We start from the raw sequence: 72,089 nt of genomic DNA, 5'->3' as shown, positions 1-72,089 counted from the left end.
CAGAACAGATTTGATTCAACTATAGAAGCAATCAAGGTGTTTCTTAATGAAAAAGAACAACATTTCCCAGAACTGAATGACGACTAGCTGTGTAAGCTGATGTTTCTGGCTGACATAACTAAACACCTGAACAAATTAAATTTGAGTTTTCAAGGTCAGGGGCAAACAGTACGTGAATGTTTTGAGCACTGGAAAAGATTGCATCAGAATCATTGCCATGATATTACCACCGACATCTACAAATACTTTCCAAACATACAAGTCAAGTCAAGTCAAGTTGGGGAGCATGCACTGGTACAGTGTGTTGCCACACCCACTACACGGCGAAACAACTCGGGATCCCGGTTGGCAACCCCATCCAGTCCCACCCTCCGAAAATGACCCTCTATCTGCCGCAGCCAGGTGTTACATGGGCGACCCCTTGGCCTGGTCCAGCCACTTGGGTCAACAACAATGAAGATCTTACGAGCTGGATCACCCTCAGGGGAACGCGCCACATGGCCATAGTACCGTAACTGACGCTCCCTCACAATTCAGGTAATGTGCCTCATTCGGGACTCCATGAGCAACACAAAGTCAAACCAACGGTACCCAAGGATTTTCCGAAGAGAGTACCAGAGGAATCCAATCTTCATCTCAGGTCACTGGATAGTGTCCATGTCTCACAACTGTATAGCAAGACAGGAAGCACCAGGACTCTAAGGACTTGGACCTTCGTCCTCTTACAGAGATATCGGGAGCGCCACACACCCCTTTCCAGCGAACTTATGACCCCCCATGCTCTCCCAATCCATCTACTGACTTCACAGAAAGAGTCACCAGAGACATGAATGTCACTGCCAAGGTAAGTAAACCTCTCAACAAGGTCAACACTCTCTCCGCAAACAGACACACTGGTGATGGCCGTGCCCAAGAGGTCATTAAAGGCCTGGATCTTGGTTTTTATCCAGGGCACTCACAAGCCAAGACACTCAGACTCCTCACTCAGTCTCTCAAGCTCCCCGGTCAGAGCCTCCATTGACTCCACGAAGATCATAGCATCGTCAGCAAAGTCAAGATCCGTGAATCTTTCTTCACCAAAAGATGCCCCATAGCCGCTTGACCCCACGACCTTGCCCAACACCCAGTCCATACAAGCATTGAACAGAGTAGGAGCAAGAACATACCCCTGATGAACCCCAGAATCAACTGGGAAAAACACAGAGGTTCTGCCTCCACTCTGCACAGCACTCACAGTATCAGTATACATGTCAGCCATGTTATCCAGCAACCGCAAGAGGATCCCACGAACCCTCAGGATGTCCCACAGAGCAGCTCAATCAACTGAGTCAAATGTTTTGTGAAAATCGACAAAGGCTGCAAAAAACTCTGACGATATTCGCGTTTGCACTCTATGAGAACCCTTAGTCCCAGGATGCTTTCGATGGTAGACTTCTTAGGCGTAAAACCAGACTGTTCTGGTCACTGGTAGGTGAGCAAGTGATCACGGATCCTATTGAGGATGACCCTAGCAAGGACCTTACCCAGCACCGAGAGCAGAATTATCCCCCTGTAGTAGGGCCGCCTCAAATTGGGATCTGAGTGCTGCCGTGCAGCGGGTGATGCCTCAGCACCACACCAGTTCCAATCCCAAACAGACCTGACCTTATTGGCTCAATGGTTTTGACTCTTCCGGGGATGGGGTTCCCGAGGGCTTTCCCCCATCACCTTCATGATGCAAGCAGCCTTCCTATGGGCAGCTACAGCAGAGCTACTCCCCCGGATAGCAAAAGGGAGTCCCTTCTGTAGTCTCTGAGCTTTGTGAAGTTTTTTTACGGTGGCTGGAGTGCCGATCCTTCCACCAACCCCCATGATTTCCTTGCAAGTTGGAGGACCGCTTGCAGGGCCGGATGCAGTTTAATGTCATACCCAGGACATACAGCCTCATTCAAATCAATTTACTGTCAACAGAGATGAGCTTCAGAAATACGTCAAACTGCTCAAAGGAGAGCTTGCTAAACAAGGTCAAGACTTCTAAATTCACAGGCCCATATTTTCTTACCTTATCAAGCCTGACACAGTCATGGCCAAAATTATCGGCACCCCAGGAATTTTCCCAGATAATGCACCATTTCTCACAGAAAATTGTTGCAATCCCAAATGTTTTGGTATACACAGGTTTATTTCCTTTATGTGCATTGGAACAACACAAAAAACAGAGAAAAAAAGACAAATCTGACATCATGTCACACAGAACTCCAAAAATGGGCAGGACAAAATTATTGGCCCCTTTTCAAAATTGTGGGTAAATCATTTTATTTTAAGCATATGATGCTCGTTTGAACTCACCTGTGGCAAGAACTAGGTGCTGGCAATACAACAATCACATCTGAAGCCAGTTAAAATGGAGAAAAGTTGACTGAACCTCTCTGTTGTGTGTCTGAGTGTGCCGCACTAGGCATGGAGTACAGAAAGAAGAGCAGAGAATTGTCTGAGGACTTGAGAACAAAAATTGTGGAAAAATATCAACAATCTTAAGGCTACAAGTCCATCTCCAGAGATCTTCATGTTCCTTTGTCCACTGTGCCCAACCTAATCAAGAAGTTCACAACACATGGCACTGTAGCTAATCTCCCTGGACGTGGACGGAAGAGAAAAACTGATAAAAGATTGCAATGAAGGATAGTCCGAATGGTGTATAAACAGCCCCAATCAACTTCAAAACATATTCAAGCTCTTCTGCAGACTCAGGGTGCAACAGTGTCAGCTCAAACTATCCGTTGACATCTGAACAAAATGAAACGCTATGGCAGGAGAGCCAGGAGGACCCCACTGTTTCTTTTTCCGGTTTCTTTGTGGTGGCAGCCTGCGGCACCACCACCTACTCAAAGCATCATGATGCGCCAACATTGATGGACTGAAAGCCAGAAGTCTACGTGACCATCATCATCAGGTCCTTCCATGAAAACCCTAAATACAAAGAGGACTGTTTGATTTATGTTAGGTAGATTGCCCAGAGGGGACTGGGCGGTCTCTTGGTCTGGAACCCCTACAGATTTTATTTTTTTCTCCAGCCTTTGGAGTCTTTTTTTTTTTTTCTGTCCACCCTGGCCATCGGACCTTACTCTTATTCTATGTTAATTAATGTTGACTTGTGTTTATCTTTTATTGTGTCTTCTATTTCTCTATTCATTTTGTAAAGCACTTTGAGCTACATTTTTTTTGTATGAATATGTGCTATATAAATAAATGTTGATTGATTGATTGACTGCTGACACAGAAACATAAAAAAGCCAGACTGGAGTTTGCCAAAATGTACTTGAAGAAGCCAAAATCCTTCTGGGTGAACATCTTGTGGACAGATGAGACCAAGGTAGAGCTTTTTGGTAAAGCTCATCATTCTACTGCTTACAGAAAACGGAATGAGGCCTACGAAGAAAAGAACAACACAGCACCTACAGTCAAACATGGTGGAGGTTCGAAGATGTTTTGGGAATGTTTTGCTGCCTCTTGTACTGGATGCCTTGACTGTTTGCAAGGCATCATGAAATCTGAAGACTACCAAAAGATATTGGTGCGCAATGTAGGGCCCAGTGTCAAAAAGCTGGGTCTGCGTCAGAGGTCATGGGTGTTCCAGCAGGACATTGACCCCAAACATACCTCTAAAAGCACCCAGAAATGGTTGAAGACAAAGCGCTGGAGAGTTCTGAAATGGCCAGCAATGAGTCCGGATCTAAATCTGATTGAACACTTATGGAGAGATCTCAAAATTGCTGTTAGGAGAAGACGTCCTTCAAATCTGAGACACCTTGAGCAGTTTGCAAAAGAAGAGTAGTCGGAAATTCCAGTTGAGAGGTGTAACAAGCTTGGTGATGGTTATAGGAAGCGCATGATTTCAGTTATTTTTTCCAAAGGGCGTGCAACCAAATATTAAGTTGAGGGTGCCAATAATTTTGTCCGGCCCGGTTTTTGAGTTTTATGTGACATGATGTCAGATTTGGCTTTTTTTCTCTGTTTTTTGTTTTGTTCCAATGCACATAAAGGAAATAAACATGTGGATACCAAAACATTTGGAATTGCAACGATTTTCTGGGAGAAATTGTGCATTTTCTGGGAAAATGCCAGGGGTGGCGATAATTTCGGCCATGACTGTAACTGATGTAAAATTCCAAAAAACTAAAATTTTTCAAAAGCATACCTTTTGCATTTCTTCCTGTTTATATTAAAATACCGAATAGTTAATAATGAATAGCCTAGTTATGTTATGTACTGGAAACATGGTAATATAAGATCAAGTTAATGTGCTTCAGTGGTTGTTGTATATAAAAATATGATGGACTTAGGATGGCACGCTGAGTGACTTTCCAACATTACTTCAGCACAACACTACTAATATGTCACCGGCCCCCCTGGTTTTTTTCATAATCATACATGAAATGAAATTATCACTCAGGGGTGTGACATAAAAAATGTCCTTACTGTCCTATAAATACATTTATCTCCAATCACTAATGAAATGTATGATTACTTATTTAATTAAAACAAGGACATTGAAACAGAAGTACTATTTTGACATTTTTGAGCTGAATTTGTTGTAAGAATCTTGGACTTAATTATGGAGTACAATATAAAATGACATGTGACAATAATGTGTCTCTTGAAAAGCCCCAAGATCAGCTCAAATGCAAATCACATTCTTTAAAAATGGACAAACAAGACAAAGGAAGACAACCAGCTAAACCCACCGTGTATGTGGCAGCACTACAGAGTGTCTCTATTCTTGTGTCAAAGCCTTGTATTTAATTACGTTTATAATGACATTGCAGGGTGACTTACTACACTTACACCAGCCAACTGTAACAACACTTTGCTAAGATCACCTCATTAGTATCAGAAGGTTTGATATTTCTAAGAGTAGCCCACGTGACACTCGCACCCCTGTCAGTGGCCAGTTCGGTCTGCAGGCTGTAGTTGGCCCACCACTGCCTTAGATGTTAAAAAGAAAATCTGATCAGAGCACAAAGAAACTCCACTGTGTTTAATGAGAGCACTCAGGTCTTCATGGACAATACTGGGGTTCTCATCCTGGACTGTTTCATGCCTTACATCATCTCACCAGGACAGGCTCCAGGAACCTAGTCTCTGAACTTGAAAAATCAGTTTATAAAATCGATGGACAGATATCTCTGTAAGACTACCAGACGGTCACGTCACACACAGCAGGTGCTCACCGCTCTCAGCTCCTTTGAAGGTTTTCTTCATTTTCTTGGTTACACAAGTCGTATTATCGCAGGATTTGTGAGACTAAACTAAGTCTGTTCAGTAGGCCGGTCTACTCTCACACCCCTATGATTAACAAACACACACACACACACACAGATGCTAATCACACAGAAACCAGGCAGACCACAAACTCTCTGTGATGCCGTCATACAAGTGGATTCCTCAGATCAACACTTTAAGCTACAAAAAAGCTGCCAGAAATTTCTTAATCCAAAGTTATTCAAATACATTCCATTAAACACTAAACTCCACTCACCTCTTTATTTTCTCTTTCTGTCTCCAGCTCGACTATTTCATGATCTTTATGTCCAGTCACCACACACATCATGCAGATGCACGTCTCATCAGTTTTACAGAATATTTCCAGACTTTTCTGATGTTTCTCACAAAGTTTCTCCTTCAGATTTCTATCAGGATCAACCAGCTTGTGTCCCTTCCAGGCATCTCCTTCATTGTGAGGCTTCAGGTGAATCTGACAGTAGGACGCCATGCAGGTAAGACAGGACTTCACTGCTCTGAACTTCTTCCCAATACAGAAGTCACACTCCACGTCTCCTGGGCCAGCATAATTCTTGGGTGGAGGAGGAGGAGGAGGACTGAGTGCCCTCTTCTTAAATTTCTTGATGACTTCATTCAGCACAGTGTTTCTGTTCAGCTCAGGCCTTGTGGTGAAGGTGTGTCTGCACTGAGGACAGCTGCACTCTTGGCTCTGATCCCAGCAGTCCGTGAGGCACTTCAGACAGAAATTATGTCCACAGAGGATGGTGACGGGGTCAGTCAGGGTGTCCAGACACACCGAGCAGGTGAACTCGTCCTGTGATACAAACAGCTGGGCTTCAGCCATCGTCAGTCTGAGCAGAGGCAGGCAGAGAGAATCAGTCAGACAAACAAGGAAGTGACTTGTGAAGAAACCAAAGTGAAAGTTTGTCTGAGCTCAGTGAGGAGGAGGAGGAGATTCAGGAGAAAGCTGAGAGCTCACAGAGAGAACATCTGAGGAGACACTGAGGGTGAACAGCTAATGTGAGACAGGAGCTCAGAGAGTGAAGACCACAAAGTGACAAAAGAGATGACCTGTCACAGGGGGTCTGCTAAAGATTAATTCACGTCAGTATTTCTTATTTATTTATTACACACTGCAGTTCACTTTAGACAGTCTCAGAGCTCAGTGCACATTTACAAATGAAATAAAATTAAAATAAAACAACACATCAGTCAGTAGAAACAAATTTGCATGTTGCCATGCTGGTTCTCTTTATGCTGTTCTCCGTGCTATCCCTCGTATTCCAGAAAATGCTAATTTGACGGCCGCTGTTTCTATGACTCTACCAGCTAAGGTAGCATTGACTAATGCACACTCTATCGCAAACAAGTCATTCATTTTGAATGACTTTTTTACTAGTAATAAATTGGATTTCATTTTCCTGACAGAGACTTGGCAGCGTGATTCTGATTTTACTAATCTGATAGAATTGTGCCCGAGGACTGCTCTTTCATTAGCACACTGGCTGTGGAGGTGGGATCGCCATGGTTTTTAAGAAGTTATTTTTATGTCATTCTGTTCCTACCATTTCATATAAGACTTTTGAACTTCAAAGTTGGGCGTGTAACCCCAATATATTGTATTTTAATTTATCGTCCACCTGGTGTGATTAGTCCTTTTCTTACTGATTTTCAAGATTTTGTATCCACCATTATTAAGCTGGATAGAATAATAATGCTTGGTGACTTTAATATCCATGTAGATGATATTTTATGTAGTATGGCTTCTGAATTTCTGTGTATCACTGACTCTTTTAATTTTATTCAACATGTTGTTGGCCCTACTTATAGTGGGGGGCATACATTGGATTTGTTTTTTTTCTTATTGAGTTGGCTTGAATGATGTTATAATTTCTAATGTAACCTTTAGTGATCATAAGTGTGTTTTATTTGACTTGTCTTCAGATTTAGAGCTGTCACCCTGTGTTAACTCTAGGCGTACTCTTTTTATCAATGAGTCAGTGATCAATCGGTTTGTTGATTTATTTGTGACGTCTGATGCTTGCAGTAATATTGATAGTGTGGAGTTAGCAGTTCAATGTTTTAATGACCATTGTACTGATATTTTGAATAAGATCGCTCCTCTTAAGATCAGGTAGCGTTCTGTTACCCACTCAGTTCCTTGGATGAATGACTCCATTCGTAATCTTAGGCGTTCCTGCTGAAAAGCGGAGAGCCTATGGAAGTCTACTAATCTGGAAGTTCATCATTCATACTTAAAGGATTTACTTGCTTCTTTTAATTCTTTGGTTGGGGATGCTAGAACAGCTTATTTTTCTAATCTTATTCAGACTCACAAGCGTAATCCTAAAGTGCTATTTGATACTATTCACAATATTATTTCTCTCAATCTGTTACTCAGGTTTTTTCTGATAGTGACTGTAATAATTTTCTTAGATTTTTTATTGACAAGGTTAATGTTGTTCCAGCTGTCTTACCTGGTGCTCTCATTCACTCATGTTCTGAGTCTTTTTTGTTCTCAGAAGTTTCACTTTCAGATCTTTCTGACTTGACTGAAGATGAAATCTTCATTATGTCCTACTGACCTGTTGCCAACATCATTAATGTTAAAATCTTTGAGTTTTATTGGTCCGTGCCTTTTGAATATCATAAATAGCTCCTTGAGATCTGGTGTGGTTCCATCGTATTTTAAACATGCTGTAATTCAACTGTTGTTGAAAAAATCTAATTCTGATCCCTCTATTTTGAGTAATTCTACCAATTTCAAAACTGCCATTTATTGCCAAAGTTTTGGAAAAGGTGGTTGAACAGCAACTTTGTGCCTTCTTAGAAAAGCAGGGGTTCTTTGATTCTTTTCAATCTTGTTTTCGGAGCCGACATTCTACAGAAACAGCTCTTCTAAAAGTTTTTAATGATCTTTAAATTGCTGCTGATGCAGGCAGGTGCTCTGTGCTTGTACTGTTAGATCTTACCGCAGCTTTTGATACGGTGGACCATCGGATCTTAATTAATAGATTAGAGCTGTTAGGTGTCTCTGGCTCTGCTTTGGACTGATTCTCCTCTTATTTGTCAAAGAGGAGTTTCTCAGTCGGTGTGGCTGGCTTTTCATCTGACTCTGCTCCTTTGACATGTGGAGTGCCACAGGGATCGGTTCTTGGACCTGTACTTTTCTCTTTATATATTCTTCTCCTATCACAGATTCTTAACTCTTTCAAGGACATCTCGTATCATCTATATGCAGATGATATACAGCTTTATTTTTCATTTAAGCCTTACCAAATTAATACTTTAGTCACTTTAGTTGATTGTCTGTCTCAGGTTAACGATTGGCTCAGTAGTCATTACCTGCAGTTGAATTCAGGAAAAACTGAGATACTAATTGTTGCTCCTCCTTTTCTTCGTTCTGAGATCAGTTTAAAATTATCTTCTGTCTCTCCAGTTATTAAGTCGAGTCTACGTAACCTTGGGGTTATTTTTCACCAGTCCCTGACACTTGATGAATATGTAAGGTCAGTCAGCCACTCATATTTCTTTCATTTAAGAAATCTTTCAAAACTAAGAAATGTTTTTTCAAAATCAGAATTGGAGATGCTTGATCATTCTGTTATTTCTTCACGGCTTGATTACTGTAATGCTCTCTTTACAGGTTTGAGCAAGTCCTCTCTCTCACGCCTTCAGTTAGTTCAAAATGCAGCTGCCAGGCTCCTAACACGTGCTAGCCGGAATGATCATATCACTCCAATTCTGTACACACTGCACTGGCTCCCAGTGTTTTATAGAATTCATTTTAAAGTTTTGGTACTTATACTTTCAGAGCTTTGCATGGACAAGCTCCTGAGTACCTAACCAGCCTGCTCCAATGTCATACAGCTTGCCGGATTCTAAGATCTGGTCAACAGGGTCTTCTCGTTGTCTCATGCACTCGGCTAAAAACCCGTGGGGATCGTGCCTTTCAGTCTGTGGCACCGAGACTATGGAACAGCCTGCCTTGTGGTCTGCGTGGGGACGAGTCTGTCGATTCTTTTAAAAAACAACTAAAAACATTTCTTTTTAAGCAAGCTATTAATCAGTGCTGAATAGTTCCAGTTTGTTTATTTAATGTTTTCATTGGTTTTGTTTATGTTTTTGTTTCAACTGTTTGTATTTGTTCTGTATTTGCTGTTCAGCACTCTATGACCTTTTGTCTGTGAAGGTCGCTATATAAATAAACTTCTACTACTACTACTATTAACTTTTGGTCCAAATATATCAACTGAGTGTGGTACTTTACCTGATCATATACTCATTTTTTTTATTCATGCAGCTGCAGAGACTGATTTATTCAACTTTACTTTTATAATAATTGTTCAATATATTAATATTTTGATTTGATTTGTTTTTAATGGTTCTTTAATGTACATAAAAATATAATCATTGTCTTGCGGTTTACTCCTAAAATATCCATATCTGAGTACACGAGAAAGTCTATGGGGATCATTCCTGGTTTTTGAAAATAAAATGGCACTGATCGAGAAACTGACAAGGTCATCATACAAGATCAGGATATTGTTACTGACCAATAACTTTTACTCTAAAAATGTTGTTTAACAACAAAGTGATACAAACCTTGTAAAATTCCTGAGTTGGCAATATGTCTACCGAGCTACAGGTAGATAGGCGAAGGGAGTCTGCCAAGTGATGAAAAACTAAAGATACTAATGTGTTTTTTTATTTATTCTGTATTCATTAATTTATCTTTTTTAGTTTATATTCACTGCTCAAAATACTTAATATTGTGAAAATAATCCAGTAGCAGAATTATATTTTAAATTATTTGTCCCCCTTTTTCAATATTTCTCTCACTCTTAAAATAGATAGTTGAAATGTCTTATTCTTTTTGTTCTTAACATCAGCCACATCATACATATTGCATTCCAGGGATTTTTCCTGCCTTGCATCCAAACCTGCTTGGGTAGGCTCCAGGTTCCTGTGATCCTGCTCTGGATAAACAGGTTTAGATAATGTATATATTGTTCTTAATCTCAGATGCTGTTTCTGTTGATTTGTGCCTGTCCATACTCTTATTAGCTGCTCTTACTCTGCTATTTATGGGTTTACTGTTCTCATGATGGGCTATTCATGTCTCACTACCCTTAACCTCAATACAGCTAGGTGGGATCTTCACACTAATTCAAGCCTAAGAGCCCTGTTCTTCCTAAGCCCCCGCGACTTTCATGGTCACACCTGTCAGAACACAGTTGATTCTGTTTTAGAATTTTTGATATCTTTTCAGGCCTGCAGGTGGAAAAATTCTGTCCAAAAACTGTTTGTGCCTGAGATGGAATTAAGAGATCAATATGGCTGGTAGAAAATAGCAAAACACAGTATGGGAGATGTCTGAATGCAATATTGAAGGCATTCATTATAAGCACATTGGCTTAGAGCAGGATATGTTTAGTGCTGTAGACATTTAGAGTAAAAAAAAACTCACACCTTAAAATTAATCTAAATTTCATTACAAATTGGCCCATTCTGGGCAATAAAAGGAAAAGTAAAAAGTACCAACAGTCACCACAGATTTTTTCATCACAAATGACATAGAAAATATTTTTTAAATTATAAAATTGTGTAAACATGTTCATATTCAGTATCTGTTTTTTGATTATGCTTGATTTTAATCAGACAAAAATCAAACCAGATAGTAAACTATTTAGTGAGGTAAGCTTCCAGTAACATTAAACTCATATACAAAACCATTAAGTCAAAAAAAACCCAGAAGGAGATCCATGCTATAATTACTAAAACTTAAACCGATACTAATAAATATAAAGATAAAGTAGAAATGTCTTTGTGAAATGAAAACTAAATCAAAACTGAATTTCCAAGTAAGGTAATAAAAAATATAGAAATAAAAACTAATATAAAAAGGCAAAACTATAATAACCTTGGTGCCTTTTAGTTGTGCTGATCCAGCAGGACCACATGCCTGTCTTGCTTAACACGTGACATACAATGACACTTGGGGACCTCAGTAGTTATTGGGGTGTCAGCCTAAATGTCATGTGGCTATGAATCAACAGTGACCCCTGCTGGTCAGACTGATATTTGTAGGTCTGAAGTGTCTCCGCCCCTCACTATGACATACACACCTGATTAGCTACTCAAACCCAACAATAATGGAGACCCTGACAGCCACACTTGGCCCGCATTCTCATCCACAAATTCAATCACAGAGGTGCTGACCACCCAACCCACCAATCCTGTAAATTTAATCTTACACTAAACTACAAACACAAAGAGCATCTGCACGTGTGGGGACATCAAGTAAATGGTAAGGGGTACTGGTCAGTGGTCACATGGTGTCAGATGGCTGATTGTTACACTGCAGTTAAGACCTAGATAAAACCCAAACCCTGGATAGAGGGGCTCAGTGAAGGAGGTGTTGAACCTGTGTAGGAGGGTCATTGTGTGTGAGACGCTATAAAATGACAGAGAGCCAGCAGGACAGTCCAGATACACACCTATTCTGGGGCTGTAGGGGGCGCTGATTACATTCTCCTTGTTATTGTGACACACAAAGTACTGAGAATGAGAACACTGCAAACTCCAGGACTTGTCATTCCTTCCAAGGATGCATTCCAAACTCCGTCCTTTCCTGCTCAGTCCTTTATATGCAACTCCAATCCTCATGAAATCTCCACTGCACTTCACCTCCCTGTAACAGCGAGTCCCAGTCAGAGCCTCCCTGCACAGAACTTGGGCCCAGTAGTCAAATTTGTCAGGATGATCAGGATATTCAGTCCATTTCCCCTTACATGTCACCTTCTTGTTCCCATCAGACAGACGGAGGTCTCTGTTTGCCGTGTTGATGTCCTGTGTGAGGGGACAGAAGTCTGAAAGGTGAGAAAAGAAAATGAGTGAGAAAATCTGTGTAAAGGGTCTGGGGCCTGAGCTCAACACAGACAATTAACAAGAACCAATCAGGAGCTTCACTGATGAGACAGTAATAGTAAAAAGCTGATCTGATTGGACAGAATCTGTGGGGATTAAAAATAGAATTCTGTAATCACAATAAATCTGAATCCCTTTTATTCTCGAGAACTTCATGTGCAGGAATCTGACTTGGTAGATTTGGAGCTCCTTATAACAGAACACAACATCACAGACAAATAACAGAAATAGCTGAAGTTAAAAAGACAAACTTCAAACCAAGTCATAGAATAATCCAATTATAAAGGAGATGTGCAAATAGTGATGTGCCAGTGAGAGTGTGAGTGTGGAGTGTGTATTCCCGTGTCACACACACATGTCCTCACACTGTACACACACACACAGTCTCTGACAGAACACATGAATACACACAGAAGATGACTAAGTCACTGCTGGGAGAGGCTGTCGCTCTGGCTAAGAAACTCTGGAGGTGTCTGTTAGTTTGAGTTTGAATTGACTGAAGCATTTGGGAGTTTGTGTGAAGAAGTGCTGAGCTGCTGAGATGAGTCTGTGGTGGTCCTTATGACACGATTAGTGACATGAGATGTCTACAGGTCTGCACAGATGAAGAGCACAGCAGACCTCACCACATGCTGTCATTTATTTATGGAGTGTGCGTTGGTGAGCCAAACCAGACACCAATGGAGAATGTGATTACACTTTCAATTATGACTTTGTAAAACTGAACGAGGATTGGCTGTGAAATATTTAATTTCTTTATCTGGTTTATGAAGTCCAGTCGCCGCTGTGCCTTCTTAGTGATGTGGTGGTGTTCATGTCCCAGCTGAGAGTGTTTGTGATTGTTGTGCTCAGAACTTTGAAGGAGTCTACCATATTGACTGCTTGGCGCTTCGGCCTCACAGACTGAGCTTTGTGATTGAATATGCCGCCCAGTGGTCGCCTTTGTCAGGTCAGCGTGTTCTCCTCGTGTCACTCCTGGTTTTCTTCATAAGATCCACAGACATGCATGTTGAGTGAATTGGCGACTCTGAATTGGCCTTGCGTGGTTTTGAGCACCTGACTTAACACACCGCAGCCTGAACTGGATTAAACCGGTTTGACAATGTTGTTTCCAAAATCACTTCAATGTATACCCACTGCGGCCATGATGGTCTGCTGACCTGAATGAATCATATTTATATCATTATATGTCACCTGTCATGTTTGTCTCTCTACTGTTTGTGTCACCGACAGGCCCCCAGTAGCTTTTGTTCCTTTCCACTTTTTAAAACAAGAATCCTAATTTTCTGTCACACATGTGTAAACTGACCCCAGGAGCAGACACTTTTTTTTAAATTTCAGGCATACTCAATAAAATTAATGACAATGGCGTGAACAAAATTATTGGGACCCTCACCTAATGTTCTCTAACCGACTGTTTTCAGGTGAACCCTGCCATCAATCACTTCCTGCAGCTCTGGATGAGACTTCTACTCCTCTCACTGCCCACTCGGCCCACTCTTCTTGAGCTCTGATGGTCTTCTTCTCCCAACTGTAACTTCCAGTTTTTCCCATTGATGTTGACTTGGATTAATTTTAGGGTGCATAGTGGACCACTTCAGAACACTCCAATGTGATTTCCACCATATTTGTGTGGTCTTAGTGGTATTTTCTGGAGGATCCATGATCTGCACCTCAGACAGAGTTTTGTGACATTTGCTCCAGAATGTCTTGATGATCTTCTCATTGTATTGTGCCCTGCAAAGATTCAGCACAGCAGCCCCCTAACATTAATGAGCCTCCTCCATATTTTGTGTTTTTTCTTTGAACACTCGTTTTGTTTTCTGTGGACACAGAGCTGCTGTGACTTACTGTAAAGCTCTCGTTTAGTTTCATCAGTCCAAAAGAACTGCTCCAGCACTGTAGCTTGTCAACATGTGTTTTAGGAAGCTCCAGTCATTCATTTTTTTATTTTTTGTCGGTCTTTCAGAAGTGGGATCTTCTACCATGGAGCCCACTTTCATTCACTGATTGATGGAGCTACTTGAAGCTGTTGGACTTTGATCTTAGAGTTCAGCCTGAATCATTCCTGATGTTTGCCCTCATCCTATCTCCACCACTGAAGCTGTCCTTCTGTTCATGCCATGTCCATGCCATCTTCTTTTGGTTTAATTCCTACATTGTGTTAAGTCATTAATAAATAAGAAAGTTTCTGCTCTATGGAGAAATAATGATGGATGTCAAGTACTTTTGTCAGCTTTAACTTAATTTACATACATTTGTGATTCTTTTTTAATCCAACACTTTTGACTGTGTCTGTATATCCATATACTGTTTAAGTATATGTTAATGGTGGTGGACATTGTGTTTATTATGTGAAGCACAGTAAGCTGCTTTCATTGAATGCCATATGATGTATAAATGGATTATTATTACCAATATTATAAGGGAATGACTGAAGTAGAAAAGAATCAGAAAGGATACACTGGAATACAGAAAAAGAAAACAGCAAGAAAAAAAATAAGACAATAGAAAAAGGACAAAGGACACTAGAGGTGAGAGGTTTGGGAGCGGTGGATATGGCGTAGTCGGCAGGATTTCATTTTTATTTCCCATGAGTTCACTTGACACTTAAGAGACTCAAGTCTAACAGACTACTTAGGCGCTTCCCTGTCCTGAATCTCAATATCCCATAATGCACCAGTCACAGGACCCCTTGTCACTTTCAGCTCCTCAGTCCCACCACACTCACATAATGCTTTCATATCATAAGCCTGGCCTGAGATATTAAAAGTGAAATGATCACAAACATCATGAATTGACAGACTCACATTGTAAAAACTCCTCTCTGCTCTGAGGTTCAGGAGGCCGTAGGGTGAAGATTGGAGCTTCATGACCTGAAAATACAAAGAAAAGAGAAGAATGGAGAACGTTAAGGTGGAGTTTTATAATGTTACATTCTTAGACACTTATTACAAATGTAATGCAGTTAAATTAAAACAACAAAACATGCAGATCAAGACTGCACACAGAGCCCACCGGTGTGTGGATGATGCAGTGACTCTGAGTCTGACTTTTATTTACCAACACCTTGATCAGCAGGACAGATGTTAGAGTCTTCTCTGTGGACTTGACCTCTGATTTAGATACCAACATCTCAGAGGTCCATGATAAGAAATTGACTGAGTTCAGCTTGCCCAGTCTAATCCACCATTGAATCTCAGACTTTCTTCCAGGTAGTAAACAGTGTCGGTGCAGTTGGGCGCACACACGTCTGACCTGTTCACCCTCATCACCTCACTTTCTGTGTTGTCAGTTGGCCACAGCTCAGCAGTTCTGTTCATGACAGACATTGTTAGGTTCTATTTATGTCCATCAGTGCAGAAGTGCTTTAGATTACAGATTTGTTTAAACACACAGTATTATGATATGTAAACTTTATATAGTGTATTAATGTGTTTCACCTGTGAACTTGTTATGTGCACTCATTGGAGTGTTCAGGTGGTCCTGAAGTGGTCAGGGTTCTAATGCATTCCTCTCATTTGCTTATCTTTTTCACCAAAATATATGAAGAAATACAGGCAGTTCCCCGATTGCGTAGAAGATAGGGACTGTAGGTTTGTTCTTAAGTTGAATTTGTATGTAAGTCAGAACAGGTACATTATTTTAATAAATGCAATTTGGACAGATGTTTGTCTCAACAAAATTATTTATTTTTACCTTTCTGTGCATTTGCAGTAAATACTTAAACATTTTCAAATACAGTACAGCCTTAAACATTGTTGGTAGAACTTGATGGACTTGATGAAGAGAATGAGACTGGTCTCTTAAATTAGGCATCAAGGGAGGTTCGCACAGAGCTTTTCTTTTTCTCATCATAAATAGGCTTGCCATTCCTGCTTTGATGAGATGAAATGCATCAGCTAACTCTTTTGTAGATAACTTTTTTGTTGGAGTACCTATGTTCTGGTTTTCTTCACCGAATGCTATCATCTGCTGTTCTAGTTCCATAAGGTCTCCATTGGTTAGTTCTTCGCTATGTACGTAACAGTACAACCAGGCTTGTTATCGAGAATGAATGGGAGAGGCGAGGGGCGATTCACCACCCGCCCACCACACAGTCACCTCCACTTGCATACAGTATGCTGCCTGCGAACACCGAGAGTGAATAGGGTGTGGCCAAAGGTGAGTAGTGAATCGCCCACCACCGCCCCTATTCAACAGGCAGCCACCCAAGACACACTACAATGCTGCTCCCCCTTCTGGAATTCCGTCATAACTCTCCACATTCAAACCCTGAATTCCAGCCACTTTTAGGATCCTACAGGATCGAGGTGCGCGCTTCGTTGTTTGATGAATGGTTTGATGTGGTGAAGCAAAATGCCGACATACAAATTCATTGGTGGTGTTTTTATATTCAAGCATTGCATATTCCCCAAAGTTATGACACAATACATTTTAAAAGTCTCACATACCATCTTCTCTGCCGTCTTTTTTTGTTTTTTGCACGTTTGCAGTACCATCAGAATGTACGGCGACGTATTTGAGCCACAGAGAAAAAAAATAAAGACATAATGAAAATGTCTATTTTGTGATTAAAGTGGAAATTTCATCTTTAACCTCGAGATGTCCACTTTAACCTTGTTTTATCATTGAAGCAGACTGTCGTAAATGTCATCTTTAAACCGACCCAGTTGTTAATCGCAACACGCTTCTGGGGCTTCCTCCTGACCAGACAGCAGCGGCAAGCAGTAATAGATCGCCACACAGAACACATTACATTTATGATATTCGAGCTCTCTGCACATTTACAATTCTTATATTTATACTTGATATCACTTTCATGATGAAATGCATTCAAATGTTTATGTTACATTTTACAGATAAATCGTTAACTTTGTTTAAATAATTAATTCTGCTAATAGTTACACATGTGGGGGTGGCAGAGTGGTAGTGCTGCTCTCCTGCAGGGAGTCACGTCCCTTGTGATCCCTGCCTGCAGTTCTCATGTTTTCCTGGTGGGTTTCCACAGTGGGCTCAGTTTTACATCCAAAGACATGAAGGTTTGGGGATTTGGTGAAGCTGCAATGATGCCAGAGTGTGTGTCTGTGTTCTTGTGTTCACCTTGCGATGAAATGATGCCCCGTCCAGGGATTTTGTTTCTGTCTTGCGCCAATGCTGCAGGAATGGGCATATCCCCGAATTGATGAATGTAATCATTAAACATCCTTTTTAGAGATATTGTGGCAAGGTGTCCTCAGAATTTAATAGATGTTTCGGGCACATGCGTCGCATCGCGTGAAGTATAAACCTGGCCTTAGGTGCCTTACTTGTCAGCTGACAATCTTGACCAGGGCTTATTTTCAGAAGTAGGTCTTATTTTCAGGAAACACAGTAGCTACGGCCCCAGTGACTAAGGCCTCCAGGTCACAGCTTGTCTCGCACCCAGCTGCCCACTGAGAATGAATGGGGTGTGACCCCAACCGCCCCATTCATCAACCGGAGACACCAGAGGGACACTACACTGCGCTAGCAGCGAAACTGCCCCCCTCCAGCCTCCATCCAGCCACCGCTTGCATCATCCCCAGGCCAAAGATGATGGAGCAGCAGATAGTGAGGAGCCTGCATTGCGTCTCCCAGACAAATGAAGGAGCAGCTGTGGCCGCATTCGTAAGTATGAGTTATTCATATGTCGGATGTTCGTAACTTGGGGACTACCTGTACGATCACTGTGTGAAACTCTCTTTTAATGTCAGTGGGTGTAATGAGTCTGAGTATACGACACCACACTTAGAAAACCCATGAGCCTGGTGAAGCATGGCGGAAAATGGATTAACGTGAACTTTAATGAGGAGCCCATCTGACAGAATGTAAAGGACAGAGAAGACAGCAGAAGCTCATTCAGATTTCATGATATTACAAAGCCCTGAAGTTGATCCTAATTCAATTTCATTTATGTTGTCACACAAAATTTAATTTGTACACCAAGCAGGTCCTGCCAGTTTAACACAACTTTCTGGTCCCTATTTTATGTTGGCCGTTATGAAGAGCAAATGCAAAGAATCCTAAAGTGAAATAAAGATGTAGCTTTTAAGGTAGTAAATAGAAAAAGTATCTCTATACACAAAAAAGAAATAAACCGTCTGACATCTGTGCCAGCACATAATGTCATCCAGTGTCCACCAGAGGGCAGAAATGTTCAAGGAACAGAAGAAACAAGAAGAACAAAGAAATAGGAATGTAAGGACTAACACATCCGGTGCACAGAGGTTCATAAATGTACAACATGATCAAAACAGACAGACATACCATTGTACCATTAACACTGTTTAAAAAACTAGTGTTTTACTATGCTGATAAGAAATCTAATATTTAACTTAAACATTCAAGAACTCTGTTTAATATGAGAGTGTGATATCACTCAGCTAGTCACCTTAGGGACATTAGAAAAAATTCTTAACAGTAAAGGTTTAGAGATAAATGTAAAAGAGTAGGCCTTCTTCAGGCATCTCTCTGTCCCTGTGGTTGTCACTCTGCTCCTCCTAATGGAGTTTAAAAAAACATGAAGAGTCAAAGTACCTGGTGGAGTCCTTGTCATGATGTCCCACTGACTGATCTTATCCAGACTCATCTTCAGACCTGACAGCTCCTTTAACAGGTCCTCAGAAGAAAAGTCAACAGTGACAGTGAAGCTGAGCGAGTCTCCATCAGCAGGAAGGACACAGCAAGATGAGAAAGTCTGCATCAGGAAAGAAGAGGGGACAAGGAGAAATAAAAAGTAACATGAATAAGAAGGATCTCCTCTTAAGTGAACATCAGTGTGGTGGACAGTCATCTTGAGTTTAAATAGAGAGATTACTTTAATTTATTCATGTGTTATTTATGGCAAAATGTTTCATTATAATGGACCAAAAAATGGCCTTGACTTTCAAAAAGCTTTTCACACAGAAGACCATAAGAGGCGAGTCATCAGATTGTAGATAAGTGGACTGAGGGGGCAGCGGACAGACAGGGGCAGATGAAGGTAATTTGATAGATAGATAGATAGATAGATAGATAGATAGATAGATAGATAGATAGATAGATAGATAGATAGATAGATAGATAGATAGATAGTATTGTTATGAAGAAAGGCAGAAGGCAGACTTGCAATACACTGTAGTCGCTGTGGTGTGTCGGTTAGAACACAGGAACTAATCCAACCATTTCAGGAACATCGCTTTAATGTTGAGATGCAAAAATTTCACATGAAGTAGAACAACTGTACAGGGAGGTGAGTAGGTGTATTATTTGTGTTTCTAACAGGCAAACAACAAAATAAGACATTTAGTACATATATACAACCTGAGGAAGAGATGAGTCAGGCCGCCCCATAAGCAGATAGTTGGGGGTCACTGGGTCAAGATCAGCTAAATTGTAAGAAACATACCCCAAAGGTTTTACATTTAAGATCCCTTCCACTAGAATTGTCCTCAGCACCTCTTCAGTAACTGTTTGGTTAACAGGTTAAGGGTTTGTTAAGTGCAGTTTATATCGAACGAATCTCCTGCTCCCAAGCACCACCAAAATGTGGTGCACCTGGTGGATTGAACTGGAACCTAATTTTTTGTTTGGCCAGAAGCAACATAAGATCATTTGTTAAACTTGCAAAAGCCTCACACAACTCTCGATTACTTTCACAAAAAATTGTACCTTGATCATAAAGCAATTAATAGGGTTTTCCCCGTCGTGGAATAAAGCGTCGAAGGGTCATTAAGAAAGAGTCTGCATCCATGCTATTAAATATGTCCAAATAGACACACCTGGTTGTAAGACATTTAAATACTACTCCCCATCTCTTTTCATTACGACGGCCGACCTTCACAATAAAAGGCCCAAAGCAATTCACTCCAGTACTGTAGAATGCTGGCTTAAATAAATGGAGCCGGGCTAGTGGCAGATCGGCCATCTTAGGCATTTGAGGTTTAGCTCGCCATCTTTGACACTCTCTGCAAGCATGCTGATGTTTCCTAATTGCCTCTCTTCCTCTCAGGATACAGTATGTGCACCTAATTTCAGCAAATAAATGTTCTGGTCCAGAGTGACTAAGTTGTTCATCAAATCTTTGAATCAGCAATTTTGTCACTGGGTGAGTAGGATCCAATATAATAGGATGCATTGCATCACATTCCAACAGCTCAGCTCGTCGCAGCCTACCACCAACTCTGATAATTTCACTGGAATGGTCAAATTCTGGAGATAAGGCTATCAGTCTGCTACTAGAAGAAACAGGTTTACCTTCTTGTAGTTGATTGAACTCATCAGGAAAACTATCTATTTGAGCCCTTCATACAAGTAGCAATTCAGCCTTTTGGTAATCAGAGGCACAAGGTTGATGATCTTGCTCATCTCCTTTAACTAATCTCACAGTGGCTTCCAACAACTCACCATAAGTGCAAAACTGACTAGTATCTGGAATAGCTGGTACTAAAAGTAGGAGGACTGTACAGGGTTTAGGAGGCTTTAATTCAGCTATATCTTCAGCAACATTGGTGCAAGTCATTTCAGGCCAATCTCTTTGGTGCTGTAGGAGAAAGGGTGGTCCAAATCGCCAGTGACCTGGTTTTGCTATCTCTATTAAGGTCTTTAAGGACATCCATATCAGTTGTTTGGTAGCACCAGGGGAATGTAACCTTTGACAAGTGAATTAGCTCTGCCTCCCATGAGCACCAGGCCTGAAGTAAATCTTCAGGGAAGAGAGGGTCATCCCAATGCCGCTCCTTCTGCCAGAGCTGCTGAACTAATACCTTTACCTGAGTAGTGAATGGAATAAGGAACCCAAGTGGGTCATACTGACTTGCTAGAACTTTATAAATATTCCTTAGTGTGGGCCTGTCATACTTCATTTCCCGATGCCTGTAGCCTAGAGTGTCAGAAGAGCAATACCAGCATAAACCCAGTGTAGGCTCTGGAGAATGTATTCGATCCTGAGCCAGCCACAGTTCACTCATTTCAGACTGTGCTTCTTTTGGTAAGTGACCTGTCACAGTAGGATTGTTACTAGCCCACTGTCGTAACTGAAAACCTCCTAAATTAAGAAGATTTATTAATTTATCCACCATGTCCTTCGCCTCTTTAAATGTGGAGAAACTCTGTAGAAAATTGTCAACATAAAAATGCCTCTCAACTGTTAATCTTATATCATCACCAGGTTCACTATGATTATGAACATGAGTTTGCATGGCAAATATAGCACAACACGGGCTACAAGTCGTGCCAAATGGCAAGACTTGCCACTCATAGATGTCAGGATCCATCTTTTGTCTAATATTTCGCCAAATGAATCGAAGGAGGACCTTACCTCTTTCTAACAGGCGTACCTGGTGGAACATAGCCTTAATGTCTCCACTAACAGCCACAGAATGCTCTCTAAACCGAATTAACACTCCTAATAGTGACGGGCCTAAAGTAGGGCCAGGTAACAAGTATTCATTTAGCGTTGATCCTCTGAACTGAAATGAGCAGTTGAAAACTAGCCTGTTCTTACCATTATGATGAACCATATGGTGAGGGATGTACCATGATTCCTGACTAGCTACTGCTTCCCTTGGTATTTTAGCGATATAGCCTGCTTTCTCCAGTTTCTCTACTTTCGCAGTGTAGATGGCTGCAAGTTGTGGATTTTTTGCAAGTCTTTTTTCTGTACTTCTGAGACTTGGCATCACTGCTTCTAATGAAGAACTCAGGCAGGGCATGTCACTTCTTCGTAACAAAGGGGTTGCATATCGTTGCATTCCGTCCACCTTTATTCGAGTAGTTTGACTTTGAAGAAGAAGTATGGCATATTTATCCTGTTTGGATCGAGTGACTGATTCAACATTCCTATAGGGCAAACAATCTAGTTGCCAAAGTCTTTCCACATTTTTAAACAGTTCAGTATCTGGGGACTGGAAGGAGGAAAACAAGCACTGCGTGGAAGACATCTGATGTTTAAGTCCCCTTACAGGTCCTAGCAATGTCCATCCCAAAGAAGTCTTGATTGCTGCTGGCCCTCCTGGTGGGCCAAGGCGTACAGGCTCGAGTGGGTTGAGTAAGTGGGGATGGTCAGCTCCAATGAGTAGAAGGGGACGCGCATTTTCAAAATGAGGAATATTCAAGCCTTTAAGGTGTTGATACTTCTCCTGAAGAGTAGTAATCGGGTAGGAATGTTCACCCAATACTAGCCGCGTTGCAGTAAAGGCATGCTGGATCTTAAATTTCCTTTGTGGCTGTGTTGCAGGAGTTAGCATAAATGAAACTGATGCTCCTACCAATGTCTCAATGTCATGTCTAACTGTCCTTAATATCATCTTGTCAGATTCTCCCTCTAAGCCAAGCTCTTTAGCTGTTGCTGAAAGCAAAAGAGTCCGTTCGGAGCCATCGTCTAACACTGCGTAGGTTTCTAAGGCTCTGTTGCCATTATAAAGCATTACCTTAACTACCTTAAGCAATACATAACTGCCATCAGTGGGTCTGTCGCCATAAAGAGTCTCAGTAGATGAACTCAGCACACAGGTATCCTGTTTTGGGGGGAGAGTGTTAACTTCATGCAAGACCTTAAGATGTTTCCCTTTACATATATTGCAGGGTTTTTTGAGATTACACTGAGCTGCTTGATGCGAACGTCCACACCTCCAGCATCGTTTCTTGGTTTTGATCCAGTCTATAATTTGCTCTTTCGTGAACTGCTGGAATGTGGGACATTGACTAAGGAAGTGCTCTGTATTTTCACAATATGGGCAGTAAGGTTTAGGCTTTTCTTTCTTCTTCTCTGATGGCTCATCTATAGAAGGGTTGGAAGTCTCAGTCGCAGAGCTTTGGTTTGCTCCAAGTAAGACCGTAGTTGGTTTTGGTCCACGTTTAGGTTCTCTGTGTTTCTCCACTTGTCTGGGCTGTCCTCCTGAATCGTGACACCACACTTTAAATTTTAACCAAGTTGAGAGATCAAGTAAAGTATAGGTTGCTCCTGGTCTATGCAGCATGTGTCTGGGAGTTCGCCGAAGGTCTGGTGGAAGCTTTGTCAACAGACGAGCTACATGAGATCCACATCAGAGTTCAATGTCACCCTCAGGCCCTATGGTTCCTAGCATACCTACTAATGGTTGCATATTTAAAGCAAACTTCTCAAAAGTTTCTGTATCACCACTACGAATTGATGGAGAGTTCATGACTGCTGAAATATTCTTCATAGCCAATTGACGAGGTTGCCATATTTCTCAGTAAGAGCTGCCATGGTATCAGTATAGGTAAAGAGAGTTCAGGTATGCATCAGCTATTAAACGGGCTTCCTCTAACTTCAGGTGCTCAACCAAAATCTGGTACTTGAATAGCTCTGTACTGCTTGCAGGGAGAAGGTTGGTTAGAGCTATCTTGAGCCGTGCAAACTCACTGGGATCTTTATGGATGAAGTCTGGGATTGAAGGTTTAGGTCCCCTATAGAAGGTCTCTTGTGCCTGTGGAAAGTACTCCCGCTGGGGATGATCAAGAGTGTACTGATCACATTCTGTGGATGTAGGAGGTTGCAGGATATACTGGTGAAATGGCTGCGGAGGAGGCTGGTGAGGCAGACGAGGAAGGCGAGGAAGAGGAGTAGGAGCAGGTGTATTAGGATCTACAGAGTACTGATGTAAGGGTGGATGTTGCCTGGTTGGTGTCCTTTGAGGAAGTGCATCATGATTCAAATGGGAAAGGGAATCTGGTCTAGGTGGAGAAGAGTAGGACAGAATTCTGGCTTGTCTTCTTTGGGCTCTCATTTCACGCATCTGTGCCACCATCTCTTCCATTAGGTCAAGCATCGCATCAGACTCCTGGCTAGGTTGAGGATCCTCCTGCTCGTGGACAGGTGATAAAGGTGCATTAAAACTGTTATTACTTACATTATCTCCTTCCCACTGTTTCTGCATTCTTGGCAGGTCCTCATTGTAGTTGTAGTTACAAGGGGCATTTGAAGTCCTAGGAGATGGCACTGGTGTTCGATAGACAGTCCGTGATGCAGGAACCGGTCCAGCCCTTCTTAATGAGTCAGGACTAATATTAGAAAGGCTAGCTGTCTTTGATTGTGAGTGTTCATAGTCTCTCTCAAGCTGTAGCTTTCTATGAGGATTATTCTGTGCTCCTTGTGAAGTTATCGCTAGTTCTCTACGATTTGGTGTTGCTTGAGCTTGCAGAGTTTGAGGTAACAACTTTTTGCTGGCATCATAATCCTTCTCTTGTTAAATTGTGTGCAGTACTCCTGACCTCAGTGAAGATGATGCTTCTAGAACCCTGTAGCCTGCATAGCTTAAATCATAATCCTCTAAGTAACGCGGAGGGCGCGACTGTCTTCTTGGATAGGTCGCTCCAACTTGCTGGTTGGAGTAAGGATACATGTTCCACAGTAACCACTGCGATCCGGCTCGAAGGACCAAAAATTGTTATGAAGAAAGGCAGAAGGCAGACTTGCAATACGCTGTAGTCGCTGTGGTGTGTCAGTTAGAATACAGGAACTAATCCAACCATTTCAGGAACATCACTTTAATGTTGAGATGCCAAAATTTCACATGAAGTAGAACAACTGTACAGGTAGGTGAGTAGGTGTATGTGTGGTTCAAACAGGCAAACAACAAAATAAGACATTTAGTACATATATACAGTACATGTTATCTCACTATGCTATACACAAATGTCCAATAGGTGGCACTATAGATTCACACTTTCAACTTAAGGTGTTTGCAATTACAATTTTAATGTGGTAACGTAAAATATTAACCTAACTACTAATTCAGAACAGTTCTCTCTCTAACATTTAACACTTAACTTCTAAATATGTACATTAGTTCTGGCTTTCACGAGGTACATCTAACAAACGCACATGCTCACTGCACACGCGACGGTTTTCACGTGATCATGCTTCAGTTCCTTAAAGGCACAGGATCCTTTTTTACAATGATCATGTAGACTTCTGGCTTTTAATCCATCAATGTAGAACATCACGGTGCTTTGATTTGGTGGTGATGGCGCAGATCGCCACAACAGAAAACCGAGAAAATAAACAGAAGAGAGAGTAGGGGTTATTACGGATTTTAAAGCCACCACGAATAGTTATCATAATGAGTTGAATATACAGAGTGTCAGAATTAAACGAAGGTGAAGTTATCAGAAAGCCATGTTAAAGTATTGTGTTTTTAACGGTTTTTTAAAGTGCTCCACCGTAGCTGCCTGGCGAATTTTTATTGGAAATTTACAATAATGCACACATAATGGAACAAAACAAGCTGAACAAAACAAAAGTCATGTACTAATCATACTCCACATTTCTAATCAAATAAAATGTTCAATTAGATATTTGTAGTCGTTCGAATACAAGAAGAAGAAAATAAGACATTCTTGGTGAACACTTCAGGTTCTTATCTAAGAATATAAGCATCTCTGCATGTTCTGAGGACAGTCTGTTCCTCCTGTCATCCACGACGTGTGCTGCTGTACTGAACAGACCCTCGCTGTCCCCACTTGCATAAGGAGGGCACAGGTAGGACGATGACTTTTATTGGTCCTCCAGAAAGCCAGTGGCCCAGCATCTCTTGTGGTTTAAGGTTCACAGAGATAAAAATTCACCACTGATGCTGCTCACTCAAATTTCATTTTTATTTTTATTGTCAATTTCTTCATGCATTCTGAAGTTCTGTTGGCGGGGAGTTTCTTTGGATCTCTCGGCTGTTCTCTGTCACTCCGAGTGCGTCTGTGAGGTCGAGACACCGGCACTAAGCAGCTTATGTGTTTGAGATTTGCAATCATTTGTGAAATACGTGTCCTTGTACCATTGTTTAATTTGGGAATAAAAATCATTATGATAATAATATCTGTTACAGAATTCGTAACTGTATAGTGACTATTCACACTCAATACTTATTATGCTTAATTAATATTATTTCATTTATGTGTAAATTTAGGTTCAGATCATTCTACCCAACAAGAAAATAAGAGGGCAGATTACAGTTTCTAACTAATCGACGTCCACTTGATAACGATTTATTTTTATGTACCAGCTCGGTAAAACTCTGCATCCCTTTCCTCCCATCTACCTACACATTCACAGAAAGGCAAATAAAAGGGATTTTACTCAAACCATTTAATGCCTGGTTAATTAATTCTACAAATAAATCAGTCAATAAACATTCACTGGCAGGTGGAATTGTGGATCTAAATGATCTACAAAGTGATATCTTCTAGAACTTAACATGGCTGGTTGTCCAGGCTTATGAATTCCACTGTTTCTGCTGTCACAGTAAGTCTTTGGCGTTCTTGCTGTTAGTATTATAAGGATGAGTTTTCTAAGTGCTGCCGTTATTGGAGGCCGAGTGAGAGTAGGCGACTGAGCTAGACTAAACTTGATGGTCACCTCAGCCTTTGAACAGCTCGTTCTTCACACCAGTCCATTTTGTGTTGACTTCTCAGTTGCTGAATAAGGTTTGTATTGTTGAAAGTTTTAGCAGAGAATCCATCACTGACTTCTTTTTGCACAAATATTACAAACCGTAAATTTGTTATCTCTTGTAGGAAGACAATAAAACTGATAGACTGGCAAGGATGTGTTTCTGTATTTTGGTAATGTTGGATAAAGGTGTCAGGAAAAAAAAAATATTATAATATGTCTTTTTTCAGATTTACAGAAGAATGGCACCTTCTCTCCACCTTCATTTGGTCAGCCCTCTCTTCAATATAATGAGAAAGGTATGAAGACATCAGCAAGAGGATCAAAGAACCTGCCAGCAGTCTTTTTGCAGTGCAGTTCTCTCCCTGCTACTGGAGTAACACAGACAGAAGCCATCAAAACTGATCGACAGCAAGTGGAGAATGAAATCCAAACTCACACAGAAAAAAAATATTTGGAATGTGGCAAACAATTTTCTGACAAATCAAAGACACACACAAATTCATACTGGAGAGAAGCCATATTGATCTTCTCAGTGTGGAAAGTGTTTTTCAACATTAACTGTTTTCGAGTACACAAATAAACTCACATGGAAGTGAAAATGACGTATTTTCTGAATGAGGCAAATGTTATGCAAGCAAGAATGGTCTTTATAGTCTTGCCAAAATCCATACTCAGGAAAAATCTTATTGTTGTTCTGAATGTGGGAAGCTATTCTTAGATTTATGCTCACTCCAGTGCTACTTCAGAACTCAAACTGCAGAGAAACCTTATTGTTGTCCTAAATGTGATAAGTAGTTCTCACAACAAAGCACCCTAAAGAGTCACATCAGATATCACATTGGAGAGAAACCTCACTATTTTTTGGAATATGGCAAACTATTCTCTTGTGTCAATACTCTTAATTATAAGAGAAATCATACTGGAGAGCAACATTACAGTTGTAATGAATGTGCAATGCCATTCTCATATAACAGTTCTCTTCAAATCATAAAATAATTAATTCTGATAAGAAACAAAGCTGTTCTGACTGAGGCAAACATTTCTCAGACCTCAGACAGTGCGACTATTAAAGATCACTTGAGAATTTACTTTGGAGAGAAACCTTATTGCTGTCCAGAGAGTGGCAAACGATTCTCACATCCAAGTGCACCTAGGTGTCACAGAAGGATCCACATTGGAGAAAAGCAGTACGCCTGTTCTGAATGTCCTGATAATGAAAAAGTCATTCAGTGACTTTCAGCTGACAACCAATGCTGTCCAATCAGATACTAGGGAGGGACAGTCGAGGAGGACAGGAGACTAAAAAGAGAGCCGTCACATGACAGACCAATGTAGAGAGTCTTTATAAGACTTTTACACTAATTTAGGTTATCATTTATAAAAGATATAAAAGATAAGAGTCTTTACAACCAAACACATTCATCAGCTGTGTGTCAAGGGTGAGTCCAAAAGTTGGAATTCAAGAAGATCTAAATACAAATAAAATGAAACATTCAGGGTTCAAAGAGAAATGTTTAAGACCTGAAGAGGGAGTCACAACAGCATTCTATGCTTAGCACAGGGACCACAGTTGTAAAGAATATAGAAAGAATATTATTTAAAATAATAATAATAATAATAATAATAATAATAATAATAATAATAATAATAATAATAATAATAATAATAATAATAATAATAATAATAATGTTATGAGAAATGGGACACTAAAATGAATGCAGAACACATTGAAAATGAAATTAACTGATTTTATTTTATGACAAAAAAGAGAAAAACGGAAGACGAAGCAGAAAACACACACTGATCTCTGCTGACCCAGCTGTTAATTTGATAAATTAACCTAAAAATATAATGGAAGTTACTTTGCTCCATGTCAGTATATCCTGGGTGGTGTGCAAAGGACGCTCTATACTCCGAATGTGTTGGTTCAGGTTTCAGTTTGAGTTCAGCACCTTCTTCATATCGATACCCAAGACAGCATTTCTTCAAGTTGAGACTACAAGCTGGAGGCCACAGGAGCTCAATAAACTCCAACAGCAGGATGGACGATTAGAAAGCTCTGCTTTGAGAGAGTGTCAGCTACACAAAGCTTCGGCTTCATTTACTTGACAGAAAACTCCAAAAAGCAGAAGTGGCCCCTTCTGTACCCCCAGCAGTGAAGGTTAAATGTGACCCCCTCACTACTCGTCGTTGCTTCACTCTGCTTGGACCTTCTGTATTTTGTAAGTTTATGTTTAATTTTTTGGCCACACTCTTTTTACAGTTCATTTCTTTGATGTTCTCAAATGTGTGAGTATAGCTTGACTCTTACAAGGATTATCTAAAAAGTATACATTGGCCATGAAATGCAAGAGGGCAGAAAAATATAAAAAGTGGAAACCACAAAACGAAGAGGTGACATCGATGAATTATGCTTAATGACAGAAGTGACATGGACAAAATCAGAAAGGAAAGCACAGAAAAGGCAGGTACCAACTGAAAACAATAGAAGAAAGCTGATTGGTGGAAAGACCTGTCAGTCACTCCTGAGTGGACTGTTGAGGACAGCCGTGGCATGCAGACTTCAAAGTTTGTGTTTTTGATTAAAAATCTGTGACCATGAAATAAATAAGTCTGTTATTTATCAGTTAGCATGTTCTGAAACTGTAATGTCATCACAAAGATCACACAAACACGTAATGTGGCATTTGTGATCAATCACTTTTGTTGATTTTTAAGACACCATTCATCAGCCCTGTATAGAGTGCCACTTCCAGACCATCAACCCCACTGCACCCCGTAGCACATTTGGAGTTTGGGACTGGAGCACAAAGTGGATGGCACTCTGAGAAGGACAGACTTGTAAGACGTGAACAAAGCCAGCTGCCCTCCCTGGTCTGTCTTCATTCAGAAGGACTCACCTGAGTGGTGGGATTGTTCTGCGGAGCTCCTGTTAGCCGATATTTCATCAGCTTGCTTTCTGTGTTTCATCAGATAACCAGCAGAGTTAATCAAAGATGAGCCAGGCCTGTTACAATGTGAACGTTCTTGACATTTTGGTTTGCTTTATATATTTTTTCTGCTTCTTTACTTTGAGTTCTTGTAGGCCTTGTACATTAGAGATTATTAATACATGAGTATTTGGTGTTAATAATGAATTGACAATTAATAAACTGTTTTTATTGCTTAATTGTAAGTGTGGCCTGTTGCCATTTTGTAGCTTTATCCTTCTTGACTGTGTTGCTAGGACGTGTTGCACTGTTGCTTCCCAAGAATTAAGTGTCACGTCACCAACGCTCGGCCTCACACCCTTCATCAAACGTGAGCCAGAATCGAAGATTGCAGATCCAACTGTTAATCAGCTTCAGTGTGTGAGTATAAATTTATGCTTATTCTCACTTTGACCACGTTAGTAGTACATATAGATAGCAAGTGTCAAAAGAGGTGTGAATTTGATTGATGACTTTAAGCCCCGCCCCCAAATATGATGGCTATTAAGCCCCGCCCCCAAATATGAATTATGAAATATGAAAAATATGATTTATGAAATATGAAATGTGAAAAATATGAAAATATGAAAAATATGAAAATATAAACATATGAACTATACCCCGCCTCTGGGGGGTTGGACCACCGTCATACTTGATCATCTCTAAACCCCGCCTTTTAGGGTGGGTCTTTCATAAACCAGACACTTATCACCCCCCATTAACAATACTCACGCCCCCGAGTTACGCCTTTATATCTCTATCCGCCTATAGTGTTAGGGAGAGGTATATCGCTCCACCCCTTCCCAACCCCGACTGTGGGAGGAAACGAAAATTTTATTCGCCTGATCCTCTATATGAACACACCTCAAAAGGGGTACGTAGCTGTCTCCGACTCTCTGATGAGATACCATATCTCCGTACACGTACAAAGTGTAAAAGCCGGCCCTGATGTCGGCAGGGAAAGTAGCCTTATAAGTTAAACCCCGAGTCTGATCAGGATGCGCTCCTAATATTCGACCCAGCTGTCCTTTTAAGTGTATAGTTTCATCCTTTTCACCCGGTACCACGTAGACTCTTCGTTCCACAGCATTCTAACTGAATTTCGCAGGGTTCTCAGAAGGGGCAAATCCAGCTGCAACATCGGTCAAAGTGGGCAGGCTTAAGGTTGTCGAATTCATAAAAGACAGTAGGTCGTGAATACCTTCGTAATAGCCGCATGGAATGTAGTAATGTTTTTTTACACCGGGGGCCGAAACGTAGAATTCGTTATCTGGCTTGTCTATGGTATTCCACGTATGTGGGTACTGAACTTCTGCTAGACCGACTTCCCAAGAACCTTCTAATTCTATGGGTTTAGCAAGCTTCATCGTGAAATTGGAAATGGTGTTGCTAGGGAAAATGTCTGAGGAAGCGTTGCTCGGAAGTGTCACAAAAAAACTTTTGCGCTCCATCGTATACCGCTAGAGAATGAAGAGTCGATTAGGAGCCCTGTGGATTTTATTGAACATCTTGGGCCTGGCTCTCCGTATCCAGCTGTTAAATTTTTCTGGCCAGCCGAGCCATTTGACTAAAATGAGTCGTTTTTATTCTTAACTTTCCTGGCCAGTATTTTTCGATCCTGTAAACGTCTGTGGACCCGACTTTAATTTTCTGTAATTCGGGGTCGTAAAAGGATCCTACAATCTCTTCACCGTCGTAGTCTTTCAGTTTGTACACCGCCGGTGTCCTAGGTACAAGTTCAGATACGGTAAAGATTTCATCTGAAAATGTTTGTTCATAACCTTTCTCAAAAGGATGTCTTGTTTTAGACACCCTAACCGTGTCTCCTACTTTAAACTTAAACAATGGCGGGCCTGGGGGGTTGGCGACGCCGTATAAATTTTTGAAAACTTTCCAAGAATTTAACGTGTTTACATCGGAAGGAGCCATTTTTATGCTTCGATGATAACTTTTGTTGTAAGAGTATACTAAATCAGGCAATTTATCGATGTAGGTTCTCGTGTTATAAGCGCTGAAATATTTCCACATTTTAGATTTTAATGTCCGGTTAAATCTCTCCACCACGGAGGCCTTTAATTCGTTTCCAGTGGTGAAATGTTTTATCCCGATCTTCTTTAACAGCTTTTGAAAATCACGGTTGAAAAACTCTTTCCCCTTATCGGTCTGGAGTTTCTTTGGAGTACGCCCGGCGCTCAGAATGTCTTGGAAGGCTCTCGTCACTTCCTTACCCCTTTGTTCTTCAGGGGTCGTTACCACGCATACTTAGAAAGTATGTCGATACATGTTAACAAATATTTATAACCCAGATTATGCTCGGTCACATTTGTCATGTCCGCTAAATCCATCTGCCATTGTGAGTCTATATTGGATACATAAACCTTATTTCTCCTAAAATGCCTTCTAGCGGGTTTGTGAATTGTATAAGCATATTGACCGGATAACCAATCCGACACCTGTTGGTCATTACTTTTCTGACCCGAAACCTCAAGAGCTCTTTTCAAAGAGTCTTTTCCCCCAAAGCTACCAGGATTTGCTGGGTTATAATAAACTTTTTTCAAGTAACCCTCCATCGCCGACGGTGAAAGAAAAATGTCAATGGTTTAAAAATCAAAGGAGGCTTTATTGGTAATTTTCAAAAACAGCAGTATTAAAAACATTATTAAAACATTTCATAGTACAGGCACATTGAGTTCAGACACTTCGTCTGATTTTTCTGTATCGTACTCCCCGTAAAACCCCAAAGGTGCATCAGTCATGTCTGGTACAGAAAAATGCCTTTTAGAGAAAGCATCGGCTATTTCACGTATTTTAGAGTAAGATGGATCGTCCATGTTGTGAAAGGCCTGTACAATAGCCTCGCTAATAGAATGTTCATTTTCCAGTTCATGACCAGGCTCCTGAGCCACGGTTTGCGGAAAACAGTCAGAACCTCTTGAAAACGGCCAACCCGATAAACAGAGTCCGGTTCAAACAGACACGTATGCTGCGTCTGGCTGGGGTGATCAATGAAACAACCTTGACAGGTGCTTTTTAGGTCCCGATCAACTATTATGTCCAGCAGAGCCGCAATCAAACTCTTGATCAGTTTCAGAGTCTTTCGAAGTGTTTCACCCAGAGCCCCGTCAGTTTGTTCAATGTCCATGCCCTCATAATCAGAATCCTGGGACGATGGCTTCCAAGAGGCCAGAGCCTCTACCAAGTCGTCCACAGTCTCTTCTTGATGCATGGTCTGCATGGCTATCTCCTCAGCGCCCGTCAGGCTCCCCAGAGTATCATCAGCAGGGACAAAAAAGTCAGGTCCTGTACGGTTCTCCAGGAGACTGTCCAGCCAATACATATCATCAGGAGCAGGTAACTGAGGTTCGGGCCAATAGATCTGGTCATTCGAGGGCATCAGAAGATCCGGCCAAGACGGTGGGTCTGAAGGTGAGTTGTTAGGAGCAGAGTACCCGGAGTTAGGTACGATGTCATCGGGCCAAAACAGGTCGTTGACTGCCGCTGTCTGTTCCGTAGACCAGCAGACCTGATCAGGTACGTAGCCGGCAGGGTGCTGGTTGTTACCCGCCCAAAACACATCGTTGTCTGTCAGCATCTGGTCTGCTGCAGAGTAGCCGGGCTGTAGGTTAGGGTCGACCACATCATCGGGAGTAGAGTAGGCGGTGTTGGTTTGAAGGTTAGCCGGCCAAAACAGGTAGTCAGCGGCGGACGTATGTTCCATACCCCCGGAGCTTGGTTCTTCGGAGCGCATCAAAATGTTGAGGACTTCTGCCACCTCAGAGGCCGAGAGAACAGGGAGACGACCGGCCCAGCTAGCACCAGCTTCGGAAGGGTAGTTAGTTGAAGACATCTCGATAAGGTTTTAGGTTAATGTAGACTATGGATAAGACCTCTGTATTTATCTCCACTCACTTAGGGGGCGGTTGACTCCCTGTTTTCTTCCTCATCCTCCGAGCATGAATTATTCAACATGCCAAACTCCTCCTCCAATTTTCTTTTAATTCTTTTCATCTGGTCAGATAGTTTTCCTTGATAAATAGCTTCATCAGTATTTGGCATAAGAGCTTTAAAAAAACTCCAGTCTTTTATAGAAAAATTAATTTCACTCACTCGATCCTTTATCACATTTTCTTTATCTTCCTCTTCGTGACCGGCCTCGCTATATTCGGGTAGGATAGGCTCCTTCTTGGAAACGGCGATCGTGAGCTGGCCCTCTGCATTTCTTTTTACCTCTACCCGGCACAAAGCACAGTTAGAATCGTACCAGACAGAGCTGAAGCGGGGTTCCCGTAACTCCCGTAAGGCCCTGTTGGCTTTCAGTTTCTTAGGAGCGTTCACAAGACCGTCCATTCTGTTTGCTTTTGTGTGTCGTAGCGTTTTCACTAAGTGACTAGAATTTTATACAAGAACTCTTTCGTTTCCTCCCACAGTCGGGGTTGGGAAGGGGTGGAGCGATAAGACTCTCCCTAACACTATAGGCGGATAGAGATATAAAGGCGTAACTCGCGGGCGTGAGTATTGTTAATGGGGGGTGATAAGTGTCCGGTTTACGAAAGACCCACCCTAAAAGGCGGGGTTTAGAGATGATCAAGTATGACGATGGTCCAACCCCCCAGAGGCGGGGTATAGTTCATATGTTTATATTTTCATATTTTTCATATTTCATATTTTCATATTTCATATTTTCATATTTCATAAATCATATTTGGGACGGGGCTTAATATCCATCATATTTGGGGGCGGGGCTTAAAGTCATCAATCAAATTCACACCTCTTTTGACACTTGCTATCTATATGTACTACTCATGTTAATGGCTCAGTGTCTAGATTTTAGAGACGGTACATCGTCTGATTATCGCCTCGTGACAAATCTCACTTTGTCTATGTTAAATGTTTTGAGTGTAGATGTTTGTGGCGTTACACCTTTAAATTATTGTACGGTTCTGAGTCAATGGCCTGAGGCTAAAGATTTAACCCTCTAAGGACTTCACTGTGGGTACTCATAGGATTGATGATCAGTTCAGAGAAATAAACTCCGCCAATGCCAGTCCCAAGCCTAGATGAAAAAGGAGGAGGGTTGGGCATTGGGCTAGCAACCTCACCACGTAAAACCCCAATGCTATAGAAACGCCAAAAAGAGAAACAGAGACTAACTTCCAGGAAGATGAAGAATCTCTGACAACTCGGAGACGCATGACGCTAGATGGTGAAAGCCGAAAGGAAACCACCGAGCCGACTACCCTTCTTTCGACCAGGAGAACCCTTATTGGCACATGGAATATCAGGATCATGTACGAGATAGGCAAGACAGCACAGGTAGCTGCCGAGATGAAAAAGAACAACCTGATCATGCTGGGCATCAGTGAAACCAGATGGACACAAATCGGACAGAGAAAACTAATGACAGGAGAGCTGTTGCTGTACTCTGGGCATGAAGAGAGAAATGCACCCCATACTCAGGGAGTAGGCTTCATGTTGTCCAAACAAGCACTTAGGGCACTGATTGGATGGGAGGCACACGGCCCCTGAATCATCACAGCATCCTTCAGAACCAAACACAAGAAGATAAAACTCAACGTCATCCAGAGTTACGCTCCAACCAATGACTCTGATGAAGAAGATAAGGACCAGTTCTACAGCAGACTGCAGAAAATTGTAGAGACATTTTGAGCCAGAGACATCATCATCCTTATAGGAGACTTCAACGCCAAGATTGGACCCGACAACACAGGATATGAACAAGTCATGGGGATCCACGGGCTGGGAGTGATGAACAATAATGGAGAGAGATTTACAGAACTGTGTGCGCTCAATAACCTGGTCATCGGAGGTAGCATCTTTCCCCACAAGCAGATCCACAAAAGTACCTGGGTATCACCGGACAACTTGACAGAGAACCAGATTGACCACATCTGCATTAGCAAGACATTTAGAAGATCCCTTCAGGACGTTAGAGTTAGAAGAGGAGCAGATGTGGCTTATGACCACCACCTAGTAGTAGCCAGCATGCAGCTGAAGATTAGGAAGAACTGGAAGGAAACAACACAGTGTAGTGTATGATGTCAGCCGTCTAAAGATCTCCAGCGTCAGGGACGAGTTTGGACTTCAGTTGAAGAACAAGTTTAAGGTGCTACAAGAACTGCACCAGGAAGAGGAAGGAAGTAGTGTACAGATTAGTTGGCAGGCAGTAAAAGAGACATTGAGAACAGCATGTCAAGAAGTGGTCGGAATGAAGGAACATCATCACAAAGAGTGGATCACAGCTGTGACCTTGGGAAAGATAGAAGAGAGGAAACAGAAGAAAGCGGCAGTCAACAACAGCAGGACTAGGGCATCAAAAGCCAAGGCCCAAGAGGAATATGCAGAAGCCCATAGAGCAGTGAAGAAGAGCATTAGGAAGGACAAGAAAGACTACATAGATGGACTAGCAGCTGAAGCAGAACAGGCAGTGTACAACGGCAACATGAAACAGCTGTATGACACAACTAAGAAACTATCTGGAAAGTACAACAGGCCAGAGCGACCCGTAAAAGACAAGGAGGGAAAGGAATGGGCTGAACATTTTGAGGAGCTTTTGAGCAGACCAGTCAAACGAAACCCTCCAGACTAGATCTTCCCATCAATTACGGTAAGCCGACCAGGGAAGAGATCAGGAAGGCCATCATCCTGATGAAGAACGGGAAGGCAGCTGGACCTGATGACGTACCAGCAGAAGCCCCGAAAGTAGACCTGGAAGCATCGGTGGAGATGATGTACCCCCTTTTTGAGAAGATCTGGGAAGAGGAAGAGATACCGACCGACTGGAAGGAGTGTTACCTAGTCAAGCTTCCAAAAAAAGGGGACTTCAGTAACTGTAACAACTACAGAGGCATCACAATTCTGTCAGTGCCAGGCAAGGTCTTCAACCGGATCCTCCTAGAATGGATGAAGGACGTCATTGATCCACAACTACGAGACGAGCAAGCAGGCTTCCGGCAGAATCGATCATGCACGGACCAGATTGCAACGCTGCGTATCATAGTCGAGCAGTCCTTGGAGTGGAACACACCATTGTACATCAACTTTGTCAACTATGAGAAGGAGTTTGATAGTGTGGATCGAGGGACCCTATGGAAGCTCCTCCGGCACTATGGCATCCCAACCAAGGTGGTCAACCTGATCAAGAGCTCATACGAGGGAATAACCTGCAGAGTGATCCACGGAGGGCAGCTTACTAACAGCTTCCAAGTGAAGACGGGAGTCCAACAGGGATGCTTGTTATCCCTGTTCCTCTTCCTCATCACTGTCGACTAGATCATGAAGACATCCACCAGTGAACGCAGGAATGGAATCCAGTGGACCTTGTAGAAGACTTAGAGTTTGCCGATGATCCCACACTTCTCTCCCACAGTCAGCAGCAGATGCAAGAGAAGATCAGTGTGTTGGCAGCCACATCATCACAGGTTGGACATACACACGGAGAAGACCAAGATTCTTAAGATCAACTCCAACAGCAACAACCCAGTCACCCTGAATGAAAGCTCCCTGGAGGAGATACAGTCCTTCACCTACCTGGGCAGTATCATTGACCAGCAGGGTGGAACAGATACAGAAGTCAATGCAAGGATCGGCAAAGCAAGAGCTGCCTTCATCCAGCTCAAGAACATCTGGACTTCCAGGGAACTGACATTGACCACCAAGATACATCTATTCAGCGCCAATGTAAAATCAGCACTGTTGTATGGGGCCGAAACCTGGAGGACAACCAAAACCACCACCCGAAGAATCCAGACATTCATCAACACCTGTCTCAAAAAGATCCTCTACATTCACTGGCCAGACACCATCAGTAACACCAACTTATGAGGAAGGATCTGCCAACCTTCAGTAGAAGCAGAAATCTGGAAGAGAAGATGGGGATGGATAGGGCACACCCTACATAAACTGCAAACTAGCATCACTAGACAGGCTCTCAGATGGAAGCCCCAAGGAAAGCGGAAGAGAGGCCGTCCAAGAAACACCTGGCGACGCAACCTCGAGGCAGACATCACAAGGATGGGCTACACCTGGAGTCAACTAGAAAGAATGGCCCAGGACAGAAATCTCTGGAGATCTACCTTTGGAGGCCCATACCCCAGAAGGAGTGGAGGGCATAATTAAGTAAATAGTCAGAGAAATACCATTTTTAGTTTGATTGCAGTTTTAACATCGAGATTTAAGGCATATCTTCTAGTCGGTGACTGCTGGTGATTTTCATTATGACTCCGTTAAGCACTGTGGCAGTGTGGCGTTTTGACATAGTGATCTCATTAATTGGAAAAATGAAGGACTCACAGGTCTTAGATTTAAATACATACAACACCAAATCAGAAAAAAAAGATGTGAAGGTATGAAAAATGCCAAAAATAACTATATATACAGTATAATGCAGTTATTCTTAAATGTACTTTGAATTGTATTTCATTGCAGACCCAAGACATTTCATGTTTTTTCTGCGTATTTCATTTTCTTTCTTAATGTTCATCCATTCCTTCATTTCAGACCTGTAACACATTCCAAACAAGTGGGGTCAGTAAAGCATTCACCATTTTGTAAAGTCGCCATTCCTTCTCAACACATCAAAAAGTTTTGGCTCTGAGGATACCAAGCAATGAAACATTTCCGGTGCTGTTTTGTCCAATTCTTTCTCCAAACACGTCTTAAGGTGTGCCACAGTACGGGTCAACAGGTGAGGACTGCAGGTAGGCCAGTTCAGTAGCCGTGCCCCCCTCTTCCTCAGCCACGTTGCTCTAAAATATCAATGTACTTTTCTGCATTAATGCTGCCAACACAGAAGTATAAATGGGCGCTGACACAAAGCCACACCATGACAGGCCCTGCAGGCTTTTGGACGTGTTGCTGATAACAGTCTGGATGGTCCGGAGCACACAGCTTTCATTTCTTCTAATAAAGATCTGGAGTCTTGATTCGTCTTACCATAATACACACTTCCACTGTGCCATGGTCCATCTCAGACTCCTCTGAGCCCACAGAAGTCAACACCACTTCTGGACACGGTGAATATGAGGCTTCTTTATTGTACAGTGAAGAGTGGTGGTATTTGTGGATGAACTCTGTATTGTAGTGCTTGACGAAGGTTTGCCAAAGTAATCCCTCGTCATCCCATGAGGTTCTGTCAGCTACTGATTGTGTCTGTCCTTGATCGCGCTGTCTTTACGCACTTAAATTCCTGAACCATTTAATGATATTACACAACACAGAGGGAGATATTTGCAAATCCCTTCCACTCTTTCTTTGATGAACATTGTTTTTAAACATCTCAATCACTTTCTCACTTGTGTGTTGACAAACTGGAGATCCTCTGCCCATCTTTGCTCCTCAGAGACTCAGCCTTTTTGTGGGTACAAATCACAATTACAATCCCCTGTTTGAAATCCCATCATTATTTAATTATTTGACCTCATTACTCACCCTAATTTTCCTCCCTGTTCCAACTGTTTTTGTAATCTGTTGCAGGCCTGAAATGAAGGAATGGATGTATAATAACAAATGAAATGAAGTTGAGCAGACAGAACATGAAATATTTTGGCTTCATACTGTCTGCCAAGAAATCAAAGTCAAAGTAAATTTAAGAATCTTTGCTTTTCTGTTTCTTTATTTGCGTTTTCCATGGCATCCCATGTTCTTCTAATTTGGGGTTGTAAACAGTTGACGTCAGAAGTTTCCAGACACTTGGGATAAATTCTTTCAAACTCACTTCACCTCCACAGATTTTATATTCACAAACTGTACATATGTCTTCTGGTTTAAGACGTCTACATTGTCCGCGGTGAAAGCCATTTCTTCCAACGATGTTCACAGACCTCCAAGTCTTTCACTTTTTATTCACCGTATCCCAATTCCTGGGGGTCACAAGTAGTGGTGGTCTTCTCAATATTGACGTGTCGACACCGTGTCGATCTTTCAAAGCGCAGATTTGTCACTTCAAGGCTGTATTATCGTGGGAATTCCCTCTCCTTACCCTTTACCTCTTTACTTTAAGGGTCAGTGTGCTCGTCAAGTTCGTTAGCAGATTGGTCTCCTCTCGCACTTTAAGATGAACACACACAGACAGAGACATACGCAGACACACAGACCCTCACCACACAAGTACCTTATGAAAGACGTACACACAGCACGTTATTCGCTGCACTTTAACACACACGAGTGCCGTATGAATAACACAAGCACAGTCCGCTCTCCCCAGCACTCTGAGAGACTTACTTATCGTAGGCATGAACAACCGATATATCTCACACCTAAATATCACCTTTGGTCTCCAAGAATATATTCAGACATACAAAGGCTCAACATCCCCGGCTATCGGCCATTTATCAGCAGTGAATGTTTGACTTTAACGCACTTCATTACTGGACTGAGCTCTTCGTCTGCAGCTTGATAAACCTGGCAGTTTGGATCATATGGCACTTCACACTGTGCCAGGCGCTCTTCACAAATTACTTTATTACCTCAATCACTCTGGATATGAAGACAAAGTATAGAAAGTTAAAAGCAGTGTGGTATTAATTAAAGAGCAATAATACCAGTAGAGAAAATCATCAAAAACAACGTGGAGAGCAAAGTCTGGACATATAAAGTCTTTAGGAAAAGATTACGAAAGTTAAAGATGTCACGATGAAAGCCGTCTTGGCAGACCGGGGTGGTGGTCCCCCTCTTTAAAAAGGGGGACCGGAGGGTGTGTTCCAACTATAGAGGGATCACACTCCTCAGCCTCCCTGGAAAAGTCTATTCGGGGGTTCTGGAGAGGAGGGTCCGTCGGATAGTCGAACCTCGGATTCAGGAGGAACAGTGTGGTTTTCGTCCTGGTCGCGGAACAGTGGACCAGCTCTTCACCCTTAGCAGAGTTCTGGAGGGTGCATGGAAGTTTGCCGAACCAGTCTACATGTGTTTTGTGGACTTGGAAAAGGCATTCGACCGTGTCCCTCGGGGAATCCTGTGGGGGGTGCTCCGGGAGTATGGGGTACCGGACCCCCTGATAAGAGCTGTTCGGTCTCTGTACAACCGGTGTCAGAGCTTGGTCCGCATTGCCGGCAGTAAGTCGAGCCCGTTTCCAGTGAGAGTTGAACTCCGCCAGGGCTGCCCTTTGTCACCGATTCTGTTCATAACTTTTATGGACAGAATTTCTAGGCGCAGCCAGGGTGTTGAAGGGGTCCGGTTTGGTGGACTCAGGATTGGGTCACTGCTTTTTGCAGATGATGTTGTCCTGTTTGCTTCATCAGGCCGTGATCTTCAGCTCTCTGGATCGGTTCGCAGCTGAGTGTGAAGCGGCTGGGATGAGAATCAGCACCTCCAAATCCGAGAGCATGGTCCTCAGCCGGAAAAGGGTGGAGTGCCCTCTCAGGGTTGGGGAGAGATCCTGCCCCAAGTGGAGGAGTTCAAGTATCTCGGGGTCTTGTTCACGAAGTGAGGGAAGAATGGAGCGTGAGATCGACAGGCGGATCGGTGCGGCATCCGCAGTGATGCGGGCTCTGCATTGGTCTGTCGTGGTGAAAAAGGAGCTGAGCCGTAAGGCAAAGCTCTCAATTTACTAGTCGATCTACACTCCTACCCTTACCTATGGTCATGAGCTATGGGTAGTGACCGAAAGAACGAGATCACGAATACAAGCGGCTGAAATGAGTTTCCTCCGCAGGGTGTCTGGGCTTTCCCTTAAAGATAGGGTGAGAAGCTCAGTCATCTGGGAGGGGCTCAGAGTAGAGCTGCTGCTCCTCCGCATCGAGAGGAGTCAGATGAGGTGGCTCGGGCATCTGATCAGGATGCCTCCTGAACGCCTCCCTGGTGAGGTGTTCCGGGCACGTCCAACCGGGAGGAGGCCCCGGGGAAGACCCAGGACACGCTGGAGGGACTATGTCTCCCGGCTGGCCTGGGAACGCCTTGGGATTCTCCCGGAAGAGCTGGAAGAAGTGGCCGGGGAGAGGGAAGTCTGGGCCTCTCTGCTTAAGCTGCTGCCCCCGCGACCCGACCTCGGATAAGCGGAAGAGAATGGATGGATGGAAGATGTCACGATGAACGTCCAGGGCGGTGTTGATCGAGCACTCGAAGTTGTTCATTTGATGTTTGGCTGACGAGCACATGAAAGTGGTGGCATGTGGCTGGTGCCCTCTGCTGACATCATTCTGTTCCCTTCTTCTTCTTCTACTTAGATGAGGCCTATGTTTTATAAAATTCAATGGGAGTTTCGCAACACAAGTCAAGTCAAGTCAGGTTGGGGAGCATTCACGGGTACAGTGCATTGTTGCACCCAATACACAATGAAACAGCTCGAGATCCCAGTTGGCAACCCCCCAGGTAGACACGCGGTCCAGTCCCACCCTCTGGAAATGACCCTCTATCTGCCACAGCCAGGTGTTATGTGGGCAACGCCTTGGCCTGGTCCAGCCATTCGGGTACCCATCAATGAGGATCTTATGAGCTGGATCACCCTCGGGGACATGGGCCACATGGCCGTAGTGCCATAACTGACACTCCCTCACAATGCAGGTAATGTGCCTCATTTGGAACTCCATGAGCAACCGCTCATTCGACACAAAGTCAAACCAACAGTACCCAATGATTTTTCAGAGAGACACTAAAATAGTCCAGTCTTCGTCTCAGGTCACTGGATAGTGTCCATGTCTAACAACCATATAAAAAGACAGGAAGAAACAGGACTATAAGACTTGGACCTTCGTCCTTTTACATACATATTGGGAGTGCCACACACCCCTCTACAGTAACCTCATGACCCCCCCCATGTGACTTCATGATTGTAAAATACACCTGATTGGCTGGCTGTCAATATGATGGATGAATTCGCTCAGACTCTTTAATCTTGTTTGAGTTACGTCCATTTTTTAAAGTAATAAAGTTTCTAATGTTTTAACAATCTCCTGTCTCAAGCTGTAATTTCCAGTCCCATAGCATCTCCTTCTGTTCACAGGTTGTAAAGTAATCAGCTACAGCTTGGACCACAGCATGTCTTCATCTCCCAAGCTGTACACCAATGTAGTCCTGGTGCCTTTCACTCCACAGGTGATCAGATCATCAATACAACTGGAGGGTCTCCTGAATTCCTGCTCAGCTCCAACAGATGGCACTGTGATGGGTACAATTCAGAAAGAAAGTAGAAAGAAAGAAAGAAAGAAAGAAAGAAAGAAAGATAGATATAGAAAAGCAAAATATTCTAAATATAGAAAAACAAAAATATCTCTAGCACAATAACATAAAACAAAGCTTACTGAATAATGAAATAATTATTTTAAAAATTAAATAAAGGATTGAAAAATGATTACAAAAAAAAAAATAAAAAGGCAGGAGTAAAAAGCAAAAACCTCAATTGACCAAAATCCAACAAACCTAAACCAGAGCAAGAGACCAACAGGGCCACCAAACATCAAACCATAAACCAGAGCCCACCAGACAGGACAGAGACCAGTGTTGAAGCGGCTCTTTCATCTGCAGCTTCTTCTTAAATAACCCTGGGGGCGGAGCTCCAACTGCAGTGTCAAGTGACTCCACCCCCTGGGCTCCATATGAAACACACACAAAAAAAACAACAAAACTAATCAAATACATAAATACAAGATTTAGAAACACAATATTCATCAACACACCAAACATACAATAAAAAAATCAATACCATTTACAAAAGAATTCATAAAAAATTAACAAAAAGTTTAAAGTAAAAGCAAACTCATTAATAGCAGAAATGAAACCGAAAATGAAACATCACAGCTGACTTCAGTCCTCAATGCACTTCAACTTCTTGTGGTGTCCATGAGTGTCAAATTTACCATTTAATGTCCATCTTTATTAGTAACTGAACACCTCAGTAGTGTGTGTGTGTGGGGTGTCAGGCTAGAGTGGGCATACGGAGTGTTAAATCTTCATATCAGACAACACAGGAGATGTGACCAGAGTTGTTGACAAGTCAGAAGGTCACAGATGAGCAGATTTGACAAATGTCAGTCATCCTTATTGTTTATTCACCAAACACCATTGGGAGTTTATTTTACAAAATGTAATCAATTATTAGATTTGTATTTTGTTAATATATAACCATTATTAAAAAATTAATTCAAATAAATGTTCCCATAGAGAATCTTCCATAACCTAACAAAGCTGCACTGTCTTTAAAGGTAATGACAATATTAAGAAATCTGCACAAAATATCAATTTGATCAAACCCAAATCTTTCCTCCTCAGTCTTGTCATTTATTTAATATGTAAAGGTGACATTCGATGACACTTGGAGGCCTCAGTTGTTGTTGGAGTGTCAACATGAAGGACATGTGGCTGTGAATTAACAGTGACCACTGCTGGTCAGACTGGTATTTATAGGTCTGAGGCTTCACCACCCCTCATTATTAAACACACACATCTGATTGGCTACTCAAACCCAATAATAATGGAGACCGTCACACTCAACCCGCATTCTCATCTATAAATTCAATCACAGAGGTGCTGCCCCCAGCCATCTTGTAAAATTCATTTTGATTACAAACACAAAGACACCTGAGCTTGTGGGGACACCAAGTGATCAGTGGAGGGTACTGGTCAGTGGTCATTTGTTGTCAGTTGACTGATTGTTACATTGCAGTGAAGATCAAGCCAAAACCCTGGATGGAGTGGTTCAGTGAAGGATGTGTTGAACCTGTGCAGGAGGGTCATTGTGTGTGAGACGCTATAAAATGACAGAGAGCCAGCAGGCCAGTCCAGATACACACCTATTCTGGAGCTGTAGGGGGCGCTGATTTCAGTGTCCTGGTTATTGTGACACACAGAGTACCGGGAATGAGACCACATCAAACTCCAGGACTTGTCGTTGTTTCCAAGGCCGCACTCCCAGCCCCCTCCTTTCCTACTCAGTCCTTTATATGCGACTCCGATCTCCATGAAGTGTCCACTGCACTCCACCTCCCAGTAACAGCGAGTCCCAATCAGAGCCTCTCTGCACAGAACTTGACACCAGCAGTCAAATCTATCAGGATGATCAGGATATTCAGCTTTTGTCCTCTCACGTGTCACCTTCTTGTTCCCTTCAGACAGACTGAGGTCTCTGTGTGCCGTGTTGATGTCCAGTGTGAGGGGACAGAAGTCTGAAAGGAGAGAAAATAAAACAAATTGAGGAAATCTGGGAGTGTGTAACGGGACTGGGGGCGGAGCACAACACAGACAATTAACAAGAACCAATCAGGAGCTGTGCTGATGAGACACTAATATTAAAGAGCTCATCTGATTGGACAGAATCAGTAGGGATTTAAAATTAAATTCTAGAATCACAATAAATCTGAATCCCTTTTATTCTCCAGTACTTCATGTGCAGGAATCTGACTTGGTAGATTTGGAGCTCCTTATAACGGAACACAACATCACAGACAAATAACAGAAAGAGCTGAAGTTAAAAAGACAAACTTCAAACCAAGTTGTAGAATAATCCAATTATAAAGGAGATGTCAATATCAATGTCAATCTATACTAATAAAAGGCAAAGCCCTCACTCACTCACTCACTCACTCACTCACTCACTCATCACTAATTCTCCAACTTCCCGTGTGGGTGGAAGGCTGAAATTTGGCAGGTTCATTCCTTACAGCTTCCTTACAAAAGTTGGGCAGGTTTTATATCGAAATTCTATGCGTAATGGTCATAACTGGAAGCAGTTTTTCTCCATTTACTGTAATGGAGATGAGCTTCAACGCCGGGGCGGAGTTTCATGTGACATCATCACGCCTCCCACGTAATCACGCAGTACATAGAAAACCAGGAAGACCTCAAAAAAGCGCTGAAGAAAACATGCATTATATAATTGAGAAGGCAACGAAACAATAAGAAGCGAGCGAGTGACATATACAACCATATTCATGAGTTCTGCTACTTTGGAAACAAAGCACGATGTAAACCTACACTTTAAATTAAGTTCATAGACAGGCTGTCCCTGGCGTTTGTAATTTAGTGCCTGCCCATATAAGGCCGTCCGTCAGCGGCAATCCAATAGCAAACTGCCACGGGTAAATATTCACGGGTGAAGGACTGTGCTTATGGAGAGGAAGATGAGATGGTCAGGGTGGTGTTTGACACAAACTCAGCGAAACTGCGAGAGAAAGTTTTAAGTGCCAGGACTAAGGTAACATTAAATACAGCTATGGACATAGCACGAGATGGCACCAGCACAGCTGGGAACCTTCGATGCATGTACACCGAGTGGCTCACGTGAACTGACGCAGTGCACAGATAAAAAGCAACAGTTCCAAAGAGCGCTGAACAAAAACCGAATTACACAATTGAAAAGGCAGCAAAAAATATGAAGCGTCTGATAAGCATATTCATAAATCCAACTACTGTGGAAACAAAGCACACGGTGGAAAAAGTCAATGTCCCGCTAAAGGAAGACAGTGTAAAAAAAACCCGTGCATGCAGTGTGTCAGGTCTCAGATAAAGAAGAAGACGAGCTGTTTATTGATGCAGTAAGAAACGAATCGATGAATAAAACCTGTCATCTTTACAACGATTGACAAACACGGAATGCAACTTGAACACAACACATCCTACAAATACGAACCTGATTGAAAGAAATAATGATAATCAAATCCTTGATGACAGCAACACTCAGTAACACTCACAAAACAAATACTGTATATTGACAGTCATGTTACGTTATTTTTAAAATGTTCCCTTTTCTTTTCTAGCTTTTTAACACACTACTTCTCGCTGCGATACGCTGGGTATATATATCCCGATCTACATACTCGAATAATGGATACTTTATTCACCATCAATGATTGTTTTGGTAAAGCCATACTCAGTGTATTCATTAGATGAACGGTAAAAAAGTAAGAGCGAGGGAGGATGACTTATTGAGGCATGCAGGCTGTAGTGCTGGCGTCAACTCTATCTGAATTGCGCGATCACATTTGAAAAAATATATCTTTTCAAGTTCTATTTAGTCCATATGTGTCAAACTCAAGGGCCGCGGGCCACATCCGGCCCGGCGTGTAATTATATCCGCCCGCGAGATCATTTTATATACTGTATTATTGTTATTAATGGCCCGGGTATATGAAGCGCTGGTAACACAATAAACTACAGATCCCATAATGCAGCGCTTCAGCTGCCTTGCCGAACACTTACCGCGTTAATCAAGTCTACCTTATGATGCTGCAAGTTATTGCGAAGCTAGAGTTATTGCGCACTGAGTTTGCACGGCGCTTTGGTGACTTTGAAGAACAAAAAAAGTCCGTCTACATGCGGCTCGAACCTTGTGCATGTTTGGTAGCACATATCTGTGTGAGAAGCTCTTCTCAGTGATAAAGACTAACAAAACAGAACACAGGAGTCGCCTCACTGATGAGCACCTGCAATCCATCCTGAGAATCTCCACAACACAGAACCTCTCACCAAACAGAAACGAACCTGTGGCCAAAAAAAGATGCCAGGCGTCCAGCTCTAAAATGACATATGAGCAAAGACAACTGAATGATTTGATTTGTTATTGCACGTAAGAGCGGGAGTCAACCGTTTTAACAAACAGCGTATTGCACTGATACGAAATAGCTGTGTGTGTGTATATATGTAGATATGTATGTATATGTATATATATGTTTATATATATGTGTGTGTGTATGTATATATATATATATATATATGTATGTATATATGTGTATATGTATAGATATGTATATATATATATATGTTTATGTGTGTGTGTGTGTGTAAATATATATATATATATGACAACAACACTCATCACTCACAACAGTGACAAAACAATTACATTGACAATCAGGTTACGTTATTTTCAAAATTTTTCCTTTTCTTTTTCGTACCTTCTTTAACACACTACTTCTCCGCTGCGAAGCGCGGGTATTCTGCTAGTTTATTTATATAGCATGTTTAAAACAACATAGGAATGCTGTGGCAAAAGTGCTTTACAATAGTAGAATCGAAGAAAACATACAATTAACATAAATAACATAAATAGAAATAAAATATATGAACATAAAAATATAAATAATAAATAGAAGTAAAGTTACATAATCACAATAAGGAAACAATTAGTATTACTGAAGGTCCCGGAAAGCAAGTGAATAGAAATGAGTCTTTAATTTTGTTTTGAATTGTAGACGACTGCTTTACATGACGAGGTAAAGAGCTCCACCGATGAGGTGCCACAGCTGTCCCCCTTAGTTTTACATTTGGTACAAGGGACAACAAGAGACAACTGAACAGAAGATCTAAGCACTCAGGTAAATAGGCAGAAGCAAGCCCATATAAAGATTTAAAATCTAGCAACAAGATTTTAAAATCAATTCAAAAACTGACAGGCAGCCAGTGTAAAGAAGTTAAAATAGGAGAAACAGAGTCATACTTCCTTGCCCCAACCAGAAAGCGAGAGGCACCATTCTGGACCAACTGTAACCTGCATATCAGAGATTTGCTAATCCCAGAGTACAGCGAGTTGCAGTAATCAAGGCAGGAAAAAATTAAAGCATGAGTAGCTTTCTCAAGATACCTAGAAGATAAAAAAAGGCTTGATTTTACCTAATAGACGAAGCTGGAAAAATCAACTCTTAACTACAGAATTAACTTGTTTCTCAAAAGAGAGGTTACTGTCAAAGATAACACCAAGATTGCGGACCTGATGTTTTCAAAAGACAGAGAAACAGCCAAGAAGTCCAAGATCAATTTGGGCTTTTGCTGATGGACCCGCTATAAGCACCTCCATTTTATTTTGATTTAGATCAAGAAAATTATTAGCCATCCAGAATCTTAGTTCAGAAAGACAGTTGTGCAGTTGATTCATTGCAGAGTTGCAGACGGGAATATAAACCTGAGTATCATCAGGATAGCAGTGAAAAGAAATGTTACATTTGCTAAAATTGCTCCAATAGGGTGAAGGTATATAGAGAATAAGATAGGACCCAAAATGGATCCCTGAGAAACACCACATTTAAGAGGAGCAGTAGACGAAAAAGAGGAATTTAAAGTCACTGAAAAGTGTCTACCAGTTACATATGGCCTGAACCAGTTAAGAGCAGACCCTTTAAGCCCAACAAGATGTTCAAGCAGCAACAGCAATATCTCATGGTCAGTAGTGTCAAAGGCAGTGGACAGGTCAAGGAGGAGAAGGGCTACCGCATCACCTGAGTCAGTAATAATAGAGATGTCATTGAATACTTTAAGGTGGGCCATCTCAACACCATGATAACACCTAAAGCCAGACTGGTAGATCTCAAATAAATTATTGGAGTTAAGGTTATCAACTAATTGATTATAAATAATTCTTTCTAATATTTTAGCCAGAAATGGCAGTTGGGAGATCGAGCCAAAATCGGCTAAAATTTGAGGATTTAATTCTGCCTTTTTTTTTTTTTTAACAGGGATGCACCGCAGCATGTTTAAAAAATGAGGGCACAGCTCCCTCACTAATAGAAGCATTGATAATGCTTGAGAAGATGGGTCATAGACAACTCGCAGGCATCGGGAAACCAAGCTCTGGGACTTGAGTCGGCATTGTTTAACAGCAATACTGGCTCTTCTTCCAAAACAGCGGTGGGTGCGTTTGCATCTCCAAGAAGCATTCAACTCACTGATACAGGTGAACACTGGCGTCCAGGTGAAGTAGTCAGGGGATGTATAAAACAAAGGTGGAGGTTCACATAATATCCCATCAGGAGATGAAAATTGAGAGGAAAGCAAGCAAGAAAATATGTTAAGTAAAGAATCACAATCGTAGGACAGTGACCGTTGAGATAAACTAATACAATAAAACATAGTTAAAACAAAGATTAGCGAGACAAGCAGACGGCCAGCCACACCCGTCGGCACCATCTTAGAATTATGGTGATAGTGATGTGCTGGTTAGAGTGTGCGTGTGTAGTGTGTATTCCTGTGCTCACACACACACACTCATGTCCTCACACTGTACACACACACACAGTCTCTGACAGAACACATGAATACACACAGAAGACGCCTAAGTCACTGCTGGGAGAGGCTGTCGCTCTGGCTAAGAAACTCTGGAGGTGTCTGTTAGTTTGAGTTTGAATTGACTGAAGCGTTTGGGAGTTTGTGTGAAGAAGTGATGAGCTGCTGAGATGAGTCTGTGGTGGTCCTTATGACACGGTTAGTGACACGAGATGTCTACAGGTCTGCACAGATGAAGAGCACAGCAGACCTCACCACACGCTGTCATTCATTTATGGAGTGTGACGTTGGTGAGCCAAACTAGACAGCAATGGAGAATGTGATTACACTTTCAATTACGGCTTTGTGAAACTGAAAGAGGATTGGCTGTGAAATATTTAATTTCTTTATCTGGCATAAGAAGTCAAATCGCCGCTGTGCCTTCTTAGTGATGTGGTGGTGTTCATGTCCCAGCTGAGAGTGTTTGTGATTGTTGTGCTCAGAACTTTGAAGGAGTCCACCATATTGACTGCTGAATCATTCATTTCTAGTGTTAGAGGTTGTGACTGCTGTTTGTGAAAGTCAATGGCCATTTCCACTGACTCGGGGGTCTTGAGCAACAGGGTGTTGAAGGTCACCAAGACACAAGATGAGACCCCTCTTTTCTAGTCTTCACCTTGACCACCCTTGGCTGTGACCTTCTTCATCTCCTCCTCTTCTCTTGTCCTCGTTCAGTGTGAGGCACACAATGACAGAACACAGCAGAGTGAGGACTTGACTGGGTGACTGAAGACTCCGGTGACACTCATTACAGGAATCAGTCAGCTTGAGATGTCACGACAGTCCAGTGAGGTCTTTGAACTTCTAAGGACCCCCAATAATTTTCTCTGCCATTTTCATTTGTTTTAATGTTTAAAATTCGAGAACTCAAACAAAGTGTCTGCTCTGTGGAGTAAAGAATGGAGGATGACGAAGACTTTTGTCAGCTTTAACTTATTATACATACAATTGTGCTTCATTTTGAAACCAACACTGTGTCTGTATATAGAGTCGTGAGAAAAGTAAGTGCACTTCATGACGTGGATTTTATTTTATTTTTTTCTTTTCATTTTTTAACATTTTTGGACACATCAAGACTCGGGTTCAACAGATGGCTTTAGTGATTCACTGCCTGAGTCTCTCTATCCCATAATGCACCAGTCACAGGACCCCCATCACTCACAGACCCTCAGTCACACAACACTCAGACTTTCATATCCTAAGCCTGTCCTTGTCTATTAAAACTTCAATGATTTTTATTGTGATGATCCATTCAGTCAAAGCATAAACTCACATTTTAAAAAGTCGTCTCTGCTCTGAGGTTCAGGAGGCTGGAGGGTGAAAACTGGAGCTTCATGAGCTGAAAATAAAAAGAAAAGAGAAGAAGAATGGAAACTGTGAAGATGACATTGTGGGATCTTAGTTTAGTTCTTAAACAAGTATTACAAATGCAGAGGAGTTAAAAAAAAACATTCAAAAAGTATACAAGGGCTGGCAAATTAGGTCAAATGTCGATCTGAATATTCATATTAATAATAAATATACAGGGAGTCAGAGAGTATTGAGACCCCCTCACTTTCTGCACACTTTACTGTGATGTTGATTTAATTTTAAATGGATTAATGTGCCTTTTGTGCTCATCAGTCTACACTCAGTAACCCATAATGACAAAGTGAGCGCAGGTCTTCAGAAAGGTCTGCAAATTTATTACAAATCAAAACTGAAACGTCTCCTTCCTAGAAGTATTCAGACACTTAATTCAGGTCCTCGCTGTATTTGACTGCACTTCTCCTCTCCTCAGTTCTGACCTGTCACTCTGTCCCCATAGCCTGATGCTGTCACCACCATCTTCACTGTAGAGATGGCATTAGGCAGGTGGTGAGCAGCGCCTGGTCCTCTCCAGACATCCTGCTTGGTCTTCGATCTAAAGAGTTCAATGTTTGTCTCATCAGATCATTGACTGTTTCCCTTGATGCTCTCAGGCTGTTATTTGTCTTTTCCTCAAGAGTATCTTCTGTCTGGTGTGGTAATGTCCGACCCACGCATTACAACATTTAAGATGAAGAAGCTTTAAACCGATCAGCGTTATTTATAAGGTTAAATGTATGCCATTGTAAAGGAAGAGCGCTTACCGTTTGTGTGTTGAAGGCGCTGCCACAGGAACGTGGGGACGCGTAGCAGGTGAGTGCTGTGAGGCGCGGTGAGTCCTGGCACACGTGTAGCCATATAATCATCAATATGGGCCCCTCCGCTCGTGTTCAGTTTTACACGCTGGTGTCCATGCAGTGTGTCCAGCTCAGGTGGTTTAAGGTGTGGAGCTCCTGAAAGAAAAAGAGTCAGGGATGGGGATCCCATATTGTAAATAACTGAGTTTACTTTCTTGTGAGTCGGCAGCTGGTGTGCTTGAGCTCAGCATCACCATTGAGAGTCCATGGGGGGTTTACACATGCGTGACCGGCAGGGGTTCGAGTTGAAATACAAAGTTATCCGGGGCATGTCGTGGAGTGTGGCGTGAAAGTGTCAGCGTCTATTTGGATAGGTGAGTGAAATAGATGGTTTGGCAGATTGGCTGGATGATCTTGCCGGTGATATTTAAGGAGTTACCTGCCATCAGGGGTCATCAGTGCACCTAAAGGTGAGTTAGGATTAAGAACTGCTGACCTATTGGAGGAGCAGTTGAGATGTTGGTGGCTTTGTAGATACTGTTTTGTACATATAGTTATATATCTGTTGGTGATAATTTTTAGTGGAGGTATATATACTTATTTGGTGCTGGGATAGTTTTTGGTTTTGGGATTGCTGTAATTGTTTTTATTCTTTTTACACACATACTTGTTTTGTTTTTTTGTTGTGCATTTTATTTTCTCTTTATTTTTTTTCCTGTTGGATGAACTTCTTGAGCCAAAGATAAAGGAAGACCACCTTCATTGTTGCAGAGTATGTGTAGTTTTTGTAGGAGTGCACTGTTTATGTAAATACACCATATTTTCCTCTTTTTTATATTTATTTCTAAGGAAGTGCCAGTGCTGAAGGACAATACATCAAAGCCCACCTGACTCGAGTATATTTTTGTTGCTCAGCATTCTTGTAAATAAACTTGTACCTTTCACCCTTCAATTTTAGTCTGTGTCTCGTCTCTTCGCTGATCCTGTTTGGCTCATAAACTATCAGATGTCCAGAGTGTAGGCTGGGGCCGCTTTCTTACTACATGGGATATCAGACCTGACCACTCTACCGTAAACACCTGATTTGTGGAGTGCATTTCCCTGGCCAAGGCCCTTCCTTCTCAGTTTCTCAGTCTGAACATCTCTAGAAAGTGTCCTGGTGTTTTCAAACTTCTTCTTTTTCACAATTCTTGAGGTCGCAATGCTGCTGAGACCACTTAAAGCTTTACAAATGGCTTTATCTGTTTTCTCTGCTCTACGCCTCACCACAGCTTGATCACAGAGGTCTATAGAGGGTCCCTTGAACCACATGGCTTGGTTTTTGTCCTGACATATAATGTCATAAATATACTGTATTTTATAAATATTGACAAGCAGGTACAGTTGGGGACATCCTCAGGGATCCATCTAGTTAAGAAATCTCACCCTGAGTCGAGAGGGTGCTGCTCCTGCTAATATCTTCACTTCAGTGAGTTCACAGGCCACAAGACGAGTGATGTCACTTCCACAGCTGGCTAATTAAGCTCCGCCTCTTCAGTGACACCACTATAAAATGTCACCAGAAGTGGGTGTTCATTACAGATCTGCGACTGAGGAAGACGGAGCTCCGACTCACAAGTGACTTTAATTTGACAGCCTTTGATTGCAGTACACATCATCATTGTGTTCTGTCTTTGTGCTTTTTACTTCATCTTCATCATTAAATGGGGTATTTCAGGGTGGCACCCCAACTCTTCATGCCCACTGTCTCTGCTTATTTTCACAATACACACATACAGTAAATGTCTAATGTGGTGGACGGCCAGGATGGACCATGTGCCCCTGGCTGCTTGACCTTAGTGAATTTCCCCTTGGGATTAATAAAGTATCTATCTATCTATCTATCTATCTATCTATCTATCTATCTATCTATCTATCTATCTATCTAGTTTGTATTTAAACACATTGCTGTCTTTATGTGTAAACATATGTAATTCATAATTTATAAAGTGTGTCTTACTCTGAGGCTGCAATCACTGAAATGTTCAGGTGGTGCTCAAGTTGTAAGAGTTCTTACTCAGGCATCCAATTTACTTCTCTTCTCCATCACAATATATCAAATAAAATGCTTTCGGTCCATAAAATCCTTTTAAATGTCAATGGGAGACATGACTTCTGACTAAGCAACAGCAAGTGTATAAAACACGAGAGCCCAGGGGGAGCACAGCTGAAAATGGATGAACGTGAACTTTTAACGTGGACTCCATCCAGCAGAATGTAATGGACACCGAAGACAGCAGGAGCAGATTGAGATGTTCCTGTATTATAAAGCACTGACGCTGAGCTCAATTTGATTCCATTAACGTCTTCACTGTTCTCAAAAAAATAATTCATTTGTGCTCCGTGCCAGCTTAGCCATTTAAAACACATTTCTGTTCATTGATCTTAAGTTGAGAAAAGAAAAGGAAATAAAATGAATCCCAAAGTTAAGTGAAAGAAGGACTTTTCATAAAAGTATATGGAAAAAGTATAAGGAGTATAACAATTCAACTTTCAAAATTCCAAAACATCTGATTAAACACAGCGGATTATTTAGAGAGTCTGAAATCACTCAGCTAATCATTGTGAAATGAACTATATAGTAAAAAATATTTAACAGCAAACAATGTCAGATAAATGTTAACAAGCAGGCCTTCTTCAGTGTCCTGTTATTGTCACTCTGGTTCTCCTAATGGACTTCAATAACAAACACAATGTCACCAGACGCTGTACCTGATGGGGACCTTGTCATGATGTCCCCCTGGCTGATCCTCTCCAGACTCTTTGTCAGACCTGACAGTTCCTTTCTCAGGTTCTCAGATGAGAAATCAGTCATGACAGTGAAGCTCAGCGAGTCTCCATCAGAAGGAAGGACACAGCGAGATGAGAAAGTCTGCATCAGGAGAGAAGAGGGGACAAGATTTCAAAAAGGAGACATTAAAAAGTAAGTAATTCTGATAAGAGGGGGCTCTTCTGAAATAAGGATCAGTGTGGTGGGAAGTCAGCTTGGGTTTAGATGGTGAGAACGCCTGTCATTGACTTGTTGGTTGTTAAAGAGAGAATATTTGGTGTAGTGTAGTGGAGCATCAGAGATTATCAACCTTAACTATCAATGAGCTTTTCACACAGGCCTCCATGAGAGGTGAGTCAAGATAAAGGGATTGAGGGGGCAGGTGGGTCAAGAATTTACTTGACACACAAAACAGGGACAGAGACAAACTTAATTAAATTAAATTAAATGTAAAGACTAACACATGTAGGGAGAAAGCTCTTCAATATGATTATACAATTGAAAGTCTGCAGCTCAGAAGTGTGACTTGTGAGTAAATCCTGGAAGCCTTTGTGTCTTCATCACCATCATCAACCAAACAAAGTAGAGAAGACTAAGTAGACGCTGAGTTATGTAACACCCACCATGTGTAGAGTGTAAATCAAGAAGAAAATCTCCCTAACCTGTTCTAAACACAGGACTATTATGTGCAGTGTGAGATAAAAACACACGAGAAAGATGAGAGACAAGACTGGACTGTGGGGTCTGAGCTGTGAAGAAATGCTGAAGGAACTGAATCTCATCAGTTTAAGGATGGAAACATCAGAAGGTGGCCTTGGAAAAGAGTTTGTACCATCCTATATTAGATGTCACCTTTTACATTTCATAAGAATTCACTTTATCACAAATACAGCTGTAAATTCCTCTGTCTGTCATGTACATGAAGTTATCAACTTTGAGATATTTGTAAACTAAATATTTGAAATGTTAAGGAAAAATGAAAAGATGATGTGTGCTGAGCTGAATGGCTTGTTCTTGTCATGTTGCACAAAGTCCTCAGATCTTTTAAATTTCTCTCTAAATCTTCTCTGGTCCCACATACCCCAGTCTGATCAGGCTCCGTGTGAAGTGCCACTCTCACCTGCAAGAAGTGGAGATGGTCCTTGGTCTCTGAAAGCTCCTTCAGCTCAGCTTCTCTCCTCTTCAGCTCCTCAATCTCCTTCTCCAGTTGCTCCATGACTCCTTCAGCCTTCTCCATTTCTCTCTTTTCTTGTTCTCTGATCCTCTCAGTCAGTTTCCTGTCAGCTTCTTCAATGCACCGTATCAGAGCAGTGAAGCTCTTCTTATTTTCTTCCACGTTTCTTTTCACAGACATCTGAATAAACAGGATAAAGAGTTAGAATTGAATCACCTGATAAGAATGACCAATCACAAGACACATTTGTTGATATTTTGATGTCATGAAGGGCAGATTGAATTGGCTGGAGTAACTGGTGGTACTTTATTTGCAGAAGAAAGATCAGTTGCAGACCACCTCCCAGACAATATGCCCCCCCTCCCCCATTATGTCAGGCAACATCATTACTCTGCTGATGCTCCTATTAAGGATACTGCAAGACTTTATGTGATACACAGTCATAAATGGCATCCTTGTGAAGGATCTTGGGATCCATTTGTAGGAACTGCTGGGAAAATCTCTACTGTCTTGTGAAGACTTCATTTGACCTTGGAGTTTATAATAATAGTCTGCCTTTAAAAAGGGCATCTCTTTTTCTAGGAGTTGAGTAGGACAAAACACATCGAGAACAAAGAAGAGGAAGAAGAATAAAATGTATTTGTATAGAGGAGTAAACTTGTGTGTTAGATGATAATTGAGTGACAAGTGACTTGTGTGTAATAGTTGCATAACTGGACAGTGACTCGGAGAAGTCTGTGATAGAAGGCAGGGATGAAAAGCCCTAAAGGTCACCTCCTAACCAGCCCCTAGAATGAGGATGAAATGATAATATGGGATTTATTTATTAGGGAATTTAAATGAAGCTTTACTCCAGATACAGAGAGTCTCATATGGTGTTTTGTCTTTTGGTAAACATGTGGAAAACCACCCTGGTTGGGTGGACAGACTCCTGTTCAGAGCAGGGAAGGAAGGATCCAGTTGTCATTATCAAATGTGTACAGTTGTATTTGAGCAATTATAAGAGGTTGGAAAAGATCAGCAGCTCTGCAGGACAATTTAAAGACTTAGATACAAAGCTGATGAGCAGTAGTGATGTAGTGATCAGAGGTTCAGCCTATGCCACACACTATTCTACATAAGACTGAGGAAATTAGATAGATAGATAGATAGATTAGATAGATAGACTTTGATACTGTTTGTATGAAAATGTGATATATAAATAGATGTTGTAGATAGATTGTAGATAGATAGATAGATAGATAGATAGATAGGTAGATAGATAGATAGATAGATACAGTAGATAGATAGATAGATATTAATTTTTTCAGTTTTAATACAAAGCAACAGGTTGAGAAATCCAGAAAATCACAAAAGCATAAGGCACAGCCAAAAAGCACAAGATCTTGACATCTCAGAGAGCTCATTCACAATGAAACTGTGAGATACCTTTGGTATTTATAGGGCTGATGGGAAACTCCTGGCAGTGAATGGCAGATGAGCCACACACAGACCACATGGAGCTTAACATAGGCAGCTTATAGATATGATCAAATACAAAATATAATGTCAGCATGGGTGTAGAGAGGGGATTTCATGCATCACTAATAAGCAGGAATTCTAAGAGAAAACAACAAAATCAGATCAGAATGCAGCCATAAATCAAAGTGAAGATCAGACTGTGAGGTTGGCTCTCTTTCACTTGTACTTCTTCAACTGTCACCTCTGTGTCTGGATTGGACTAAACAGTGCTGAGTGACACATTGTACTCACCTACTTTTCTTGAACTAAAGATACACCCCAGTGGTCTGAACCTGCTGTGTTTAGTACTTTAGTGCACTAGATGGTGAAAGTCTGTTTAATGTAAGTATGTGCTAAATAAATTAGATTGTATGAGTTTGGTCTGTCTGGGCACAGAAATGTGTGTGAAGAGTTCTGACTCTGCTAGATGAGAACTTTCTCATAAGTGAATCCTGTCAGAACTGGGCATCAGAGAGTGTGCTACCTTGGACAATTTGCCTGCTCATTCCAGGGTCAGACCCACACTAGCAATCACAATGAGCCAATTTGGGGGTTCTGCCAATTAACCAAACTGAAATGTGAGGATGTGGGGAAAGATCTGGAATAACTGGAAGAAACTCACTGAGATACTGGAAGAATTGGGAAACTCCACTTGGAAGGTTAAAGGAGGACAGTGGATCTGAGATTAAGCAGATGCCACCACTGAAAAACGTACTATCCTTTGTTGTAAATTATTAAAGCTTAAGTAAAACATTTGGAGGTGTACTTTATATAAAGTCTTCATGGTGTCAAACAGTGGAGATGCTTAAGTTGTGGAATATAATAAAACTAGGAAATAGCAAAATGAATAAGAAAAGACCATTATGATCTCTAGAATAAATCAAGAATACACAAGATCTCCAAAGGAGGATTTTTTATTGAAAATGACAGGCTCTACAATCAGAATGTAACCTCTGTAAGAATCTGAATAGCTCATCTTTAACTTGCATCATTACAGTGAACATGGAGAGAATGTTAATAAGATCATAGCTCAATAATTCACAAGCAGAAAGTCTGCAACGCAATAATACATTATGAGAGCAAATGGAGATAAGTCATAAAGCATAAAAATATAACTCATGTATTTAGTAAGTGCTATAAGTTTTTATATTCTACTCAGTTTAAAGAAAATGAGACATAATCTGAGGATTTCTTTGATGTAATGCAAATACAATAGCTGGACACTCAGTGCAGAGGAACTGGACAAACCTCAGGCACTTTCAGAACTACTGGATGCTGTAAACTCACTCCAAAGACAACAGGCCTTGATGGCAACAAAGTGGAATTTTATAAAGAAGTTTTCAACTCAGTTAGCTCCTCTATTATTAGCAATGTTTACAGAAGCTACAGACAATAAAATTCTACCTCAAACTTTTCACAAAGCATTAATACCTGTTTCTACTAAGAAAAATAAGCATTTGTCACAATGTGCATCATACAGGCCACTGATCACTGATGTTCTGAACTATTTGAAATTGGAAAAAAAGCTCTCATTTACAAGATCTGTTCAAAACCTTTTAAAATATGGCATGATCTAATTAATAAAAGTTTAAATAAACATTCATAGCAGGGGAAAATAATATTCTGCCTTTTTATTTATTTATTTATTTATTTATTTTCCAAAATTTGTTTGGTCCTTATTTGGTTGGTTTTTTTTTTGTTTTATATTTTTTTCCAGGTTTTTGTTTCTAGCTTTCTCATTTTTTATTATTATTTTTAATTTGACTTTGAAAGTAATTTAATAAATAATTTCAACTTGATAGCATGCAATGCTATTTTCTTGAATTAAAAAAAAAAAAACTTAGAACATTAATGGACGTTGTGCCCGCTGATCTAATTCAGAACATCAGCGTCGCCCTTCAGTGTGAGTTTCTGTCAGTAGAGTTAAGTCCCCTTTAAGCTATGGATGGAATATCAGAGGACTTTAGAGTGATGCTGTCTGAGTCTCTACTGAGTAACACCTGGGATTCTGTCAACAGTGAAATGACACCACACAACGTCTTCTCTAACTCTCCCTTCTCGTGTCCCTACTCATCACCAGTGAAGCTCTGCTGCTCTTCAAGTTCTCATTTGTTTCTCCTCTCTTTGATATGAAGTGTTGTCTTCCTATTCCACTCACCTTCATCTCGTCCATCGCCCTCCTCGTCTCCTTCAGTGTCTTCTCTCTCTCCTTAAGTCTCCTCTTGATGTGACTCAGTGTCTGTTTCTGTTTGGACACACAAGAGGACACTCTTGGTCAGACCAGAATTCACGTTCACTTTGTAATTTCTTCTTCTCTTTCTGACTCCTGATATTTTCACAACACATTGGTTTAACATTTCATGACACAAATTAGATTTGATTTAACAAACAAGAATGACAAAAAAGGTTAAAAGAAAGGTTTAATTTAATTGACAGAAGATTGAGTTTGGGCTTGAACTGTACGTCAAATATAGAAGACAGTTTGAAGGCACACTGGTGTGTGAGTTAGTTCTTGACGTTCAGAAGACATCACATCAACAAACTGGGAAATGTAAAGTTCACACAACACAAAAAAAATAAAAAACAAACTGGAGTGTAAATTAAAGAAACTGGTGAAAGGCCAGGAGGACTTAAACACGTAATGTCAGTAATTATAGGATCTACAAGGCCATTTGATATCCTGATTCAGACATGTGAGGACGTTGTATGCCATTTTCATTTTCTGGAGTCAAGTAAGATACTGAAATACACAAATGATTCTGTTGAATTCGAGAAGAAAGCAACTTAATGGAATTCTAAAACTCAGAAATTAAATTTTTTATATGTTACTTACCTCAAGTGTTTTGTTTACATGATGGATTCATTTTTTAACATAAAATGTTTATTATGTTTATGTTTTTTGGTTTCTCCAGAGCCTTCAAGACCATCCAGCCATCCCTGTTAAGGGGTCAGCTCAGAGATCTGCAGGTGGGTGAGCCTGTGGTGTCCTGGGGCCTCATGTATATCGCCGTGCGTAGAACTCGCACTACAACATGGCGTAAGCACAAAAGCTGAAATGTGCTTACGCACAGGAAAATCCAGATGCAGGAATCTGTGCGTACTCCAACTTCTGTGTTCTTCCACTACATAAATCCCGATCAGCGTGAAAACTAACGCTCGCACGCGCATTATGTAACGCCCCAACTCCTCCCAGAATTACGCCTCTTTGAATATGCAAATCAATATAAATCGCCCTTAAGCTCAGCGTTCTGTGAAAAGACAATGGGAAAAGCACGGGGGAAAACATAAGAATTTCAGCGAATACCAAGTGGAGGCAAAGGAAAAACATACTATTTGTTCAAATAAACTGTGGTATAATCAACAAAATGAAGTTGATCGAGTGACATAGCGTGTTGTAGAAACTTGAAAGCTCACGTTCACAAAATCGCACAGTGCCGGAAATAAAAAAGAAGTCACATATCAAACTCGCCGGGAAAAGCCGAGTTGTAGCCCACTGTCTGAGTGTCATATGAAAGCTTATTAGGGTACAGAGAAAAAAGGCACACGGTGAGGAAAAAGCACGAAATGTCAACTTCAATCTCGACATTTCCACTTTAATCACGTAGTTTATTTTGTCATTAAAGTAGAACATCATAAACTTCATCTTAAAATCATTTAATTAACCAGTTTCTCAAATCACATCGTAATTAAAGTAGCACGTTAAATGCTTTGTTTTGTATGTGATCTTCTATGTGCTCTGTGTGTGTGAATTACTACTTGCTTCTTAAACCGGCTCTCTTCCTCCAACTGGACACAGAGTCCATTACATTTGTGATATTACAGCTATTACAGAATAACTAAAATACTGAGCTGTATACATGATATCATTTTCATGATGATAGGAGTTAAAGCACGTTATTAAACATGTGTTTCACGGCACAGTGATTGTGCGCGACCTTCGATGAAATAATTTATTGCAGCAGTACTCATGGGTGGCTCTAGGCTTGTGGCGACCCAGGGCAGAGAAAGAATCGGTGGCTTCTTCGCCCGCCAATGTCAATATGGTATCTTATGCACGGTGGATGGCCACGTCCGTTGCAGACACTGCATAGCCGCCTCGTGCTCCTGACACAAGCGTTTAACTTTTGTCGAAATTTGCAGCTGCGTTTTTAGCTGTGTCGTTATTTTCTGTTTTTGTTTTATATTCAATATATATTGGTGTGGCCGCCCTGCAGTCAGTGCTTTTCTTTCCCCAAGTAACCGATCGCCACACAATCAGCTCTGTAATAGACGTTAAGTCATCTGTAAGCTTAGCACCGATTCTTCAAAACGTTTAAAGAACATTGAAATATCTTCGTAGTACATGTTTAATTATTCTATCCTTAACGACACTCCCAGTGAAGAATATAGATTATTTAAATGAAGTTAAAGTTTTACCTGTATAATATAATAAACATATTTTACTGCATTTCATCCTAAAAATATCAGCATCATATGTAAATATGCGCTTTATTAAGTGGCTCACGTTATGTAATATTATAACTGTTGTGCAAGTTTACAGTGGGGTGATTGTACTTATAAATACAAACAGTTCTACAAGGTGCAATTGAGTGCATTTATAGTTCTTGGGATGAAACTGTTTGTGAACCGCAAGGTCTGTACAGGAAAGACTTTAAAACGTTTTGCAGTGCCTGAGATAGCGTGTCCATGAAGCTGTATACCGATAATTCTCTTTCCGATCAGCTGCTGCTGTGATTCACACTCAGATACAGTGATATAAATACTCCGAGTGGTGCAGTGAGAGAAATATGGAAAAAGATTATCTGCTGTGGCAACTCCTAATGGGAGCAGCTGAAAGAAGAAGAAGAAGGTGCAGTTCGAGTAACAACGCTAAAACAGTTATGGTATTTTGAATACTATGGCTATTCCCTAGACCATTATATTGTTACAAGTTAATTATAATCAGATGCATTACACTAATAAACAATTTGTTGTTAATTTCAGTGTATTTATAAAGCCGTGCCAGGAAAATAAAAGAGTAATCACACAGGAACAGTACCATTGCTTTAACGCTGGGTGCCGCCAGTCTGCAAAACCGAGCAGAGAACTTGCGTACGACAAGGCATGAGGTACTGTGGAAAAGTGCGTGGCTTTACACCAAGTGTAGGTTTTATACATCACGATTTGAATGTGGAAAAGTTCTTACGCAACATTTCTGTGCGTACGCACCGTTTATACATGAGGCCCCTGATGATGGACTATCTGTCAGGCAGAGTGCAGTTTGGGAGACTCAAGGACTGTGTGAGCAACACTGGAGCAGCACAAGGAACAGGCCTGTCTGCTTTACTCTTCATTCTGTGCACCTCACACTGGAAAGAACAATTTTATTTTTCTTGTATATTCAAAAATCACCCAAGGAGTGTCTCAGTGGGCTTGAACAGGCCCTGTTTTTGAGAGCCCCCTACTCCAGATGCCCTAAGAAGACAAGAAAAAACTCCCAAATAAACCTTGCAGGGAAAGAAAATGGAAGAAATCTTCGGAGGGCAATTCAGAGAGACCCCCTGTAGGTAGGCTGGGCATGCAGTGAGTTTCAAACACAAGTAATCCTCTTCACAAAGCTAGATGACCAATCCATCATGGCTTCCTCAGAAATACAACACAACAGTACAAACTACAAGGCAAAATGTAAGAATAGATGAGACCAATCACTAAATACAGAACTACCACATATGAGGAAACAGATTTGTGCAAATACATCAAAACAAAACAGAAACTAAGGAAGAAAAATGAGAAACAACAACATCTGACCATCAGCTCTTTGTAGGACCGCAGCCTGATTGTAGAACAGGAGTCAGACAAGCCAGCCTCATAATGGCTTCTGTGACTGTCACTGTCACAGTTCCTGTCATTGTGTTGAACTAAGGCAGCTACAGACCCCAAAGGGCAGAAGAAAGCCGAGGGGTCTTATGAAGCCATGAAGCCCACCTGAGGAATCACAAACACCTGTGATGCAAAGTGTTCCCAACATTATGGTGCCCTGAAATATGGGACTGTGTACAATAAGTGTTGTGTGACTGAAATGTCTGTAAATAAACTTAAATGAAAGTCTGTCGTGTGCTCTTTAATCACGATGTCTGAATTGTTGCATTTAATTTAATTCAATTCAAATTCATAGATTTATTAAAGTGAAATTTCCAACCAGCTTAACAAAGGAAAGAAAATGACACATATAAAACTTGATTAAAGTCTGTAGCATAATTATTATAATTCCAGAATTTCCATTGATTTTTATTAATCATTTAAGGAATCTATTAATTTTAATTAAGTTAAATACATTTTTTATGGGCACCCCACAATTTTATTTTAGTAACATATGTTTAACAAAATCCTTGTATAAGAATTTTTTTTTTTTACTTTGTATTTTACAGTGCATCTTTAAATAGAATTGTGTCACTTAAAAATCTTTTTATTTAATATTTCCAAAAATATCAAAATGTCTGGAAATTCAGAAGCTACTGTGTGATAAAATAATAATAATAACAGTAAATCCAAAGTCGGTGGTCTCTCTTTAACTTCCCAGCTTGGAATGCAAAACTATGAAGTGATCTTCTCAGTTTGTGGCTGAAGTTCCTAAATTGTTAAAAGTCCTCACAAATCATCTTTCACTTTCTCTGTCTGAGGCCCTGACGTGGTGACAGACGATTTATCAACAACTGGCCCAAACACGCTGGCTATGATAAACCATCCGTCCAACTTTCTATTTTGTTAACCCACTTTTTTATTAGCCAAACCATCCATCCATCACACACACACACACACACACACAAAGAAGAGCTAAATTACCAACACTCCAGTCCACCTAACATGCATAACCTTTATGGGTTTATGGGAGGAAGAGATAGCACCAGAAGGAAACCTATATGGACACAAGGCGAACATGTAAACTCCACAAAGGAAACACCTGGGTCAAGAATTGCAGTAAGAAAATACAACATATCTATACTAATAAAAGGCAAAGCCCTCACTCACTCACTCACTCACTCACTCACTCACTCACTGACTCATCACTAATTCTCCAACTTCCCGTGTGGGTGGAAGGCTGAAATTTGGCAGGTTCATTCCTTACAGCTTCCTTACAAAAGTTAGGCAGGTTTTATATCGAAATTCTACGCGTAATGGTCATAACTGGAAGCAGTTTTTCTCCATTTACTGTAATGGAGATGAGCTTCAACGCCGTGGGGGCGGAGTTTCGTGTGACATCATCACGCCTCCCACGTAATCACGCAGTACATAGAAAACCAGGAAGACCTCAAAAAGCGCTGAAGAAAACATGCATTATATAATTGAAAAGGCAGCGAAACAATAAGAAGCGAGCGAGTGACATATACAACCATATTCATGAGTTCTGCTACTTCGGAAACAAAGCACGATGTAAACCTACACTTTAAATTAAGTTCATAGACAGGCTGCCGCTGGCGTTTGTAATTTAGTGCCTGCCCATATAAGGCCGTCCGTCAGCGGCAATCCAATAGCAAACTGCCACGGGTAAATATTCACGGGTGAAGGACTGTGCTTATGGAGAGGAAGATGAGATGGTCAGGGTGGTGTTTGACACAAACTCAGCGAAACTGCGAGAGAAAGTTTTAAGTGCCAGGACTAAGGTAACATTAAATACAGCCATGGACATAGCACGAGATGGCACCAGCACAGCTGGGAACCTTCGATGCATGTACACCGAGTGGCTCACGTGAACTGGCGCAGTGCACAGATAAAAGCAACAGTTCCAAAGAGCTGAACAAAACCGAATTACACAATTGAAAAGGCAGCAAAAATATGAAGCGTCATGATACAAGCATATTCATAAATCCAGCTACTGCGGAAACAAAGCACACGTTGGAAAAAGTCAATGTCCCGCTAAAGGAAGACAGTGTAAAAAACCCGTGCATGCAGTGTGTCAGGTCTCAGATAAAGAAGAAGACGAGCTGTTTATTGATGCAGTAAGAAACGAATCGATGAATGAAACCTGTCATCTTTACAACGATTGACAAACACGGAATGTAACTTGAACACAACACATCCTACAAATACGAACCTGATTGAAAGAAATAATGATAATCAAATCCTTGATGACAGCAACACTCAGTAACACTCACAAAACAAATACTGTATATTGACAGTCATGTTACGTTATTTTTAAAATGTTCCCTTTTCTTTTCTAGCTTTTTAACACACTACTTCTCGCTGCGACGCGGGTATATATATATGTATATATATATAACCCGATCTACATACTCGAATAATGGATACTTTATTCGCAATCAATGATTGTTTTGGTAAAGCCATACTCAGTGTATTCATTAGATGAACGGTAAAAAGTAAGAGCAGGGAGGATGACTTATTGAGGCATGCAGGCTGTAGTGCGCGTCAACTCTATCTGAATTGCGATCACATTTGAAAAAATATATCTTTTCAAGTTCTATTTAGTCCATATGTGTCAAACTCAAGGGCGCGGGCCACATCCGGCCGCGTGTAATTATATCCGCCCGAGATCATTTTATATACTGTATTATTGTTATTAAAGCCGGGTATATGAAGCGCTGGTAACACAATAAACTACAGATCCCATAATGCAGCGCTTCAGCTGCCTTGCCAACACTTACGCGTTAATCAAGTCTACCTTATGATGCTGCAAGTTATTGCGAAGCTAGCTCACACGATGCTGAAGAGAAAAGTTGATTCTGAAAATAGAGCCTTTAAAACCGATGGGAGGCTGAGTATATGTTTACTGAACCCGTGTGTCTCATTTGTGGAGCTAATGTGGCTGTAATTACAGAATTTAATCTAAGGCGGCACTATGAGACAAAACATCAGGGTAACCTGAATGCAATGCAGAAGATACAGAAAGCAGAAGAATTAAATAAGAATCTGACACTTCAGCGGACGTTTTAACCGTGCACAATCACAAAGTGATTTCAAGTGAAGCTGCTTTTATGGGAGACACAACCACTTGCCCCACTTTCCCTGTTGCCAAGTAATGTTAAACCAAGTCGTCACTACGGTGTTCCCAAATCGCACTTTGCTGATAAACTGAGCGCACTGAGTTTGCACGGCGCTTTGGTGACTTTGAAGAACAAAAAAAGTCCGTCTACATGCGGCTCGAACCTTGTGCATGTTTGGTAGCACATATCTGTGTGAGAAGCTCTTCTCAGTGATAAAGACTAACAAAACAGCACACAGGAGTCGCCTCACTGATGAGCACCTGCAATCCATCCTGAGAATCTCCACAACACAGAACCTCACACCAAACAGAAACGAACCTGTTGCCAAAAAAGATGCCAGGCGTCCAGCTCTAAAATGACATATGAGCAAAGACAACTGAATGATTTGATTTGTTATTGCTGAAAGGAACACATTTTATTTATATTTCCAGGTTTTGTTATGCAGCATGTTCATATTTGAATTTGTATAATTTTGACAGGATATATTTTTATGGAGAGCAAAATCTTTTGGGATATTTAAAATCTAAGTTTATTTTTATATATAAAATTACATAAGAGTAAAGAAATTTGAATGTTTGTTCTTTTAACGTTTACTTTATTTCTAACTTGTATAATTTAGACAGGATATATTTTTATGGAGAGCAAAATATTATAAGTTGTTTAAGGTTTGAGTTGATTTATTCAGGAATAATATTCCTGTCTGTTTTTACCATTCCTACCAAAGATATTTCTGTCGACTAAATAAAAATTCCTTCTATTTAAAATTTAAATAGAACTTGAACAAATACGATAGTTCATAATATCCACACAGACTTGCACGTAAGAGCGGGTGTCATCCGTTTTAACAAACAGCGTATTGCACTGATACGAAATAGCTGTGTGTGTATATATATATATATGTATATATGTGTGTATGTATGTATGTATGTGTGTATGTATGTGTATATGTATATGTATGTGTGTATGTATATATATATATAGATATGTATATATATATGTGTGTGTGTGTAAATATATATATATGACAACAACACTCATCACTCACAACAGTGACAAAACAATTACATTGACAATCAGGTTACGTTATTTTCAAAATGTTTCCTTTTCTTTTTCATTGCTTCTTTAACACACTACTTCTCCGCTGCGAAGCACGGGTATTTTGCTAGTTCATGATATAAGGACAGCAAAAGGTGTGCATATTCAAGTACATTCAGACAAATGACATCCACAAACAACACAAAACATGAATCTGCATTTCCTTCGTTTGTTCTTTTTCTCTTGCTTACAGAAATAGGAACATGATTTTTTTCTATTTCCCTAATTTTTTTCCAAAGCATTTTCTAGGGGACATCACTCAGAACTGCATTGAAATGTTTTTGTCTCAGTTCTGGTCTTTTAGAGGGTTACATGGATCAGTTCTTTGTGACTTAAGTTTCTAGATCCAGCACTGTGATGGCAGTTTGGTTCTCCTCACAGGTTGCCTGCATTCCCTTACAGCTCGTGTGTGTGTGATTCTGTTTTTAACTGATACAAGTCTAGTTTTGTTTACTTACTGAATTTATAAAGAGACCCTCACACCAGCTAATGCCTTCTCCTTCACACAGTTATGCTGATGTCATTTCCCAGAATTCATCCCCCTGTTTATTTTACTACTGAGTTACAGCCAGGAGTTCCTGGAGTTTAATTTATTGTACAAAACTTTGACTTAACTCTGCAGTACAATACAGACTGAAGTGTGACTCATTCCTGAGATCAGCCAAACTCACACTGAAATTCTTTAAAAATGGACCAACAAGACAAAGCAAACAGCCAGTTAAACCCACTTGGCGTGTGTGTGGTGTCACTACAGACTGAGTCTATTAGTGTGCTCAGACCGTCAACTGAATTCTGTTTATGCTGACACTCCATGGTGACTTACTATGCTTACAGCAGCCATCTTGGTAAAAAAACTTCATGAGGGTCAGAATGTCAGATATTTCTAGGAGTACCTCACAGGCCACTTGTACCCTTGCCAGGGGGCAGTTCTGGTCTGCAGCCTGTAGTTTGCCCCCTGCTGTTTTAGAGCAGAAAGAAACTGAGCAAGAGAGACCACTTGGCTCACTTGACTGCTCAATGAGTGTCCAATCCTGGGCTGTTTCTTGCCTGTAGTTGAAAAATCTGGTTTATAAGATGGATGAATAGATTCTTCTGCTAAACTACATTTTCAAATCCCTTAACTCCTGTTACAGTATTTAGTTTATTTACTGTATATTAAACTCACCTGTTTGTCTTCTCTTTCTGACTCCAGCTCGACCATTTCATGATTTTTATGTCCAGTCACCACACATATCATGCAGATGCACAAATCATCAGTTTTACAAAATATTTCTAGACTTTTCTGATGTTTCTCACAGAGTTTCTCCTTCAGATTTCTATCAGGATCAACCAACATGTGGTGCTTCAAGGCGTCTCCTTCATAGAGAGGCTGCAGGTGAGTCTGACAGTAGGAGGATGGGCAGGTTAGACAGGACTTCACCGCTCTGAACTTCTCCCCAGTACTGAAGTCACACTCCACATCTCCAGGGCCAGCATAATTCTTAGATGGAGGAGGAGGTGGTGTAATTGCTTTGTCCTTTAATTTCTTGATGACTTCATTCAGCAGAGTGTTTCTTCGCAGAGCAGGCCTTGTGGTGAAGTTCTCTCTGCACTGAGGACAGCTGCACTCTTGACTCTGATCCCAGTAGTTAGTTAAGCATTTTAGACAGAAATTATGTCCACAGGGGATGGTGACAGGGTCAGTCAGGAAGCCCTGACACAAAAAGCAGGTGAACTCGTCCTGTAATCCACACAGCTGGGCTTCAGCCATCGTCAGTCTGAAGAGAGGCAGGCAAAGAGAATCAGTCAGAAAAACGAGGAAGTGACTTTTGGAGAAATGAAAGTGAACGTTTGTCTGTGGTTAGTGATGAGGAGGAGGAGGAGATTTAAAGAGAAAGCTGAGAGCTCACAGAGAGAACATCTAAGGAGACACTGAGGATGAACAGTTAATGTGAGACAGGAGCTCAGAGAGTGAAGACCACAAAGTGACAGAAGAGATGAGCTGTCACAGGGGGTCTGTTAAAGTGTAATTCACATCAGTTTATTTATTTTACACTGCAGTTCACGTTTGACAGACTCAGAGCTCAGTGCACAGTGACAGATGGAATAAAATAAAAATAAACCACAACACATAAATGACCATAAACAGATTTGCATGTCGCCATGCTCTTCTGCTTTATTACTCAAATTGTCCATCTCATAGTAAGCTCTTGTGTCTTGCTTTTCAGAGCTATGTGAATAGTGTGGGTGAGGAGAATCAACTGATTGATGTTAATCCTCATAAATTTGTGTTTTTTTTCTTTGTCCATGTCAGTAATTTCTCAAATCCCCCAACTGTTAGACTCCCAAAAAGGTAGTTGAAGCCCTTGAATGATATGATTTATTGATTAAAAAATAGATTGAAGAAATATGAAAACTTCTTAAAAACTGACATAACAAACAGGACACCAGACAGACAGACGGACAGTTAACACCAAGCAGGTTCTCGCCTCTTTCAGCTCCTTCACATGTTACACAAGTCGTATTATCACATGATTTGTGAGACTTAATCAGGTCTGTTGAATAAGCTGATGTACTCTTGCACCCTACAATTAAAGCACATACACACGCACATGGAGCCTCTGTATATCATTGTGGCATCACAGTTCAGGTCCAGTGCTTTTCTTTAATAGAGAATGCAAACCAGAACTGGGATTCAGGGTAAACAGGAATAGAAAAGAAAGCATTTGTGAGACAAATAACAGAAAACCACATAGCAGTGGACGGGACTGTAGAGAGAAAAGTGGAAAGATTCGGGACTATAGGAGTCCTAGGGTGTAGAGCAGCATTGACTTCTTGGAGGTCCTGAATAAACTGCCACGAATCATCTGATTATCTAACTGGAAGAACAGGAGAGTTCACAGGAGAGTATTGGATCGGAATAATAGCACCCAGCTTAACTAAGTCAGCATGATCAATGTAATACTAGCCTTGACCTCAGGTGAGAGAGGATATTGTGCACAATGTGAATGGAAGGATGACTTTGGGAAAATGACCAGGGGTTCAACATGAGCTATTCGGACAAAATCATTTGTCCCTTGTGTCCAGAGAGATGAAGGGAGGAAGTCTAACCAAAACATTCAAAGGGTAAAGAGCATGGCTGTAGGTTATGGGTGGAAGATGAATGACAGTGTGATCAGCTTACTGGTACAACTAGTCCTACTGCAGTTTTCTTAACAGATCCATCTGGGTTGGACCACATACAGGGTGTGTAAGAGCCATTTTCCTAGTTCTATAAGGTTCCTGAATATTTTACTAAATGACAATGCATAATCTATGGGAGGTTACTATAACCCCCATAAGTAGAATTGTATTGGTATATTCTTGCTATTTCTAATGGCTTTGAGTAAACATTATAGTTCAGATAGTGACAGCCTTGCCATGTGTAAGGTGTAGAGGCATATGGTTTTTAACCGTGCTCGTGCTTGTGATCATGCTTGCGCACGTGACCATGCTTGATGACCTACAGGCTCTTTGAATATGTGAAGTAACATGTAAAGAAAACTTTTTATTTAAGTGCTGTACCGTATGCTTAAAGTTTATAGAAGAAGAAATTAAGAACCTTTAAGTATAGAAATAACTAAAGTTTCTCAAGAAAAGCTTATAGAAGTTTATAGAAGATAAATTTTTTCTTATTTTTGTCTTTTATTCTATGTGTGTAACTATTTTTTCTTTTATTCTTATGTGGATTATTTGTGTTTAACTTTCATTTTAAAATGAACTTTTGAACTGTGATATTTCTTTCAACATGCGTTTTACCCATGCTTGACAACGCCTTACTCGGCGGCTACACTAAAGTTAAAACCGGCCTAGGATTGAATCCTGCCTAAAGAAAATAACCTGCGTGTCCCATGCCTGAAATTGGACAGCAATGACAACTTGAAAAAACTCGACAGGTACTTTTACCCCCCTACTTTTGACACCCACTGCACGCCCAACCTACCTGGAAAGGGGTCTCTCTTTGAACTGCCTTTCCCGAGGTTTCTTCCATTTTTCCCTACAAGGTTTTTATTGGGAGTTTTTCCTTGTCTTCTCAGAGAGTCAAGGCTGGGGGGCTGTCAAAAGGCAGGGCCTGTTAAAGCCCATTGAGGCACTTCCTGTGTGATTTTGGGCTATACAAAAATAAACTGTATTATATTGTATTTTAATCTTTGTCTTTGATCGGAGTTGGACATATTTGAGAATTGCTAGTGCTCCTCGCAAGACTGTATAAATTATAAAGGATCTTAAGTAGTATACCTTGTAGGATCACCATAGCACCTGATTCCAGCATCCAGAGGAAACAGCTGCGTGGTGTGAGTGAAAGTCACAACGATTATGACATCACAAAGGACCATCTCCATGATGACGGAAGGCCGTTCAATTCAGTGACAACTAAACTTCAGTCAGAAATGGATTACAAATACAAACAATTATATTGTCTTATGAAGCACATAAAGGATATACAAAAAATTAATTTAACTGGAAAAATGTAAAAATAATTATCGAGAATCAGTTCTTCAATCTGAGAATGGAATATAAAAGGTTAAGCAACAAACTCTTATCTTTCCAGAGCAATGAAGATACACAGAAAATGTTACAAAAGGACTTTAATGCTAAAATGGAAACTTTTCGTACATTTTTAGGAAATACATTGGATTGGGTTTGGGAAGTATGCCAAAATAAAAGCCTCAATCAACAACCCAACTTTTCTGCTAACCAATTCAAGAATTACAAAAAGAAAGATTACATTTCCCCTGCAGTTAAAGACTCCCAAATCTCCACAAAATCTAAACGCAGTGCAAGTTCATTGGTTACTTCAATTAGTGCCATCAGATTTC

At 41.1% G+C, this 72,089-nt stretch overlaps 2 protein-coding genes across 2 annotated transcripts in view; both read right to left on the bottom strand.

Annotated features, from left to right (window-relative positions):
• Positions 1-5,903, bottom strand: part of LOC120528998 (tripartite motif-containing protein 29-like) — a 20,603-nt gene extending 14,700 nt beyond the window's left edge. Inside the window, exon 1 of the mRNA XM_039753061.1 lies at positions 5,519-5,903. Within this exon, the coding sequence (XP_039608995.1) occupies positions 5,519-5,752 (234 nt within the window). The 5' untranslated portion in view covers positions 5,753-5,903. The remainder of the gene's footprint in view (positions 1-5,518) is intronic.
• Positions 5,904-44,901: 38,998 nt separating this feature from the next.
• Positions 44,902-69,029, bottom strand: LOC120528997 (E3 ubiquitin/ISG15 ligase TRIM25-like). Its single transcript, XM_039753060.1, has 7 exons — positions 68,417-69,029; positions 59,337-59,423; positions 55,625-55,858; positions 54,447-54,606; positions 51,663-51,851; positions 50,857-50,890; positions 44,902-44,938 (listed from the first exon to the last, which is right to left on the bottom strand). The coding sequence occupies exons 1-7, from the start codon at positions 68,999-69,001 to the stop codon at positions 44,902-44,904; spliced, it is 1,326 nt and encodes a 441-aa protein (XP_039608994.1). The 5' UTR covers positions 69,002-69,029.
• Between the last annotated feature and the right edge of the window lie 3,060 nt (positions 69,030-72,089).

Source organism: Polypterus senegalus, chromosome 4 (assembly GCF_016835505.1).
Source record: "Polypterus senegalus isolate Bchr_013 chromosome 4, ASM1683550v1, whole genome shotgun sequence".
Lineage (NCBI taxonomy): Eukaryota > Metazoa > Chordata > Cladistia > Polypteriformes > Polypteridae > Polypterus > Polypterus senegalus.
The sequence above is the reverse complement of the archived record's forward strand: the minus strand, read 5'-3'. Positions and strand labels throughout refer to the sequence as shown.

What these genes read in the sequence shown, in the direction of transcription:
- LOC120528997 (XM_039753060.1), bottom strand. Translation starts at nt 69,001, where the DNA reads ATGGCTGAAGCCCAGCTGTGTGGATTACAGGACGAGTTCACCTGCTTT. An exon ending in CAGAAAGAGAAGACAAACAG is followed by an intron (nt 59,424 to 68,416) that starts GTGAGTTTAATA and finishes GTGTCCAAACAG; the next exon opens with AAACAGACACTGAGTCACAT. An exon ending in GGGCGATGGACGAGATGAAG is followed by an intron (nt 55,859 to 59,336) that starts GTGAGTGGAATA and finishes CTGTTTATTCAG; the next exon opens with ATGTCTGTGAAAAGAAACGT.